Below are 72,089 nucleotides of genomic sequence, written 5' to 3'. Positions count from 1 at the left end.
ATCGTATTTTTATTTTTCCTTTTCGAAAAGGTTCTCCCCATCCTTGTCAACTATTTTTAAAAAAATTAATTTCTGAATATTTTTATACATTAGCTGTAACAATTCTAAAAGTGGAGTTTATCTATTTATAGTATTATTAAATTAGAGAATATTATACAAATTTAATTATAAAGGTGTCAAAAACATACACAATCAAAATTATGGAGTGTAATTTTATAGTCCATCTACAAGAGTTTACAAAATATAAAGTTTTAGTACTTTATAGAATGGTTAACTCAAGGATAAAGTGAATAAAATACTTATTTTAGGAAGGATAAAAAGATCTTAAAAAAAAAATTTTACTACTAATATATCTATATTAAATTAATTATAAAATTATGTTTAAGAAAAAAAAGTCTCAAATTATTTTAAGTACTAATTAATATATTTCTATTAAACTAATTATAAAATTATGTTTAAGATAAAAAAAGCCTCAAAAATATTTTATTACTAGTATGACTCTATTAAATTAACTATAAATTTATGTTTGAAAAGAAAATTTAATTGAATTATTATTAGTGTATGTTAATTTTTATTATAATTAAAAGTGATAATTAATGAGTTAAAATATTTTTTTAGTAAATTATAATTTTGTTTACATGAAAGATAATGATTAGCGATTTTTATTCTCTTATAATCAATCTGGATTCTATTTTCTTCTTTTATCTTTCTATGATTTCTCTTACCACTCATTATTTTATCTTCTTCTAATAGTTCTTTTTCTAGGATTTTGGCATATTACATACTTTAAATCTCTTGAATCTCATGTTGTCCGTGTATACCAATTTTTTCATCCTTATTTCTGGTTAGTATGTTTTTTCTTTCTATTTGTGTTATTTTTATTTTATTCTATTTTGGATTTGTACTAGAATTAGATATGTGTTTCTTTTGCCTAGTTTTGTTTTTAGGTACTTTTAGATTTACGAGTTTTGAGAGTTTTTTTTTTTTTTTTTTGCATATATCTTGAGGAAAAACTGATTTTTTTTACAAAACTATTAATTAGATTATGGTTTAGTCTTTTGGTGGATAATAGATTAAGATATATATATATATATATATATATATATATATATATATATATATATATTAGTAAAAAACATTATGAGTCTTTATTCAGTAATGGTGGTCAGATTCTTATCCCACAAAGACTAGTTATGGAACAACATGGAAGGTAATGAAATTAACACTTTTACTTAGATACTTTAATTAGGTGATTGTTAATTTTTTTTTAATAAACTTCTTATGTTTTCAGGCTCTTCTAGATTAAAATTGGACAACATGAAACTTTATACAATGTTGCAAGATGTGGACATTGATGAAGTTAGTAATTTCTTTAATATTTCATTCAAAAATAAATTATAATATAAATTGTTAGTGCTTTTTTATTTATTTGTTTTTCAGGAATCAATCGGAGAAAGTGAGCTTGTTGATCCAAACATTAATTATGGTTAAATATTTGTTTTTTTAAATATTTTTCTAAATAACCGTGGGTACCCGTGGATACCCACGGATATGAAAAAAATAGGCGGGTACCCGCATAACAGATACTCGACAGATATGGGTACGGGTAAGAGACGAATATTTATCCAGCGGGTAGGGTACGGAAGAGCTACTACCCGTACCATACCCGCCCCGTTGACATCCCTATTCAGAAAAAAAAAAGACTTACTATCGAGTTTATAAGACCAATATTTTTTTAATTATTTTTATTAATGATTAATCTTAAAATAAACAATTTTGAAAGTTTGTAAAAATAGTTGAGACTTAAGAACGAAGAAGAGACTTGAGACTTCAAGATATTTTTTATTCTTTTATTTCTTTTTTTTTATTTTAAATTTTTTAGGTTTCCCTTTATTCTCTAAAAAATAGTAAGCAAAAATACCAATAATTCCAATCAAATCCAATATTTGAGAAAGAGATTGCCAAAACGTGAATAGACGCATTTTTGCTCTCGCTCGGATACACGACAAATCCTCTAAATTTTGTATCACAATTGCGTGTCCAAAAAGATGGAGGTGTCCTCTCGCACATGTTGCAGAGTTGGCCGCGTCTGATCCGTGGAAAAGCTCCCGATACCGCGTCGTGCAAGTGTCCGCCGCCTCCGTGTCTGTGTCCGCTTCGGGAGTGGGAAGCTTCATCCAAGCACCGTGTCGGAGCATCACAGGTGTGTGTGTATATATATATATATATACATGTATGTGTATATATATGTACATATATATATATATATATACACATACATGTACATATATATATATATATACATATACATATATATACATATATATATATATATTAACTTTGAAGTTGTATAGAAAAATAGCAGTATTAGGAATCTACCTTAAGGTAAGGAAAACTAATCTTCTTATAAATTTAACGTATTCTGATTGAAGATGAAAACTGTGATTGAAATTTTAGTTGGATGTTTGAAGAGATATGAGAGTTTCTTACGAGATGTGTGAATTGATGTTGATAGTTGTATTATTTTTAGTACAAAGGAAGTTAAGAAATTTTGTGGGAAAGTAAATTTTGGTATGGGCGATGAAGCTTTGAACTGTGGTTGAAATTGTTTGAATAGATAACTTAAATTGTGATTGATGCTGATAATTTTCTGAAGTTAGTGTGAATGTGATTACCTTGTATTTGGTTAAATTGGTGCCTTTGTACTTATGATTATAACCATTTTATTTCTTGAAGGTTATAGTTTAAAGAGGTTATGAACATAGAAGAAAATTCAAGTATAGTTTGGCTAGTTTATTGAATTTATTTGATTGATGAAAAATGTTGTATTATGAATTATGTAGAACTTTTGTAAGGGTTAGGAGAAGGTGAGAAATATCAAAAATTAGTTAAAAACACTTAAAGTACAATAAATTCATTTCTTGTTGCATTACCTATGAGTGTCCTATAAGCATCGTCAGACATTGCAATATGGCATTGGGTGGTGGGTAAGCGGCATTGAACGATAGTTTTGTGAAATAATTTATTTCTAGATATGATTTATAAATTATTATATAGTTCTTCTTTTTATATCACCAAGTGAAATGATGTTTATATTGAGTGATGTTGGTTAATGTATGAATGTTTGTGAAAATTAGTGTTATAATGTAGTCAAATTAGTTATTTCCAAGAAAAAATGTTAATCTAAGATGATTAAAAGTGTATTGAATAAGATTTTTTACATGAGACTATCCTAATTCTACTAGTGTCCAACTCACACAGAAGAAAACTAGGTGGTGAGAGTCGAAAGAGACTTCACGAGTCTATTCAATACACCAGTTTTCTGAGAGATTGAGTTTAGATTTTACTCTTTAGCTTAATGGTTTGACCTAGCTAACTGATTTTTATTTAATACATCTCAAGGAGTTGTTTTGACAACTTTTGTGAAAATTATAGAATCTTCAAATTGTAGTTTATGTTATGATAATTAGCTTACCCATGTAATTTTTGTGTGTCTTTTATTTCTTTCTTTTGTTGCGATGCTCATATTTTAAATACGGTAGAGGAGATAGGAGATGATGATGATAATAGTAGCATTGGAGTTGAAATTGATCATTAAAGGAGTAGTATAAGAATATGTTTTGTGATATGTTTTAGCCTTAATATTAAGATCTTAGCTCATATTTTGGAGTATTATGAGTTATGTTGATCATATTTTAAGATAAAATGTTCCCTAGTTTAAGAACTGTAATAAAATTCAGTTTAATTATTATTAATGATGTTAGTAAGACGTTATAATATTATTTAAAATTATTATTAGTAGTGACAGATCTTGACCAATTTTTTTGGAAAGTCAGAATAAGAAAGTAAAAATTTATATATTTAATTATTGTCACTAATTCAATAAAAATAAATACATAATTTAGTATAACTAGAAGTATAAAAAAAATTACACATATATAAGGGATTGTTCATCATTTTTTTCATATTTTTGAAGTCATCAATAATTGAATCATAACTAAATTTTTGAATTTTTTTTTCAATGTAAATAACCATATTATCTATAAAATATCCGTCTTTCATTTTATTAATGTGCATAAATTGATTCAAAAGTCTTCACAAGCTTTCATTTCATTGTTATAGAATGAGAAACCATATTGTATTATTTTTATTTTCACTAATAGTTTCTCTTTTATTACTTTAAAAAAATTAATTTATTCTTTCGTTTTTCATTAATATACGTATTTAAAAAAGAAGATTTAGATTAAAAAATAATTTATCATGATCAAAACTCGAGAGACATAATACTAAGACAAAACTATGATAATCAAGTCGCAATTAAAAGTTAGATATGAAAAATCATATAATGCATTACTTTTTATTCTATATTTATAAAAAAATGAATATACAAAAGGGTCGTGAGATAAAAAATAGTGCTAAATATTAAATAAATATTTTCTTATTAATGGAAATAAGAGAAGTTACTTTTTTTTTTCCTTTAAGAATGAAAAGAAGATATGAAAAATGAGAGCATAAATAATGCGTGTGTCTAACTTTTTTTTTTTCTTCAATAATAAAAGAAAACAAGTAAGCATGAAAGAATAGTACAATATGTGAGAAACTAAAAAAGACAATGGAAGAGAAAATAAAAAAATCTTAATAATTTTTTTTATTATAGTTGATTTTATATTCTATTATTTATTAACATTAAATATTGTACTTTATAAAAGAAATAAAAAATACTTAATTTAATTTTCATTAATTTTCAATATACTATACCTAATTTAAAAAGATACATATAATTGTAAATTTTCAAAATACATATAATTTAAAAAAAAAATGTTTGAGGGGTCGTGGCTATAGAATATTTAAAAACATGGGTTGTTAGATAGTGAATATAGATTTAATATCCGGATTTATAGATTAGCTTAGATATAAGAAAATATACATTAGATTTGAGTTATTTATATTGTTTAACACGTTCTTTCTTTAATATCAGTTGGAAAACGTGTTTGACACCTAAAAAAAATTTAACGTAATTGAGTTAAAAAATTATATTTATTTATTTTTAAAATTTGGGACTAAAATATATCAAGATAAAAATAAATTTTAATTTTACAATAAAATTGAAAAATTAAAATCATATTTAACCTTTTATATATTATTATTTAACTCCAAGGATGGACTAATACGAGTAGTTGTAGGTAGCATATAATGAATATATGTTTTGCAGAGGTTAGCTTTTAACAGTCATTAATGTAGAACGAAAGTATTTGGTTTTGATTGGGTTTTCATCAATTGAACACTTGAACTTGTAATACAAAGTTTCTCTTTGGAAATATTTATGTAACCTTTTAGACATTAAACAACATGCATAATTTGAAAGTTCATTGACTTCTGATTTCATTTTTGTAAATTAATTGAAGTGGGGACTTTTATCAAATGATAAATTTGTCTTATAATAAGTTTGTCTTTTCAATTTGACTTTACCTTTTTCATTAATTACCGCATTTGATTTTATCTTTGTCAAAAGCATAATTTTTATTTGTTATAATGAACCGAAAATTAAAATTTAAAATTTAATTTATTGAGCATATAATCTTCCGGGAAGATATACAGATTAGAAAAACAAAATAATGCCGTTCTTCAAAATGTTAACATTTACTGTTTAAAAATAAAAAGTTAGTCGGAAAGAAAATACTTTTCCTGATGTTAATGTTTCTTAATAAAGATCAAATTATAATATAAAATAGTTCAAATTGTGAAAAAAAAAATCACATATTGTAATATTTCTCGTGATAAGAAAATATTTATAAAACAACTCCTTAGTAAATACCTATTTTCCACAAGTGGTATTATTGGTGTGGGCATAAGTACTAATTGTAGAAAATGAATGTAATAATGAGTAATTATTTCCCTATTAACATTCATGCCTAACTTACAAATTTAACGTAATATTCTAATATAATTTCTTTTGTTATGATGTGTTGTTAACCTTCTTGATAGCACATTATAACCAATGTCTCACTGTCATTTTTTTTAATCTACAATCTTCATCATTAAATTCGCTAAAGCTAAAGTGATAGTAGTAAGATTTGAATATCTTATCGTATATTATAATTTAAGTGGTGCTAAAATATTCCATACTATTTAAATAATTTATATATAATTTCTTTTCAATAGTAAACAAACGAAGCAATTCAACTTTTTAAAATCTGATTATCTGCACTTAATTGTTCTCCAAATTAAAATATTATTTATAAACAACTGTATTTTATAAAAAGTACAAAAAAAATATTTTTGAGAAATTCTTCACTAATGTACACTTGCTTGAATAGAAAAAAAAAAAAAAATACCGCACCTTGAAACAAAATACATACCAAAGATCCATTTCTTAACCATACTAAGTAATTGCCAAAATGATCATTGCTGTTCGTTCAAGATATATCATAATTGATTAAGTATTTTCAAATTTGATTTGTGAACTTCCATAGATTCTTTCAATTTTCCTAACTCATTTCTTTTCAATATTTTCTCACACTTTTCAACAAATTTAAAGGTAATTATATATAAAATCTTAGTATGAGAACTAGAATTCTCAAAGTGGATCAAAACTTACATGATGATTTGGTTCCTTATGGTTTATGTGGAGTCTGGTTAAGAAAAAAAAAAGATGTTTTTTTAGTAGACTCTTTCACATATTTATTATTACTACTAGATTCATGCATTTTATTTTCTTAAGTAGACTTTTTTTTTATTGTTGACACAATTTTTTGTATTTTTTTAATTCTAAAAAATATTAAAATGAATATTAAAAAGTTAAAATTATAGAAATTTTGTTTAGAAGAAAATTTAATTAGAAAAAAATAGAAATTTAAAAATATAACAAAATATCAATTTTTATTAAAATTTATTAAAAAAATTTTATTTAAAAAAAAAATTAAAAATAGAAGTTGGAGCTTTTGTATGTAATTCTTATTTTTTTTTTAATTTTAAGAAGTTTGAATATTGTAAAATTTGTTTTACCTTTTTTTTATAAATAATTTGAATAACAAAAAAATATTTAAAAATTCAATTCAGAATTTAGTTCCATGAAAATCAAATTTTGAATAGTTTTTTTTTCTTTTTTTTCTTTTTAAAATGAATGACCATATTAAAGGTAAGAATTTTGCTTCAAAGAAAAATTCTGACATAGAAACAAAGTAATGTTATCCCTTGAAAAAAAAAAATACTTTGCATAATGTTGTACGTTAGGAAAAAACTCCGGTTAAAAAAAAATTCAAAGAAAAAACATCTTCACATTTAAATAATTAAATATAAAACACTAATTCCTTAAAATACTTCTTTACATTTACATATTTAAATATAATAAAAATAATCAAATTTATTTTAAATATCTTAAATTGCAATATCTTTAAATTTCTATTTTATATTTCTTCTAAAATAAAATTTCTTTAATAAATTTCGATACTTTTTCTATTTTCAAAATTTAATGAATTTCAATTAAAAGTTCTATGTTTTCTATATTTTTAAATTTTTTTCTAAGTATTTAATAAATATTAATACTTTTTCTATTTAAATTTTAAAAATTTCAATTAAAAAATTTGATAATTTTTATATTTTATATTTTTTTTCTAAAAAAAATCTATATTTCTATAATTTTAAATATTATTTTATATTTTTTTCAAATATAATTTTTTTTTCATAAATCAGAAAACTAAAATGTATCAATATATAAAAGGTCTAGTTGAGGAAATGAAATGCATATAAGTCTAGTTGAGGAAATAAAATGTATATGAGTTTAACCATGATAATAAAGAGATGTGATGGAGTTTACTGAAAAAAAAAAAGTTCTTATTATACTAAAATCTTAAATTTTAGTATATATTAAAGATAATTATATATAAAATCTTAGTATGAGAACCAGAATTCTCAAAGTGGATCAAAACTTACAAGTTGATTTGGTTCCTATGCAGAGTCCAGTTTTTTATGAGCTTTTGTCTTTTGTTACATTTTTTCTTCAAATATTGTAGTGGTCACAACACAATTGAGCATTTAGTCCTTACCATAAACAATTAAACAATTAGTTTTAAATTTTTGTTGTTAGTTAACTGTTTTATAATTCATTCTATTACATAGGAAGATAAAGTAGATACTAAGAAGTGATGAAGTAGTACTTGATTATTTAGTGGCGGCTTTGAGTTGTGTAGTTTATTTTGCTGGATTAAAGTTGAAGATTTGACAGTGTGGATAGCTGGTTTGAGGGATGACTGTCTCTCGACGAGGTATAGGTATGACTTATTCTTTAAGATTTCATATTTTGTTGGATTGTTTAAAGGATCTAGATCTGAAAATCATTTTTTTTTAATTTTTTTCAAATTTGTGAGCACCAAAATATACAATTGTCTAAATCCTTAATTATGTGTGTGATAATATTGTGTCCTAATTACTTTCTTCTTATATAAAAGGAGATATGATTTTTGTGTGGATTTCTAAGAAAGTTTATCTTGTTGGTCTTGAGGAGTGTAAAAATCATTTGCATGGACGTATTTTGTAACAAAAGGAATAATTTGCTTACACATTTAGACCTTTGTAAGAACTTTGATGTGGCTTGGAAACATTTGGGTCGATGGAAGACAATTTCACTTTGACAAAAAGTTTTATGAATTTGTTTCTTCTTCTTTAGAAGAATGCTAAGGGTTGTGACTATTGGAACTTGGATTTTATCTCCTAATATTATTCGTGTTTATTCTTCGATAAAATATTATTTTTGGGCTTCCATGAAAATTATGAAAACTCAATGTTGAGTTTGCAATCATGGTCTTCCTTTGGAGTATTGACAGTTGAAAGAAATTTTCTCTATAAGGTGTGGAATTAACACACCTTTATGATTAGATGATTATACCAAGAGTAAGTCTTGAGGTTTCTTTGAACGTGTCTTGGTTGATGTTGATTTTTTATTTGATTTGCCTAATCAAAGTTTGGTGGAAAGACTCAAATTTGTGTTTATTGCTAATGTGAAGTATGATAAATTGCCTCTATTTTGTTCAAATTGTAAAATGATCGGTTATGATTTATCTAATTGTAGGCGGTTACAACAAGATGCCAATGTTATTTCTGGTGGAGAGAAAACAATTGGTGCAAAGATACATCAACATTATTGTCCTAAGGTGGTTGGTGCACAGGATGGGACTAAGGCCTCTTTAACTCAAATGGTAGTGCTTCTAAAGGTGTTTATGATGGAGCCTATGGTGGAGCCTGTGGTGGAATTTGTAGTGGAATCTGTGGTGGAGTTTGTGGTTCATTCTTTTATGGTGCAACCTATTGTGGTACGACCTATTGCTGAGTCACAACCCAAGCCAATGATGACTAATCATGATAATATTTGTGTTGTCAATTGATCTTTTCTCTTCAAGAATCTAGATGGTGGTATGTTAGTGGAATCTGGTTCCTTGACTAGTATGCCTTCTTTGAAGAATGTCACTCTCATTGTTAATATATTCTAGGGTTTACAACAATTAGATTCAACTCAGTAATTCAGAGGCAGATCATATTCTTTGATGTCTAAGAAAACTCATTTTGCGAAAGAATTAAAAATAGCTTCTAAGTTCTTTAATATGCTTGATGGGAGGGAATATTCTAATACTAAAGAGGATGATGAGTCGGTTCAAACTACAAGGAAACTTGATAGGGTGTATGCCAAAAAAAGTTAATATTAAATCCTCCAAAGCAAAGATGTTTAAGAATTAAAGTTTTTTTTTTCTTTGAAATGTGAAAGGATTGACTAATAATAAAATTTTTAATATGTTGAGAAATGTCTTTTCTTGGTATATGGAGTTTAAAGTATATAATGATTTTTTGATGGAGGCATGGTTTGGGACCGTCAAGGGATTAGAAAACAGATGATGGAATCATGACCAGGATCTTCAAAGAGATCTCAAATTAGCTTCAGATCATAGAATAGGAACTCTTTTATATTTCTTTTTTTTGTAATGTTTTTGTTTGGGCTTTTTTCAGACCTTAAGTTATATTGGGCCTTTTTGTGTTTCGGCCCATAGTATATAAGCCCTTGTGAGATACATTTGTAGACAGATTTGAGTTATATGAAAATTTGAGTTTTCTCTCAAGTCTCGAGGTTCTCCTCAGAACCACCGATCCTTATCTTTGAATCTTCGATTCAGAGTGGCGGATCTTCCTCACTTATCTTGGAACCTCCTCTAAGTGACGTGAATTCCTCTCGTTTCGAAAACCCCCAAATCGACGTCTTCCATTTTCCCCCATTCGCTCTAGGGTTCATACCCATTTTCGTTCTAGATGAATTTCACCTCAAATTCGAGACGATCCTTTATCATCTGGTAATCAGAGCTCGGTTGATTTGCGTCGTTTCAGATTTTCGTTATTCCATTTGTTGCGCGTCTTGGGGTGTGCTGTATTGTTCTCTTTCTTATAATCGGTGCTCTTCAAAGTGAACTTAATGGAATCTAATCTGTGACTTGTTAGTGTGTTGATTCATCGATGAATTTTTTGATTGCAAATGCAACCCACTATAGTAGGTTGATTCAAGTGGTTCGGTCTCTCCATAAGCAGGAATGTTAGTAGCTCATCTAAAGTTGGTTTGCGATCAATTTGGTCTAGTTAGTTCGTGTTTGAACCAATGCATACCAGGTGTTTGTGATATTGTTCGACTAAAGTTTGTTTAAGAAAAAAAAAGAGTCTTGTTGTGGCAGCATGGCATCGACACTCTAGCAGCATCTACCTAATGCTTTGTGTGGCAACAACGTGGTGCTGCAATTGGCATTGTGACAAACTTTCTTTGAACCAGCAATTGTCCCTTCCAACGTTGTCCCACTCCTACAATTTTTGTTTGAAGAGGTGCCTAATGGTGTGCAGGAAAAACGTGATCAGGAAATTTTTGTGCAATCAAAACTATAAAATTCAAGCAGTGCACTATTGATGCAGTATTAACAGCCTCTTTGAAGTGAGATCAACAACTCTCCTAGACTAAGCGGTGCAGAGTTGACATCCTTATCTAGTTCACAATTCTGCTGCACATGCCTTAATCGTTGGCCAAACAAGTAAAAAAACTTCAAGATTAGAAATGCTGTGTGAAGCGGAATTGAAACCAATTTTTAGTATTGCAGCCAGGTGGTTATGCCACTTTGTGGAAGGTTACAGAACATGGAATTAAGAAGTTGGTTCACTCAATACAAAGCGGTGCATATTCAAGGTGGATGTGGCAATTGAGAACATGTTGCAAGCATGTGTTGCGGCTAGAACTAGTTCATCTAAGCGGTGCAATGGTCTTGTTGTCTCGTGAGTGGCCCCATCATCTAAATAGCAGCAACGAGAACCACTTTGTGGCAGCAAAGTCAGCAAGGCTTTATTGGTTGCAACCTTTTATTTCTTGATTCTTGGAGCGGTTTGGATTATTACAGCTACACTTCATACCAGATTGGTGAGTAATGTTAAAGGAGGGACCACTTAAGATAGCCAAACGACGGTGCAGCTGGAACAACAAGAATTTTTTTTCTCAAGCGGTGCTAACTATCACATAAAATATGGAATAACATGTGGTGTGAAATTTCTTTTTGGTGCAAGCAGAGACAATCCAACAGTCTCCATCCCTCGCTTAAGCGGCATAGCATTTTAATGTGGTGGGAAGATTGACCCGTTTTGGAGCAATTGAATGTGTTTTAAGCAAATGGCAGCCAATCAATTGTGAACCTTGCAGTCCATTAACTATCTCTAGCAGAGGCCCCCTACATAGAACCTGATGGAGTGCGTATTGAGTGGAACTTACTGCAACCATCTTTCCATCGGTTGTTTTTGATGTAATTGGTGAAACAACAAGTCCAGCCGTGAGTGTGCAACAAAGTTTTGTGATTTATGCTAGACAATAGCTTGCTTAGTCCATTCAGTGCAGTTAAAATTTTGCTACAGGATTTTTTGGCAGCAACACCTATTTATTCCAAGCGGTGCATTAATCAGTTGTGGAACAAGGGGAGTTAGGAAATTGTGAGCTGCAACTTTCATGATTAGTTTTGATGCGACTAGTGTTGAAGCGGTGCAATGAATTTGTTTCAGTAGATGATCAATTGGAAAACTCATGATATACCAAAATATAGAAGAAAATTCCAATCTTTAAGTTGTTTGAAGTTTTCCCTAGGTGGTGCAAAGTTCTAGACTAGTGCTTGGAAGCAACAGATCTCGGTTTTAATTGGTCCAGTGGGGACAGTAGCAATTTGCTCTTCCCTCCTTTTGGAGTGGTGCCTTTAATTATCACAACAACCCACCCTTTGACTTATGGACTTGGCTGCAAATGTTTTGGCCTATACCGAGCAACAACCACTCTCATCTATCCATTTGGCAACAACTTCCTCGGTGCATATTGTAGTGCTTTGTCACTTTTTCTGGTTCAATTTCTAGTGCCTTCTTGCATTCTACTTTGCTTAGTTCTTACCATTTAGAGTCATTATTTGTTCACCTTTGCTTTGCTTGAGTCTTTTGTCTATCATATTCCTTTGAGTTTGCTTTTCCTTTGTTTCTTGTGTTGTGGGACAGTGTACCTTAAGCTAAATTGTTGAAAATATTGTTTGTGGGAGTTTGAATGGATCATCACATTTTAGCTTGAGCACTTTGTTTCACATTTCCACGAGTAATTCTAAATACATTGTTTATATTACTCTTGTCTTTTAAAGTGTTTTTCTCGTTGTCACAGTCCTAGTTTTGTCACATATTTTCCTCCCTTTGGCTTAGCCATTTCTTGATTTTGGTGCTTTTTAGTTTGTCTTTAAATTTCCTTAGTTTTGTCTTGGAGTTTTCCTTTTCTTGGCCTCTTGAGTTGAGCTTAGATTCGTTACATCTTTCACTTTGATGTTGAATTCTTGATGGGTTGATTGGAGGTTCTTTGAAGAACTGAACAAGAACTTGAGAGCGAGTGAATACACTTTGAGAGTGAAACACGAGTGGAATTGAGTGTAAACACGTAAGGAGTGGTGAGACCCATTTGATAATTTTATCCACATTACTTTTGCTAACCACTTACTGTGTTTTGTGTTAGTTCTTGTTTTCTCTCTTTCCCTGCAAGAATTAGGAATTCTGAGCACTCTAGAATGTTCCATACATGTTCGACCTTGATAGAAGATATCAACTTCATTGTGTCTAGAATTATCAGGTTGAATAGCAAACTTGGGAATCTTAGAAGGGAGAACCATGAAGATAGACGATCATTGCCAACAGACAAAACAAGTGCTATTAGGTGCACCAAGTGTGAAGGTTATGGACACGAAAATTATCAATGTCCTAATTGGAACGCCAAGTACATGACTCTTCAGGAATTCCAAGATTACATTGTATACTTAAAAGAGGTGAAAAGGAGTGTTAGGAAAAAGCTCGAAGTCAAACAAGGACAACAAGCACAAAGGGAGAGAGAAAATGCAAAAAGAGTACTAAAGGAAATGTGGGAAAAAGCCAAACAAGAGAAAGAGCTAAAGAAGCGAGAAGAGAAAGAGCGAAGAGAAAAGGAAGAAGACGAACAAAGAGAAAAACACGAGAAGGAGTCTCTCCTCACACCCCTGACATGCATGGTTGAGATGAGATCCTTAAAGGGGATGATAATGCGTTAAATTGTTGTTCCCATTCACATCATGATATTGCATTTTCATTGGGAACACTTACTAACCCATCTCTTTTTGTCTTAATGCCTAGGGAAGACTTATACATTAAGGAACAATGGCATAAGCAATGGGGTGAGGAAAAGATGATAGAAAAGGCAGCAACAACATGGACCAAACATGAACCTGCCTTTAATCATCTAATTGTGTGTTTGGCCTATCATGAAAATCCTGAAGGATTTCAGGGACACTCGTTTTCAATTCTGATTATTATGGGTTGTTCTCCTTTTTGTTTCACAGTGAATAATATACTTGTGGTTAAACTCTTTGACCTGTTCTGCAGGTTTATCTTTGATCCTGGAGGACAATCTCTTAGCACATTGATAATAACAGTAATGAAGCGCTAAAATTCGAGGTCGAATTTTCTCTAACCCGGAGGCAATGATGGAGGCGTGGTTTGGGACCGTTAAGGGATTAGAAAACAGATGATGGAATCATGTCCAGGATCTTCAAAGAGATCTCAAATTAGCTTCAGATCGTAGAATAGGAACTCTTTTATATTTCTTTTTTTTGTAATGTTTTTGTTTGGGCTTTTTTCGGACCTTAAGTTATGTTGGGCCTTTTTGTGTTTCAGCCCATAGTATATAAGCCCTTGTGAGATATATTTGTAGGTAGATTTGATATATATGAAAATTTGAGTTTTCTCTCAAATCTCGAGGTTCTCCTCAGAACCACCGATCCTCATCTTTGAATCTCCGATTCAGAGTGACGGATCTTCCTCACTTATCTTGGAACCTCCTCCAAGTGACATGAATTCCTCCCGTTTCGAAAACCCCCAAATCAACGTCTTCCATTTTTTCCCCATTCGCTCTAGGGTTCATACCCATTTTCGTTCTAGATGAATTTCACCCCAAATTCGAGACGATCCTTCATCATTTTCATAAAGGAAATCATGTGTTTACTATTATCTATTCATGTTTTTACTTAGTTTCTTTTTTCATAATATGATTTTTTTTTGTCTATGTGTGAAATGTAATTTTATAATGAATTTGATGTGATTTTTCTATATTTTTCTTTTTTTTTTTATTTTTTTAAAATCTTTATAACGTGACAGTGATAACTAACACGAGCTTATTTGGGAAGTAGTATTATCTTATAAAGATTTTAATATTTTTAATTTTGACGGACAAATAATTCTAATAATATGGTGAAATGGTTAATTTGTTTTGGTATTTTTTTAGTATTTTGTAATGTTGATGGAGAAAAAAAAAATCTAAACTTATATTTTGTTTAAGAATTTGATTTTTTTTGACTATTTAAAAGTTTAAGAATCAGTGGAAAATAGCATTTAATTTTTTTAGAATTTTTCTATCAAACCTAATTTTTTGAAGTTTTTTTAAAGTTAAATGGACCAATGCATTTAATTTATAGCGAGTTGGTCTAAGTCACTTTTAAGACTCACATGGGACTCTTTTGACAATTTTATTAAGAGCTAATTAATCAAATGACATTACTAAAAAATCACATGAACTATTTTTGTCACAAATTTTAGAAAAGAAAAGTGAATATTTTCATTGTATTACCTGTCCTATTATTATATAGACGATCCTAATACATCCTAGATTATCGAGGAGATATTTTTAATCCTTAATTATGGTCTATTTGTCAATTATTTGCTGATGAAGATTTAAGCCAATAATCTAGTTATTACACTATTAGTCCCAAGACCTAGCTAACATTGAGATTGCCATATAAAACCCATACAAATGAAAGATCGATAGAAAAAACATAGATATATTACAATTCGAAGGTATAAACAATTTATTATTATGTATTTATTACCTCATTTATTCCTAAATCGACTCGAATGTCAATGTATCTTTACATACCTTTACCTCTTTTTCATAACTCATAACAGTAAAGGCAAGAACAACTTAGCTTAAGACAAGAAAGAAGAAAAATCCCAGTAATATAAAAGAGATACTCTATGCATGAACATGGACAAACATAATATGAAGAAGAAAGACTTCTCTTTGTCTCTCAAGGATAAGTGGACAAAAATAACATGTAGTATTACTCACTGGTGACTCACTTCTAAAAAATATCTTCACAATGTTGGTAAAAAAGTTCGAAAGATGAAATAAATAATGTACTACAATACTATAATATAAGTAAGAAAAAGAAGCCAAGATAAAAGACTTTCATTTCTGATTTCACACCTTAAACAAAAGGCAACAACGAAATATGCGCATTAGAAAAAACAAAATCATAACCTTATGAATGAACTAAAGAATAATGGAAAATGATAAAGAAAAAGAACAAATAGAAAATTGATAAAAATTGAAAAGGAAAGAGATCGAGAGAAAAGAATAGTTGAAAATGAGAATAGAAAAAAAGGATATAATGCGAATATAAGGATCAATCTCTGTGGGAGATTAACGTGATGTAGTAACGATAAGTGTCCTAACAAAAACTTATTTTGTTATAAATAAAGATTATGAATAAAAAAAGGTTCGATGATTAGAAATATTTTTTTAGTAAATTTATTAGAAAATTAGTTTATAATGTTGAGGAATAAAGGGTCACAGCTGAGAGGCTATATATAGATCCCCATGTGGTGCGTGCGAAAAGTGATTTGTCACATAGTCGGTAGTCATATATTGCGATTACTAGAAGAACCGAAACCTTCCCCCCAATGTAAAGTATAACGAAAGTTGACATTGCGCTTATGGCATTCAAATTAAAGAACACCACTAAGTTGTTACAGTTTGACACATAGGGACAAACTTTGGGAAGATATCTTTATCAAAGTAAAGTGATACTCCTCCACGCAATTCACAATAGGACATTGGCGTGTAAAGCCAAATCACACACACACACACTCTCCTTACATTTTAAACCTTAACCTGTCAGTGCGCGTGATCAACAAATAGTAACAACTCAAATTAAATACCATTAAAGTCAGTTAAAATTATAATATCATTTGGCCATGCCATGCCCAAAACAAACTTCCTTACAAAAAGGTCTGGAATGTGTATGCAATCTCTGTCATAACTTCCTTTTCACTTAGTTAACCTAACCAAATCAATTGCTTCTCCCTACCTACCTAATTGTTTCTATTTCGTGCTATTTTTAGCCTCAACGACTTTTATTGGTTGGAAATTGAGAGTCTAAATTTTGCATTAAATAAAAATGGTAAAATAGAACACCATATAAGAATAAATACTCATAAATACTTCGTCGAAAGACTCATCAATATATTTATGGAACTTGATTTAGTCTCACATGGTTATTTTAGTATTATGAGATAATGTTCTCTATTTTGCTATATAAACAACTCTCTATAAAGCTTGAAATACACACTAAAATAAAATATCTTTAGTATAGTCATGGACGTAGACATCTATATTGTATGCTGAACTACCTTAAATTTTTGTGTCGTTTATTTTTATCTCCTTTTATCGTCTTTGTTCCTAACACATTATTTAACCATTCTCTCAAACTTTAAACTTAGTCATTTGCTTCCTCATTAATTGTTTTAGAACCTCCTATAACATTACACTATCATTAAAGTTGTCGTGCTTGTTTACTCTTTGGTACCAAGCTGAATTCAATTTCTCCTATCTTTTAAGTAGCAAATAATTGTTACCCTGATTTTATCTTGAAGAGAAAGAAATAAAGCGTGGAAGAAAAGATAATAATTAACAAATAGGTCAAGTTTTAAATTACTTGTGGTGAGTGAAAAAAAAAAAAAGTGACGCAAGTTCTAAATGTACATTTACATGCTGACAGTATGATAAAATAAAATTGGGAAAGGATATAATTTAAGCAAGTTCCTTGTATAAGGTTCTTTCCTCTTCACTTTACTTGCATTCCTAATACATGAATATTCCTTGGAATTGTTTTCTTTTGTGCTGTTAGCATAATCCAGAATAAACCTGTATCCTTAATTCCACAGTTGCCAAAATTGAAAGTGATACTTGTTTCAAAAAGCAAAAGCCTAAAATATTTAATGCTTACTTCTAAAATAATTAGAAATATTCAACTTGTCTGTGCCACTGAGCAAGACCAACATTAAAATCGTATTTAATATTTCTTCTCCTATTAAATTCATGATGTTTTATTTAGCTTCTCAACTTTGTTTCCAAACTCTTAATGTTTTTGAGTTTCTAAGTCTCAATGATTTTTTTTTCATAAATGTCCCAACTTAAACATATAGTAAGGTGTTGCTTTCTTTTATTGTGTATCATGAGTTAACAATTAGAATGGTAGATATCAAATGCTTTTAAATCAAACATCCTATTTATCAATAATATTAATGTATCTTAAAGACTAACCTAAGAGTTTAGGATTGGAGTATTCATGGACAATTATGCTGAATTGGGTCATTACCTAATTATTATGTTTCCCGGCTTATGTTTGGCGTGTTGAGGACAGTTAATTATTTTGAAAACCTTACGTTTGGTTGGTAGCGTGGAAAATAATAATCGTAAAGCATTTGGAATCTGATGAGCCATTTTCCTTTTTATTAAGCACTTCATTTCGTGATCCCATGTAAAAAAAAAAAAGTCCTTAATTCAACAATGGGTAAAGAATAAAGTGATTTTGAAGAAGATTAAGTAATAATTGTTCATCCATGACCAAGACTATTTTGCGGCTTACGAGTCATGAATAACACAAAAGTAACAGATTTTGAAGAACATAAAAGTGATGAAGAAGCAACGGTATTTTCTTTGCTTTTTAGGCCAATGAAGAAGCAAGTAGTGTCAAAATTTATCTATTGATCCTTTTGGTTCCCTACACTTACGGATCTTTCCCATTTCATATCCAAAAAAATGTGCTGCAAAATCTCGTAAATTTAGCATTGGATCTCGCTTTTAAATATAATTGGTTTAGCTAAAAGTCTGGGATCAACCAACATGGCTCAAAAATCTCACTTACTCCATCAACACCACGTGTTTTTGTATAATATATTTGTAGTAATATGTATAGCGTGACCTATCATTAATCAAGGATAATTAGAAAAGGAAAAAAGGATAATTAGAAATAATGTCTTTTAAAAAAACAAAATAACACAAGTTTCGACCTTAAAAAATGTGAACAAAATGTTTTTAGGATTCTTTTATAGGAATTTTATATTTATACTAATAATATTAGTTTTTGTATTTAATATTTTACTGATAGACAACTTCTTAAATTTTTACATTTTAGTTATATTAACGCCTTAAAGTACTTGTACCGATTGAATATATATATATATATATATATATATATATATATATATATATATATAATGTTGTATTTCTTTTTTAATGGAAGTAGTGTGATGTTCCAATCTAAAATATATATTTATTGCAAAAATTAAAAGTGAAAAATAAGAAGAAATTTATAGGAAGGATTGGTGTTGAGAAGATGTATCATACCTTGACTTCTCAAAAATAAATTATTATGGTCCCAAATTTGATATATGAGTCAATAATAATTATTGATAGTTTGTTCTTTCATAAAAAAAAAAATCACTATTTGTTTGTTATGGCATGAACTAGTTGTAACTCATCTTTGAACAAGTTCCCTTATAGGTCACCAAATGAGAGAGCAAGAACAAGCCGTAGTCTTTAAAGTTTCATTTCAAGATGGGTTAGGGTTAATGTTAAGGTGGATTTGGTCTCACTACAAAATTTTAATTAACTCTTTAAAAAACCACCTTCAATTTGGATCAAAGGCCAAGATGAACCAACCGAGGCTGAAGGTCGAGATGGACCAGCTCACACCAAAGGTCAATATGGGTCGTCCCAAGTCGAAGGTTTAGATTGAATAACCTAGACCGGAGGTTAAGACGAGTTGGCCTAGGGTGAAAATCATGATGGTTAGCCCAACCTGTAGGTCAAGACTAGTTGGTCGAGTCAAAAATCGAGACAAACAGTCTCAGGACAAAGGTTGAGATAGACCGACACAAATCATAGGTCGATGGGTCGAAGATTGAGATGGATCGACCTAGGCTGAAAGTTAGGATTGGTCGGACGAGCCGAAGATCGAGACTGGTAGTTCCGGGCCGAAGGTCGAGACTGACCGACCTTGACCAAAGGTCGAAACAAGGCGATTTAGACCAAAGTTCCAGATAGTAAGGTCTGGCCTGAAGGGCTAAATTGGTTGGTCAAGCTGAAAGTCGTAATAAGTAGTTTGGGCCGAAGGTTGAGATGGGCCAAATTAGGTTGAAGGTTGGGACTAGTTGGTCAGGCTAAAAATTAAGATGGGTTCTTCCAGATTGAAGGTCAAGACAAACCATTTCGGGTTTAAAGTCGAGATGAGAAGTCTTGATCCAAAGGCGGAGACAGATCGTTACGGGTCAAAAGTAGAGATGAGTAGTCTCAGTAAGAAAGTTGAGATTTGAGACGGGTAGTCTCAGGTCGAAGGTTGAAACTGGTAATCTGGGTCAAAGGTGAAGACGAGCTGCTCCAGGCTGAAATTTTAGATGGACTATCTCCTGTCAAAAGTCAAAACAGGTCAGTCTGGACCGAAGGTTGGTTTGAGATGAAGTTTTGGTTTTCATATTGATTATTGCTTATTTATCCAATAATATTTTAAAAAGTTAATATTTTTTCGTATTTAAAAAAATGATTTGGATTCATAAGAATTTTTATGGACATTTTTATTTCCTGTGAATGTTTTTAATAAGTGATTTTTTTGTCTTGAAGACTTTTTTGACCCTAACACATGTAGATCATGGCTAAGTCAAGTGTTGTTTGAAAAATTGACAACTCTAATAACTATAATAATTTAAATGCTTTCTAGCATAAGATGTCGACTGAGCTTTCTTCATCGATGGAATTTTCATTCTAGCAAACTTTGTCGTTATTATTGGAATGACTTTTATTCTATCGCTACTTTCGTGTCCTTCGGTGTAGGAGGGAGAGGAATAGATTGAGAAAATCACGATGCTTCCCCTTTCTTTTTTTTAGTTGTTTTGGATTAAGGTTGTGTTCTCTTCCGCTGATTTACTGCTTTCAAGGATTAGCAAGCGCAAATTTTAAAATATTTTTGTGTTTGTTTTGCGTCATTTGATGGAGAGAGAAAGCAAGGAAATGAGAGATGCTCAATCTTTTTAATCTTCGCATCAGTGTGGAGATTTGAGATACATAACACTCTACTAAAATGCTCATTCTTCATGTGCAGTTCTCCATTTTTTTAGTTTTGTTTTTTTAGTTACAACTTGTGTGAGATTGCTAAAAATATATGGCTGGTGGAATTTTTCATGAAAGAGAGTGAAGAACTTGCATTATTGTGCATGTACCATTAAAAGTCATATGATATATATATATATATATATATATATATATATATATATATATATATATATATATAATATTAAGTAATAATAATAAATTATTATTATTATAAAAATAATAATAATTTAATATAATTTATCTTTTTTTTTATTTTGTTATTAAAATTTATTAAATAGTATTTTTTTACTAATCTAAAAAGTATTTTAAATATTTTTAGCATTAAGAGTATTTTGGTAATCTTCAAAATCTATCTATTAAAACAATTTTTTTTTTAATTTATCACATCACTCAAATCATTCACTAACTTTCATACAATTCATCTTCAAATCCATTCACTTTACCCTCTAAATCCACTAAAAAAAACACACATATTCATCCATTCAAATCCATTCATCTTCACACATTTTCCCAAATTCATCTATCCAACTGAACAAAGACTAAGTGTGTGTCCGTTTGGAGTGATTCACTATTTACACAAAACTGAATGTGTAGATTTATAACAATATGTTGTGTTCCTTTGCAGTGAATTGAAGGTGATGGAGAGCGTGAAAATGCAAGATATGTCCTTCAACCCATCTCACGTATTATGAAGAAATTTGTAGGTGAATTTAATTATTTGACAAAATTACCGTTAGTTTAACCTATCACGTACAACTCTGTGTTTTTATCTAGTGCATTTGCTTTTTCTTCAACTGTAGTTATTGTTGTGAGAGATTCATAGACTACAATTTAGTTTTCTTTCTTACACAACTCTTACCATTAATTACATTTAAGAATAATAATAATTGTTAGAAATAAAAAAAAACATATCCTTTACAACTATTATTAATGTCAACAACAAAAATTAATGTGCCCAATTTTTTTCCATAATAATCAATAATATCTAAATATTTAATAGAAATAAATAATAATAATAATAATAATAATAATAATAATAATAAATAATAACTATAAGTGTAAAAAAGTAATCTTACGTTTTAATCTATTAAAACAATTTTTTTTTATTTTATTATATCCATCAAATCTTTTATAAATTTCATCTCCAAATCAACTCACTTTATTCTCTAAGTTCATTAAAAAAAACACACATATTCATCAACTCAAATTCATACAAATTCATCTTCACACCCTTTTTCTCAAATTCATCTTCTTAAGAAAACATAGCCTAAGTCTATTAGATATCCACCTTTTGTGTAGTTGGGCCTTCTTCCATTTAGGAATGTACATATATTATACTCGGACCATATTAACTTATTAATTTTAATATAAGTTCTACATGTAAAATAATAAACATGTTCTCTAATCCTTTAGTCAGGTTCTTATTCACTTTGTCATAGTAGAATTCTATTTTCTAAGTCCAAGGCTTGTTATAGCTTTAGTTTGGATTTAGATTTAAATATATACAACAAAAAGCCAAAGAAGAAAAATATATCTAAAAGAATTAAAATTAATTAGTCTTTTTTTTAAATTAATTTTATCTTGTCCGTAAACTCATTTTAATTTAAAATAAAAATCAAATACAGGCATATATGTAATGCTTATTGTGATGGTACAAAGATAGATATCAATACATTCACATAAACAAATCTTAGTCAGGTTAGACAAAATTACTATAAGACGACTATCTTTTCCAAATATTTAATTGAAATAAATATTCAGGACTTAAATTTGAGAGTTTTAGTTAATTGGAACAAATTTATATTAGTTAATATACATATTCAATTGCATACACAAAACTGAGTTATGGTCGAATCAAATTGCTTTATTTGATGCAATTTATTAAAGAAAATTCTACTGTTTTAGTCTCATATTATATCAAGATCTAGTGTCATGTTTGGTTTTGAAGAGAAAAAAATAGATGAAATAGATATTAAAGAAATAAGTTGAAAAAAATATGAAATAAAATTGAATATTTATTTTGTGTTATAACCCTTTAATTTGTATTTAAGTTCATGATGTTACTCATGGTCTTTATCTACCTCATTACAAGAAAATACTTTATTATTAACCAATTTTAGTGACAAAAAATTGTTAGTCACTATAATAACCAATTTAGATACCAATTTAAAAAATAAAAAATTATTGGTTACTAAAATAGTAATTATTATAAATAAAAATTATAATTGGTCACTAATAAATTAGTCTTTAATTAATTAGATGTCAGTTAGAAACTAAGTCATTTTGATAGTCAGAACCTAAGTAGCTAATTTTTAATGATCAATTTTATTTGGTAGCGAAAATCATGATAGATAATTTTAAAGGTCAATTATAATTTTTTATTCATAATAGTGACTATTTTAGTAACCAATAATTTTTTTTCTTTGTAAATTGGTATCTAAATTGGTCATTGTAGTAACTAACAATTTTTAATCACTAAAATTGGTTACTAACGAAACATTTTCTTATAGTATCTTAACACAATGCTTCGGATGAAAATTTAAAACATTCTTGTATATTTTAAGTGAAAAAATGATATTCTTTTGTACTATTCGGGAATAATGGAAATGTTTGTTGATGTCCATCTCAGAAAAAAAAAAAAAAACATTTGTGACAGAAACAATACTTTTAATGGCCAGAAACTCCTTTTTATGTTTCGTAGTGAAAAGAAAGCAGATGAAAACATTGAAGTTAAGCTGTAATAAAGGAAAAACCCACTTAATTTGACAACTTGATGAAACACTTTTTTTCATGTTTTGTTGAAGTTAAACTACAACCGAAGGCTGAAACAGATGATCATAGAAGAAACAAAGTTAAGTTGCATGTTACATAACTATGTATGTACAAACATGTTTAAGACAAAGTTGGTTTCAGTGTACTAATTATGACTAAAGACCCTCTCCCATCTCACAAGCATCTCACACTTTCTTCATTAATGAAATATAATTATAGTGAAGTAGACTATTGAGAACAAGTGAGTTTTCCTTTCTGTAATATGAAACCATGCATTTTCACATCATACGTAAATTTTATCTATCCTTTTCATTTAGGCTTTTCAGGACTAACACAACATTCAATTTGGGGCGCAAAGATAGAAGTGTTATTGGATTAAAAAATCAATCAAATTAACAAGACACGATTACGTAGCCACGTTTTATGACCAGATTATGATGTTATCATCAACAATGGGGATAACTTTATTGCATGTAGCCCTGGTCCTCCTCACAATCTTCTATTGATATCATCTCCTTTATTTATTTGGTGTATTATTTATCTTTGGAGACGGAATCAGTGTAACTTTCATTTTCATGTATTGAAATATTAACTTCAAATTTTAAAAAAAATTAAATAAATCAGTTAAAAATTAAATAAAGTTATGAGAAAAAAAAGTTACTTAACCCATTCTCATTATCATCTTCTTCTGGGTAGGGTTTTAATCTGAACTCGTGGCAAAAAAAAAAAAAGGAAAATGACATTGGGTAGGGTGTATGGAACCTTTGGCATCTATTAATAGCAATGTGTGGACGTGAATGGAAGGTAGGAATTGAAGGGTTCCTTTTGAGCATGAATTTTGTGTAAAGAATGTGCAAATGTTGTAGCAATTTGAGCAGAATAGGTGAAAAAGCTAGAAGAATGGTCCCTCCTAGTAGGCACTGAAAATTGAATGGTTCATCACTAAAATAAAGAAAAAGCAAGAATGGTATGCTAAATTTGGCTACGGCTCCTGTCAAAGTTGTGACGGTGCCCTTATACCATGCCAAATTGGTCCTCAAATAATGTAGTATTACTTTGATAGCTACATGTCAATGTTATCAATCTTTCTAAAATATAATATAATATGCCTAATCATAGGACCTATGCTTGTGCCAAACTAAGTATGTAAGTAATTTAAAATGGCGTAGTTTTTAATGTAAGTAATTATTCTATAAATTTAAAAAAGAAAATTTAGGTTAAATGAAAAATAAATATTTTACAAATATTAGAAAATTTAGATATAAGGTAAAATAAATTATTTTTCCATTTATTTAAAATTTTTTATATTTCTAAACTTTAAAATTTCTGATTTTTCTCTAGAATTCTGAGATTGCGTGTTACTTTCTTATTAGAGTACATAAATTAGATGACAATATATGACAATAAGAGATAATATGAATTGCATATTAGAATATAAGTTCAAAATAAATATAAAAGTTTTATGTTTTTTTTATGATTGTGAAAGAAAATAATGTATTTCATTTAAAAAATTTAATTTATAACATAAAGTAATATATTTTTATGAGAGAATAGAATCATTTTTATTAATAATATATTTATGTCTGTTTATAATCCGTGTAAAAAAAATGGTTAAAGTTTGAATATTTATAAAGACTGTACTTGTGTTTGAATCTGTTGAAAAGCGTTGTGTGAAATGAGGTTGGTTAAAGTTTATCATATTCCACTTATGAGTTGGCCTTCTCTTTTTCTTTGGGGGCTTCTTCCAACATCTCCAATTATCTCTCCTGTACCCTCCAAAAACAAATATATTTCTAAGTTTGTCCATGATAAAAATTAAAAGTTACTCACTCTCTCTCTTTCTGTCACCGTATACCCCTATTCATCCCGAAAACCACACACCCTGTGCACCCCCAAAACGCACCCCAATAAAAGGAATCAGATTCCCTGCACCCCAAAGGAAGGAATCTTTGACCTAGCAGCGACAGCAACTTTTTTTTTCCTATTCTCCTTGTTATCCAGCATCCGTTGCACACTCTTCTCCTTGGCCACAATCTCCTCTTCTCCCTCCACACACTCTTCTTCTCCGCAACCTCCACACACTCTTCTTCTCCGCAGCCTCCCCTTTTCTCCTTCGCGCACCTCTCCTTTACCGTTTCCAAGGAGTATAATCCAGTTAAGTAATCCTATACCATCTATGTATATTTTAATTGATTTTAGGAATGGTTGTGCAATAGATTACAGATCTGTTTCATAAAAATCAGAAACGAATATCGTCTTAATTTTTCACCGAAACGACTTTCGAAATCCGTTTCGCAGAAGCCTGAAACAGAACATGGCATCCGTTTTTGTTTTTTTTTTTGTTTTTCACCGAAACGGATTGTGAAATCCGTCTCGCAGAAGCATGAAACGGAACATGGCATCCATTTTTGTTTTTTTTTTGTTTTTCACCGAAACGGATTGTGAAATCCGTGTTAGAATTCTGGGAAACGGAATTCAAAATCCGTTTCATGTTTTTATTTAAATTTGTTCTTTTTTGTAATTAATTTAATAATTTAGTGGAATGCATGGAGCTCGTGGTCAAGGTAAGTATTCTATTCTGATTGAATGAAGGAAGTTGAAGTAAGGTGGTGAAGATAACGATGGTGCAAGATTCACATTCAAAAACTCAAATTGAAAACTGATTGCATGGTGATATTCAAAACTGATTGCATGATTCACATTAAAAAATTCACCGATCACACAATATACACTCACTCACAAACTCACACACACCACTGCAGTCACTCACCTACACACTAAATTCACATTCAATACCAACACACTAAATCCACAATCAACACGCACATAAACAACATTATTCTATTTCATAACGAAAACAAAAGATTAATAAAACATAAGAACCCTTCATTTAGAAATTTCAATAACTGCATTTAAAAATTACACAAACAGAATACCTTATCTGTTTCAGAAATATATGAAACGAATCTCAAAATCCGTTTGGAAAAAAAAACATGAAACTTGATGAAACGGCTTTTGGAATCCGTTCCATACTTTTTTTGAAACGGATCACGTATTCTGTTTCCTGAAAAAATTTAAAAATTTGTGAAACGGAATACGAATTTTGTTTCAGAAAAGTATGAAACAGATTCCAAATTCCATTTCAAAAAAAATGGAAACTTTATGAAACGGAATTCATATTCCGTTTCACAAATTTTTAAATTTTTCCAGGAGACGGAATACGTGATCCGTTTCAAAAAGGTGTGAAACGGATTTCAGAATCCGTTTCATAAAGTTTCCATGTTTTTTTTGAAACGGAATTTGGAATCAGTTTCATACTTTTTAAAACAGAATACGAATTCCGTTTCACAGGATAATTAGGAAAAAAATGTAAAACTAATATTAACATTCAAACTTCGAAAAGGCTAACCTGGAGAGAAGATAAGAGGAGAGAATGGAGGACTTCAGGGAACTCACAGTACCACCTTCAAGCACAGAACCTTCAAGCACAAAAGGACAATGATAGAGAATAAAGAAGAGAGCTTTCAAAAATAAAATCAATGAAAGTGACACAAACCTCGGACCAGGGACCACCACGAGAGAATGAAGCAGAGAAAATTAAACCTTGGATAAGGACCACCACGAGAGAATGAAACGGAGAAAAATTAAAATGAAGGCACAATGAGAATGAAGAAGAAACACAGAACGGGAAGAAATACGTATGAAATAATTTGGGGGTGCAGAGAAGTTGACGATGCAGTAAATTTCATTTACTACTCTTCCACCGTTTTCACCCACTTTCACCTATAAATTAATGAAGGGTATAATAGTAAATTTTGGGGGTACAGAAGAAGGCTTGGAGGTGTAGGGAGAAGCGCCCTTTTCTTTTCATAAAAAATGAAAGGACCCCTCTCCGGTCATTCCAATAATGGGAACCCAAACCAGAGGGGCTTTCTTCCTGCACCTTCAAGTATTTATTCTGCACTTCCAAAAATTTTAAAAATTCAAAAAATATCCTTTGATCATTTGAGCAAAGCCACGTAGATCACATCTCCAAAATTATTTCATGATGTCGACTTTCGTTGAAGAATATTTCCGAAAGTCAAAATATATAACCAGAAGTCAACTTTCGGAAGTCAAAATACATAACTGGAAGTTAGCTTCTGGAACTCAAAACATATAACCGGAAGTCGACTTTCGGAAGTCTACTTTCGGAAGTCAAAAACAAAATATATTTTTTGTTTTTTGTTTTTTTTTTAAAGTTTAACAATATTTTTTTTTTACACTTATTTTTCTGTGTGACATCCCATTTAAATAGAATAATCTACTAAATAAAATATCGCATGATTATAATAATGAAGAGCAATCAGATGAACATATAACATAAGAAAGGTAACTGTTACAGTCATCCAAGAGTGAACTTTGAAAGTAAACTTAGGCATACCACCATGCCATAAACAAACACAAAGGGGTGTTTAACAGTTTGCAAAAGGGTCGCTTCTAGAGCAAGGAATTACAAAAAAAAAAGAAAGGCATTAGCCATAAAACTTCTCTGCAATGCTACAGATAACTGGTCCAAACTACACGACACCGCTACCACCACCAGACCTACCTCCCACCTTATTCTCATCTGCTCCCACTAATAGGGTGATCATCGCAAAAGAGAAAATAGGACAAGAACATACATAAAGTGAAAGGGTAAACTAGTGTAATTTAAATTTATCATAGTATAATAAACAAGTACTTAAACAGTCCAAGCATGCAACGCAGTAGGCATAGAGAATCATGTTATATCAAACAAGCAAGACCCTATGACTCAATTATCCGGATAAATGTACTAGGATCGTATTCACTAGACGTTTGCACTTGTGGTGGCCTCTACTGCTCTGCAGAGCCATTGTCAATGGGTTTCACCCTACCACACACAAGGTTAGCCTTCAAGCATTTAAGGCCATTATCCTGTCAAAGACTAGGCCATTATCCTGTCAAAGAAAGGCAAACCCTAAACCTAATGTGAGAGTGAGTCTTGGCCAAGTGAAGGGAGATGATTGGTGGAGGCATTCCCATGAGTATTCTAGGCCAAAAGAGGAAGGAGACCAAGTGACCTTCTAAGGCATAAACCACAAAGGCAAAAGGAGACAAGGTACTTGTCTACTTTTGCTTTTGCTTTATGCTTTTTGCTTTTCTCTCTCTTCCACTTCATCCAAGTGCTCCAATCACCAAGTGCCACCTAGCCATGCTCTACTTTCTCTTAATTACCTACAAAACAAGACAAACAAGGATTAACATGTTGGTTTAAGTTAATCTAATCTTGGTCAAAGGTCAACTTTGGATCAAAGTCAACAAGCCAACCAAAATAAATCAACTAGAAACCAACTTAGGGAATTCAAACTAAAGTAATGCAAAACAAAGATAAAGGTGATGGAATAGAAGAGTTCCCTCTAGACATGCTTCTGGTGATCCTTCTTGAGGGAGCTTCTAAGGAGGTGGTCACGCCTTCATCAGCGAGGCTTGTAATAGTGACACTCTGCGAGCCCTCGCTTGGGCGAGATCAGCTCGCCTGGGGGAGACACCATTCGCCCAAAATCAAAAGTCCCTCGCCTGGACGAGGATGCGAGCAGAGCACTCTGGCTTTCCTTGATTACTCGCTTGGGCGAGCCATTCTCGCCTGAGCGAGGCTAGGCGTCGCTCAAAACAAGGTTTGGTCGCCTGAGCGAGATGCTCGAGCAGCACCAGGGCGAGCTTCTGCTATTCTCGCCTGGGCGAGAATACCAGTTCTCCCCCACTATTTCACTCATGCAGCACCCAACACAGCCAAGAACAATCCATACAGTTCACTCAAAATAGATACAAGCATTTGTCAACTACTTTATGCATACAACAAGAGCTTAAGCTAACCATATACTTCAAGACACAAAAAAAAGAACATAGACCTAGCTTCCCTTACCTTGAGTAAACTGAGCTGAAGGGAAAAGAGCACACAGAGAAAGGACGAAGCAGCTATTTAAGGAACTGTGAACATTGCGGATAAAACATAGGACGAGATTAAGAGCATAACCAACTTAATACCAACTTAGTACAAGAAAAGGAACCATGAATGAGCTTGAGTTTCGATCCATACTTACAAGGAAATGGTTTGATTCACTTTGAGGGGAAAACGAATTTTGCCCTAGCAGAGTTCTTGCTTCAGTAGAGAGGTTGAGGGAGAGGAACAGTTCTGGAAAAGAGACAGTGTGAGGAATGAGTGAGCTGGCGAGGGTATTGGAGGTCCCTTACTAGGCTGGCCTTAGGCCCACAAGAGGTTAGGCCCAAACACATAAAACTGAAAATGGGGCTTACATTCTGTACATTAAATAAAAATAAAATTATATACATAAATATTAATATTTTATTTTATTTTTCAAATATATATTAAGAAGTATGAAAACATAAAAAATAAATAAATAAAAAAGTAAAAAACATTTAAAATTTAGAAAACATAAACTTTAAATAGAATTAAAAATAGTTAAAACAGAATTAATATTTTTTAGTATAAAGTTTAAGTATTTTTAATTTATTTTATTTCTTTAGTATTTTTAATATATATTTAAAAAATAAAATTATATATATATATATATATATTATATAACTTTTTTATATAATGTAATAAAAATAATTAAAATAAAAGATAAAATTTAAAAATAATATTTTGACTTTCGGAAGTCGATTTCTGGTAATATATTTTGATTTTCGGAATTCGATTTCTGGTAATATATTTTGACTTTGGGAAGTCGATTTCCAATAATATATTTTGACTTTCGGAAGTCGACTTCCGATAATATAATTTGACTTCTAGAAGTCGACTTCCGATTATATATTTTGACTTCTGGAAGTCGACTTCCAGTTATATATTTTGACTTTCGAAAGTCAACTTTCGATTATATATTTTGACTTCCTTCTAGAAGTCGATTTCTGGAAGTAATTTTGGAGATATGATATTTGTAGTTTTATTTAAATGGTCAAAGGATATATTTGGAATTTAAAATTCTATTCAAGGTGTAGAAGAAATTTTGGAGGTGCAAGAAGAAAGACCCAAACCAGAGTATGCAATATCTACGATGGGCCACAAACCCATAATCTTTCAAATCTATATTCTAAACCTGTTAAACTAGGTTCCCATTTGGTGTTCCATTCTAGTACTTTTTATTATATTAATTTATTATTATTTATTATAGAAGTAATTTTTTTATAATATTAATAGATATTGCAGTATCATTTAAAACTAAAATTTAATGATATATTTTATTTAGATTTAAACGTTAAGAATCTGCAAAATAATACATTATTTCAGTTTTTAACACTATAAGTTATGATATTACATTTATTGAACTCTATTTTAAATATTTTTAACAAGAATTGTTTACTAACATTTAGTCTAAAATTCAAAGTTGAACCATTTAGTTTTAATTAGTATTTTTGTCGATTCAATAATAGGTCTAGTTTTGCAAATAATAATCATCAATACCATATGTTTATGCTTAGTTTAGATTGAATGAAATTTATTATTAGACTTAATTAGTTGAATAGTACCCGCTTTTGTTTGGAAGTTTCAGTTTGATATCCACTTTTAAGAAAAATTCAATTTCGTCCCAACTTTTGGAAAATGTTTTATTTAGGTTTCTTTAAAAAAAATATTAACGCAGTTAACGGCGTGTCATGTGTCCATTGGCGGAACTAGTAATGACAAAGGGAGCCACGACTCCCCCATTTTTTTTTTTTTGAATTTTTTTTACATATATTTATATATTTTTTAAAATTATATTATATATTATTTATATTAAGATTATATTATGGAAAATTATAATAAAAGATAAATATTTTTTAATGGAGACATTAATTTATAAAAGAGATTAGGTTTTTTTTTTTCTGATTATAAAATCTTTCTACCATATAAATTATCATGAAAGTGTTTGAAGAGAGATAAATACAAATTCTTGCGTGATCTCTCACAGATCAAGGTTAGTATCTTATTATGATTTATGTATCGCTACCTATGATAATTTTTTTTTTAAGTTTTGAATTTATACAATATTGCTTATTTAATTAAAGTAGTATGAGTTTTGTTATGTTTTGCATTGTGATAATTGTGATTTATAAATATGAATTTTATTTTTTCTAAATAGGCGAGTGGTGATAAATTTATATTAGAAAGATTATGATAAAAAGTAAATTGATTCTTTTTTTCAAAGAGGAAGGTTTTAATAAAGATGAAAAAAATGCATTTACGTTAACTAAACTTGATAAATTTAATAAGAACCAAGAATTTAAGACAATAAAAAACAAATCTCTAAAGTTCTCAGAAATCAAATTGATGAGATACGAATGACTTATTTAAAATGGTATTCTAGTTTGGAATAATGATATAATAGCATGATATAATAGCGAATGATAGTAATATTTTTTTGAATTCTACTATTATGTGTGTTTGTTTTAAGGAGAGGAAATGAAGAGAAAAAATGAAGAGTTTTTCTTCTAAAGAAAAATTATATATAACAAATCTAATTTGGCCCCCCTACATTTTTAGTCCAAGTTCCGCTACTGCATGTGTCAACTTTGGTTTTTTTTTTTAAAGTAGATACTAAACTGAAACTTACTAACGAAAACGGATATTATTTGACTAATTAAGCCTTTATTATTATTATTATTATTATTATTATTATTATTATTATTATTATTATTATTATTATTATTATTATTATTATTATTATTATTATTATTATTATTATTATTATTATTATTATTATTATTATTATTATTATTATTATTATTATTATTATTATTATTATTATTATTATTATTATTATTATTATTATTATTATTATTATTATTATTATTATTATTATTATTATTATTATTATTATTATTATTATTATTATTATTATTATTATTATTATTATTATTATTATTATTATTATTATTATTATTATTATTATTATTATTATTATTATTATTATTATTATTATTATTATTATTATTATTATTATTATTATTATTATTATTATTATTATTATTATTATTATTATTATTATTATTATTATTATTATTATTATTATTATTATTATTATTATTATTATTATTATTATTATTATTATTATTATTATTATTATTATTATTATTATTATTATTATTATTATTATTATTATTATTATTATTATTATTATTATTATTATTATTATTATTATTATTATTATTATTATTATTATTATTATTATTATTATTATTATTATTATTATTATTATTATTATTATTATTATTATTATTATTATTATTATTATTATTATTATTATTATTATTATTATTATTATTATTATTATTATTATTATTATTATTATTATTATTATTATTATTATTATTATTATTATTATTATTATTATTATTATTATTATTATTATTATTATTATTATTATTATTATTATTATTATTATTATTATTATTATTATTATTATTATTATTATTATTATTATTATTATTATTATTATTATTATTATTATTATTATTATTATTATTATTATTATTATTATTATTATTATTATTATTATTATTATTATTATTATTATTATTATTATTATTATTATTATTATTATTATTATTATTATTATTATTATTATTATTATTATTATTATTATTATTATTATTATTATTATTATTATTATTATTATTATTATTATTATTATTATTATTATTATTATTATTATTATTATTATTATTATTATTATTATTATTATTATTATTATTATTATTATTATTATTATTATTATTATTATTATTATTATTATTATTATTATTATTATTATTATTATTATTATTATTATTATTATATTATTATTATTATTATTATTATTATTATTATTATTATTATTATTATTATTATTATTATTATTATTATTATTATTATTATTATTATTATTATTATTATTATTATTATTATTATTATTATTATTATTATTATTATTATTATTATTATTATTATTATTATTATTATTATTATTATTATTATTATTATTATTATTATTATTATTATTATTATTATTATTATTATTATTATTATTATTATTATTATTATTATTATTATTATTATTATTATTATTATTATTATTATTATTATTATTATTATTATTATTATTATTATTATTATTATTATTATTATTATTATTATTATTATTATTATTATTATTATTATTATTATTATTATTATTATTATTATTATTATTATTATTATTATTATTATTATTATTATTATTATTATTATTATTATTATTATTATTATTATTATTATTATTATTATTATTATTATTATTATTATTATTATTATTATTATTATTATTATTATTATTATTATTATTATTATTATTATTATTATTATTATTATTATTATTATTATTATTATTATTATTATTATTATTATTATTATTATTATTATTATTATTATTATTATTATTATTATTATTATTATTATTATTATTATTATTATTATTATTATTATTATTATTATTATTATTATTATTATTATTATTATTATTATTATTATTATTATTATTATTATTATTATTATTATTATTATTATTATTATTATTATTATTATTATTATTATTATTATTATTATTATTATTATTATTATTATTATTATTATTATTATTATTATTATTATTATTATTATTATTATTATTATTATTATTATTATTATTATTATTATTATTATTATTATTATTATTATTATTATTATTATTATTATTATTATTATTATTATTATTATTATTATTATTATTATTATTATTATTATTATTATTATTATTATTATTATTATTATTATTATTATTATTATTATTATTATTATTATTATTATTATTATTATTATTATTATTATTATTATTATTATTATTATTATTATTATTATTATTATTATTATTATTATTATTATTATTATTATTATTATTATTATTATATTATTATTATTATTATTATTATTATTATTATTATTATTATTATTATTATTATTATTATTATTATTATTATTATTATTATTATTATTATTATTATTATTATTATTATTATTATTATTATTATTATTATTATTATTATTATTATTATTATTATTATTATTATTATTATTATTATTATTATTATTATTATTATTATTATTATTATTATTATTATTATTATTATTATTATTATTATTATTATTATTATTATTATTATTATTATTATTATTATTATTATTATTATTATTATTATTATTATTATTATTATTATTATTATTATTATTATTATTATTATTATTATTATTATTATTATTATTATTATTATTATTATTATTATTATTATTATTATTATTATTATTATTATTATTATTATTATTATTATTATTATTATTATTATTATTATTATTATTATTATTATTATTATTATTATTATTATTATTATTATTATTATTATTATTATTATTATTATTATTATTATTATTATTATTATTATTATTATTATTATTATTATTATTATTATTATTATTATTATTATTATTATTATTATTATTATTATTATTATTATTATTATTATTATTATTATTATTATTATTATTATTATTATTATTATTATTATTATTATTATTATTATTATTATTATTATTATTATTATTATTATTATTATTATTATTATTATTATTATTATTATTATTATTATTATTATTATTATTATTATTGGAGGATTGCTTTCTAATACAATAGAGTGATGAACTTAAAGAAAGTAAGCGAACACTGAGGCAGAAAATCCAAATTCAGAAACCGGTTAAGATGAAAAGTTTAGCAAAAAGCATATCAAGGTAGCATTCGTTATTCTTAGCTCAGGGGGCAAATATTCGTGGAGATTAAATGTCGTCATTTTCCAAAATTTTAAAAGTTCTTTATATTTATAATAAAAATTTATGATAATTACATTAAATATATTTTTTATTTTTTTTTTATAAAAACATCATCTGTAAATAGAAATACATAAAACTAAATATAATAAAAACTAAAAAAAAAACTGTTATGATATTTTTTTTTCTCCTTTTGGTTATAGATTTACTTATTGTTATATTAATCTTACTCTCTTCGACATGTGTTTGTTTTCTTTATTTCTGAAGAAAAAATAAATAAAATTCAATATTTTTATTCTCATTTCTTATATGTTTTGTTTTATTTTGAAGAAAACAAAGATAACTTAATACATGAAAATTTTTAAATAGTGATCAATAATTATTAATAATTATAGTGACCAATTTAGATATTAATTTACCAAACTAAAACTTATTGGTTACTAAAATAGTCACTATTATGAATAAAAATTATAATTGGTCACTAAATTGAATTTAAAGCTACCATAGTTTTGCCTACCAAAGAAAATTGGTTACTAAAAATTAGTTATCTAAGTTTTGGCAACTAAAATGAATTAGTTTCTAAATTAGTCTCTAATTAATTAGTGACTAAAAATTATTGGTTACTAAAATAGTCACTATTATGAATAAAAAATTATAATTGGTTACTAAATTGGTTTTTGAAATTAGCTATCATAGTTTTGGCCACCAAAGGAAATTAATCACTAAAAATTAGCTATCTAGGTTTTGACAATCAAAATGAATTAATTTCTAAATTAGTCTCTAACTAATTAGTGACCAAATATAATTTTTTATTATAATAGTGACTATTTTAGTAACCAATAATTTTTAATTTTGTAATTAGTATCTAAATTGGTCACTATAGTGACTAACTATTTAGGGTTTCGAAAATTGGTCTTAGGTTTCTTGCATAACATGCATTCATGTTCCTCACATATTTAGCCCTCATATGCATATGTTCTAAATTAGGATATCATACATTCAATTACTTTCAAAAAAGTCTATGTTCATATCGAGACTATCTACAAGACAATGGTCATTGATTTTTTCGTATATCAAGATTTTCTCCGATGGAATGGTCATTGATTTTCATATCAAGGTCTTTTACGAGGGAATGATTATCGATCTTTCCATATATCAAGGATCTCTTCGATGGAAAGGTCATTGATTTTCATATGTTCATATCAAGGCCCGATCTGATTGAATGGTCATTGATTTTCATATGTTCATATCGAGGTCCTTTATGAGGTAATGGTCATCGATCTTCCGTATATCGAGGTCCTCTCCGATGGAATGGTCATTGATTTTCTTTATGTTTGCATTGATGTGGTTTCTTTTTAGAACCCGAATGAAATTAGTGTTTTTGTCTTTTCTTATCTTTACTTTGATAATATGAAAAATGTCAAATTCGTGAGGGACAACTGTAAACACTTTATTTCGTCTAGGTAAGTAAAAATCGTTTTAGAAAATTTGAAATTAAATTTTAGAAGTAAATAAATAAATAAATAAAAATGGAGAAAATGTACAAAAATTCGTGAGAAATAAAATATGATTTATGTGTGTGTTTTTTCTTTTTTGTGTTTATTTTATTTTCTTCTCTTTAGAATGAGTTGATAACACCTCATTTCTTTTTTCCACCCTTAGGTTTAGTTTTTGCACCTTGTTCCATAATTAGACCTAAAAGCTCAATTGTTTATGGTTCATACCACAATCTATGTTTTCTACCATCACAAAACTCTTTTTTTCTCCACCCAATTCAATTTTGGACTTGGTGATGGATCACACTAGTGTAGAGGTGGGAAGGATTAATGAGCTTCCGGTTGGTTACCTTTTGAAAAATATCGTGACAAAAACTGTCAGGGGGTTTTATGGAGTGATCATGAAAAAGGGAAAGTGATAAAGAGAAAAACCAACTGTAGGGTCTTTGAGAACACCACGAAAAATACATGGAAGGAAATCAGTCATCTCACAACATATCTTAAGGTAGAATGAAGAAGAGCGAAATAACAAGACGCACCTAGAGATGGGAGGAAACATTTGGAGCCTAACCATAAATGTTATCACTGTTGGGTTTTTTGAGTGAGAATGTTCATTAGGGAGATACAACTTTAATGAGACATAAGCATAATCACATAAGCCATTGACACCACTTTCAACCCAAAACCTTAAAGGTAATGAGTTTATGGATCTTCATCCTTATATAGTGCTCAACTTTCTCATTTTACTCAATGTGAAGCTTAGACTCACACTTGAATTCCCAACAATCTCCCTCTCAAGTGTGAGTCCCTTCACATTGGTACTTCCCTCTCGAGCTAACTACTGAGATTATTGGAAATTCAAGTGGGAGTCTAAGTCCCACATTGGATAGAAATGAGAAAGTGGACAATCATATAAAGACAAAGACACATAAACTCATTGTTTTAAGGTTTTGGGTTGAGAGTGATGTTGATTTCTTGTGTGGTTGAGCTCATATCTCATTGATTTTGCATCTCTCTAGTGAAGCTCCCTCTATAGACCTAACAAAAACTTATCATACCTACAAATTATGCTTTTTACTATTTTTAAATATGCATTAACTAAAAGTTCACCAAAATCTTTCAAAATACTTTGAGAGAGAACTTTGCATTTTGAAACATATTTTCTTGGATTTTTCTCCCCCTTACATTGAAGATCACTATTATTTACTTTTCACATCGTTTGAGCTTAAATATGTTTAGATAATGTTATTTCATATATTTTTTCTTTTTCTTTTTTGAGTTGTATTGTTCTTGATTAGGGTTTTCAAGAGTTTTTTTCGGTGAAAAAGTTTCATAAGAGGTGGTGAGAAATCTTCTAGGTTTAAGATATTGTGTTTGTAAATTTTTCTTATTTTCTTGAATATTTTTGTAAAACTTTAAAACAAATGGACTAGTTTAATTATGCTCATTAAAAAACTAGATGTAACCTCTGATGAGGGTGAAGTGGTATATTTTTTTTCCTTTTTCCTTGTCTACAAACCCATATATATATATATATATATATATATATATATATATATATTTCAACTTTTTAAAATATTAAAAAACATTGAAAATAATATTTTCTACAGTTGAATTTGGTTTTCGTTAAACTATTCAATGATTTTAAGTTAGTCATTCATTTAACAAGTTTTTGAAGTCTTTAAAATTTCAATTCCCACTCCTTTTATTTTACACTCAACTTATTTTTTTAACATTTGACACCTCAATAAAGCATGATACAACCATTAAAGTGGTTTTTACTTGGTTTTTAATCATGCCTTGTGCTTTTCGTTCGAGATCTTAAATACAATGAATGCTTTTGTATATGGGTTGAGAATTGATTAAGTGGTATGTCATAAACATTGCACAATAATGTTTGTGTAAATGTCTTCCAATGTGGAAGAAAAACGATTATTCTTGATCGTTGGAAAATTAACTAATTTTCATGAAAACTCCAAAGTGACTATATAGGAAGATTATCATCTAAGGTGGTAATCTTTTGATTAGTTTCTTATTATTTTAACCTTATCGTTTTCTTTAGAATCTTCTATGTTTATTCATTTAAGAAAAGTTTGATCTGATCTACTTCTTACTCCGTTCTAATAATACCAAGACTGCAAAGATTCTACTAATTACCTTTTGTTTTCGATAAAATTCTACCAATAAGATAATAACACATTAATGAAAACAGTTACACTCATTCAAGTGAATTTATTTTAAATTCTATTTTCCTGGTTTGACTTTTAGTTCATGACGATGAACATACTAGGATTAGTTATTAATTAAAACTCCAAAATGTGTCATTATCATTCCCCTTGTTATTAGCATATTTTATACAAACCCTAATTGTTAATATTAGCCAAGCATAAACCAATCTCATTGACACGCATTTCATTGCTTTCCACGCGGTTCGACGACCTTTGTTTTTTACAATCAACACTTCCGTCATCTTTTGGATAAGACAATGTACAAAGATTCACGTTAACTTTGGAAACCCATTTGGCTTCAATTATTGACACATAGTGCAGAATTTGCCAAATATATCATTCGTCAAAATAAATTATGATTGTATTGTTTACAAAAAGTAATCGACCATATCTAGTTTCACATGCTTCCGAAGCATGATCAAAGCATGTGGTTTGAACCGAATCAAGATAAGGAATGTAACTAATGATGTATGAACTTTAATTAAGTGGCGTCTAACCTGTCCTTCTATACAATAAGTGTCAATAACACATTGAAAATACATTTTTTGACATAACATATTTTGACATACATAGAGTGTTGATGATTATTTTATGGGCGAAGCTTATCGTCATGACTAGACAACAATCTAACACTGTTTTTGTTTTTTCCTATCCTAGTAGGTCTTTCATCTGCTTCACATATACTTGTGGTCAATGTTGCTACTCTGTTTCACTCAGTACTTCCCCGAGTCTGCTACATAATTGTTGCCCATTTCAACGGGTTGAGATTTTACTAAGGGGTCAATTCCAATATTGGCATTGCTGATTTGAAAATCAAAGGTTGAGCAATAGGAACCATCAGATAAAATCGGACCCAAGTAATTCATATCCAAAAGGTAAGTGAGGGACCAAGTCCTGGGAAGGTTCATCATCGTTTTCTGCTCATCATTGTTTTCAGCTATAAGATTAGTGATTTGAACTTTCGGGTGTGCCTCCTTGTGCTCCAATGTTTTTCCCATGTTCTTCTTCTTATAAATCCTGCACAGGACCCAGTCATCCAGCTGATGAAACATCCAAAACCAAGGCAAATGTCAATCATAAAGTAACATTGAATGGTAAAACAAGTTGTTAAATTTCACAAAGTGATGAGGACAAGGCTTAAAAGTTTTACCCTCATGGATCCAATTTTTCTGTTAGCTGATTGTTTTGATTCCGCCAAGCGGTACTCATGCATAATCCAATCAGTCTTGTCACCCTTTGGTGGCCTACCCTTGTAAAATACTAAGGATTTCTTCACCCCCACAAGCTTAGATCCGCTATAGATTGCTTTGTCTGTGCCAGTGGCTTTCCAATACCCAGAAACTGTTGCTCGGTTAGGCCTCACCCCATTTGGGTACTTTCTGTCTCGTGGACTAAAGAAGTACCATTCATTTTCTCCAAACTCTGTTTTATCTGCATTCCAAGGCATGTTTGTTCATAACAACAAGTGAAACATTTACAGAGAGACATTGTGGTGCAACAAGTAGAAAGGTAATGACAAAGCTTTGGCAAGTGATGTTATGCTACATACCTGGCAATTCCCATGGATCAAACTTGTAGAGATCCACTTCTGGGATGATAGAAGCAGGACAGGGCTTGGATGTGGCTTGGTTGCAAAGGTAATACACGATTAGTTCCTCGTCCGTTGGGTGAAACCTGAAGCCAGGGGGGAGTTCAGAGCTTGTGGTAGCATCCATGGAGTGAAAAATATGAACTTGGTTGGGGAGATGAAAAGTGAAGGGTTTGCAGAGAAATGAAGGTGTTTGGAATGTTTGCAATGAGATTGGTGGTGGTTTTATCTTTGAGGGTGGGTTTCCTTGCATGCTGTGATTGGATGAGAGGATAAATTTTACTATTCCTAGTACATGCGTCACTAGGAATGCATGCACCAATGAGGGGTCAGAACTATTTCACATGTATATCTGTTACTGACTTTTGCACATGGTTCAAAGAACCAGTGCAAGGACGTCTATATCCTCATCAAGCAATATTCAAGTCTCATTTCTCCATTCGAATGTTTTTGCCAATTGCTGCTTTTTTATTCCCACTTAATTATGTACTCAGCAGCCATATTTTGTGTCCTCTCTCGATAGTTAAACCATAATGTTTCTCACCAAACTAATACATCATTGTTTGGTCCATGCAATAATCGTTGAAGAGAAAAGACTAGAAAAGTTTTCCTTTTGCTTTTTTCATTTTTTGTGGTCGAACTATGTGATTACAAGTTATCTTTTTTATTTTACACGTTGCCTATTTGCATCAATCATTTGTCATGGTTTATATACGATTTGAAGTTAAAATTGTTGCTAAAGTTTACACTCTGAGTATTGGTAAATACCAAAGGTAAAATATCCTTTTAATTTTCAATTAATTGTAATATGGTATTCGTTTAAGCAGGCCTTGCTTGTGACTAAGGTGGCATCGTTTGCATGTGATGTAATGTGTCTAGATACATGTTACCATATTAATTAATAAATGGTGAAAAGAATGTTAGTAGTTCAAAAATTTTAAATTGATGATAAGTAATAAAAAGTATAAAGTGTAAATAAATAAAATATAGTTAGATATTAATGATAGATGTGTTCAGCGATGACGCAGCTCCTCAATCAGTTGCAAAATATACTGAGGATTGGGAACATGTGTCTTCTGTGTACGGGTTAACAAAATTTCAAAGTTGGCACTCTCAGTAACCACACGATCACCATGGGAACCCGAATTAGTTAAGTCAATTTTTCTCGTAATAACACCCTAATTACATATTTTGAATTTAATTTAATAACGACATAATTAAGACTCATGCTCTTCATCTAACTCCCCAATCATTCTAAATTACAGAGTGACTATTAACACGATTGCGATAATGCTCATCCACCAAACACAACAAAACGCAAGCTTTCTTCATCAAACATTAGAAATTAATGCAATTTTTTTTTATCACACTTTTTATCAACCAACGCAGATTATGGAGACTCACATTTTCTTATTGGATCCCTACTGTCTAATGAGTTTTATTTTTCTAGATTATAGTTTTCAGTATATTTTAATATAAATCCTGATTTTCAGTATATTTATTATCGAATAATTATAAGCAAAAAAACAGGAAAAAAGAAACTCAAATAGCGCAAACAAAATATAGGAGAAAGGCTTGTTGTCGGTGGAGGCAAGGAATCTAGAACCTTAAAATCTAATGTTTAAGAGTACTAAAGGAGGGAGAAGGGAAAATAAAAACGTAAAAACAGAAAATATAAGGTTATGAGAATATAAATCTGGCAGAGCCGGTTAGATATTCTCTCATAATCTTACATCAAAAATAAATACAGAAAATAAAATTATGTACATAAAATGTTTTCAAGCCTTTAAATGATTATCGCATCTTTTAATAAATATAACTCAAGGCATCCGTAGATGCCCAAAAATAAACTACTCCATAAAAACTTACTTAGATTCAAGAGGGAGAGGGGAGAGATCTGAAGTTCCTCGTTTATTTATGTTGAGAGACGAAGTATACAAGAAGGAAAGATCAAGAGAGATGAGTGAGAGATTTGTAGAGAGAAGGCAGAGGTAGAGAGAGAGTGTGTAGAGTTCTTGCCCAGCATAAGGGACTTAAAGACTCTTTTATAGAAAAAGTTTGAAACCTGTAACTTGTTGAACCGGTTTTTAAATGACCGGTTACCTAGAGTCTGGGTCACCTGGTGACGTGTCTGTATTTGGACGTTGTATGTTTTTACCCTTCAGTCTATTACCCAATTATGAGTAAAATTACTGTGTCACAGGTAAGAACACTTTACTGTCCTCTTTTGGAGACTACCGTAGAGATCATGTCTTCGGGATCTTCCTCAAGTATCTGGTCTGAGTCTTCATTATCAGAAGGGAAAGAAGATCCAGGAGTTCCTTGACCGTGGCTTCCTGTTTCTTCATAAATTTCTCTGTATATTCTTTCTTTTTCAAATCTTTTGACCAGTATAGGACTGGCTTCTATAGGGAAAGGATGAAATTTGTTTCCCATAAACTTCTTCCAATATATCTTGGTATTTATGGCTTCTTTTAAAAGGATATATTCAGCATTATCCTTTCTAGAGAAGTTCCAATTTGACCCTTCAACGTAAGCTTTCCAGAGTTGGTACTGGTATAGCTTTTCTTTGTTGAGTGATAATCCTTTCAAGGGCCCATGTTCTAGATGGACATGTGCCTCTGGGTTTGATTCTGTGAATAATTTTATGACATGTGTTGCCACACTATCAGGGGTTGTGGCGCTTTTTGGAGAAGAGGTGATCTGTAAGCAGATATTAGTCATATATTCTGCCTGTATTTCGTTTACTACCGAGTTTATCTCTTGGGTTAGAGAGCTGAATTTTTCGGTAGGTGGGATAAGAAGTGTTTGGAGGCATCCTGCTTCTAATAGTAGTGATGGACATATGACTATGTCTCTATATAATTTGATTTTTGAAGGTTTTTAAATCAATTAAAGCCTTTCTAAAAATGAATTTTATTTGACATGTACATTTTGTGGTAACTGTTTTGCAATAGTCAGAAGACTCTTGGCATGGTGTTTTTGTGTCGAAATATGTCTGAGGTTTTACAAATAATCCATTGTAATTTTGTGTTTCGGAATGAACTTCAAACAAGAATTCTTGTATGACTTCAAATTTTGCAAGGAAAATATTTGGGTTCATTTGTGGTGAGAGGCTACAGGAGGCAGCATAGGTATGTGTTTGGGTTTTGGGTTCAAATGTCAGCCCCATTTTTATTTTTTCTTCATCAATGGTTTCCAGTCTTAACGCCATTTGGGCTTCTTCTAAAGAATTAAAGCCTTTGTAAGTAGACCAAAATTGGTCTTGTTTTGCCTCAGAGAGGTCTTTGAAGGAAGTATAAACTCCTTTGTTTGGCCCTGTAATTAGGGCATAATGTGTAAATCCTTTCCCAGAGGGAGAGGCTGGTGAAGTTAACAAAACTCCTTTGTTATCTGCATTGCAGAAATTGTATAGTGCACTAATGATGCTTTGTTTCACCTTAGTGACTTGGTGTTCATTTTGAACTGTGTATTTTGGAATATTCCATATGTTGTCAATTAAAACATTTAATTTGACATTTGTATTTTCTCTACCAGGATAATGGTAGGTATTTGTGAGTATTGGCAATTCTTGTTTGCCATACTTTGTGTATTGTTCCACCACGAATGGGGACTTTACTAATTTAGGACCTGAAGGCCCTTTCTTTGTGTTTTGTATAAATTCCATTTTGGAATATTTGTACCTGCAATATAGAAGTAAACAGGTTAAGCAATAAAATGTGTAAGCCTTTGTAGGTGTTGCTCCAAAACTAAGATGTTGCCCTTGTACGAGGCAAGTGTAAAAGCATATTGGAAAGGATTGTGTGGGAACAATTCATTTCTTCTTCTCCTTAATTTGGTTAACTTTTTCTTAAACCTTTTTATTAGTTTAGATATTTCGATGGCAGGATTAGGACTAAAGTTAGGACTAATTCCTTGTGGCCATAATGTTTGTATTCTGACCCTGACCCGGAATCCAGGAGGGATTTCAGGATCTTCGATGTGTAACATATTCATGTATATGATTGTATAGAGGACTCTTTGAGTCTTACTTTTGTATGATGTACCTGGAAAGGATATCAGCAAACATATTGTCAGATCCCTTAATATGTTCAAAATTTATAATTTTTCCGGAATTTATATAGTCTCTAAAAAGTAACCATCGCCTGTGAGGTTTTTTGTCATTATTTATTTGGTTTTTCCCATAAGAAACGATTGCTTCACAATCAGTTCTAATGGTTATTTCTGGTTTATTTATCAAAAATAATTTAAATGCTTCTAAGGCGTGTATAATTGCATTGACTTCATAATCAGTACTGGTCTGATAAACTTGTGGTTTCACAGTATATTTTCCAGAAGCGTACCTGCATATTTGTTCATTTTCTTTTGACAGATATTTATTTTTCTTTCTTTTTAGGATGGCTCCCCATCCTGATTCACATCCATCACATTCAAGTACTAAATAATCTGAATCTAATGGTAATTGTAGGGTAGGTAATTTATTTACCTTTTGTTTTATGTTTTGAACCAATTTTATATCTTCAGAATTGAACTTTCTTTCTCCTTTTAGAGAAGTTTTATTGTATAAAGGGGCAGTGTATTTTCCCAAATCTGGGATAAAATTCCTGGCATAATTTAAAAGTCCTAAAAAGGATCTTAGGGTTTTTATGTCTTCCATTTTATCAGGAAAGTCTTGAATTTTCTTAGAAATGTGAGGTTGGAGTTTTATGGTTCCATTACCTATTTCTGTCCCGAGGAATTCTATGAAATTTTTACAAATTTCCATTTTTCCTTTTGATATAATTAAGCCATATTTTTCAAGTTTGTATAATACTTGTTTTAAGTGAAGATAATGATCTTCTTTTGTTTTGGAAAAAACTAGTATATCATCTATATAGACACATGTAAAAGTTTTTATGTTATTGAAAATGTTATCCATTTTTCTTTGAAAAATTGCAGGGGCATTTTTAAGACCAAAAGGCATTACATGCCATTCGTATAATCCTTCAGAACAGGAGAAGGCTGTCCATTTTATAGATTCTGGTTCCATTTTTACTTGATGGAATCCACTTTTGAGATCAAATTTTGAAAACCATTTTGCATTTTGAATGCGATTTATAAGAATTTCTTTAGACGGAATTGTATATCCATCTTCAACTGTATTATCGTTTAAACGTTTATAATTGTAAACCATTCTAGATTTACCTCTTTTTTGTTCGGAAGATTTATTTACTATGAAGGCAGGACTCCTGTGAGGACTTTCACTTGGAGCTATTACTTTTAGTTTTAGAAGGTGGTCAATATGCATTTGACATTCTTCTTGTTCCCAATTATTGAACTGAATGTCTTTAGTTTTTATAATTAAATCAGGGTTAATTATGTTTAATTTACAAGTAACAGGATCACGATCCCAAAATTTAGTAGGATCTTCTCCTATTATGCTAGTTTTATTTAACCTATCCAGAATCTGTTGGATACTATCAAAAGTGATTGTCTTAGATATTTTTATGGATGAAAAAGAGTCCATAGTGTCATCTGAACAGTAATCTATGGATTCTAGATCTTCTTTCATACAATCACATTTTTCTGAGGATTTGGTGTTTGTACACGAGCATTCATCAGAGGATGGTTTTGTATAGCTGTCTCCACTAATTATGGGTGACATTTGTGTTCTATCACTAATAATGACATAATCTTTGTTTATAGTGATGGTTCTATTATGGCCTAAGATAAAATCTAAACCAATAATCATGCTTTGTTTTGAAGGGACTAAATTTTCTACGCGCATAGTTTTAAGGTGTATTTTTTGGCCAAATAGATCACAATTTGTACTGAATTGAAGAGAAATATTGTTTATTTCTTCATCGTTTATCATTACTATTCCAGACATAGTTCTTGTTTTTTGTATATGTTTACTTTTAGTGATCATATATGAAGGCACTTTTGTTTTGCAGACGACTGTCTCAGAACATCCTGTGTCTAAGAGGGCCTGTATGATTTCTTCCTTAGCAGGGTTTTTATTTTGTTTTGGAAAATTTAATTTTACTAATACTTTAACAGATATTAGTTGTTTTTCATTGCAAACTAATGGGATACATTCTGTGGTTCCCATCATGTTATTTTGTATGTTTTGTGAGATGGTGCTTGTTCCAAAATCTTGGATTATTTGTTCTAGAAGAAGGATTTTTTCTTCAAGGTTATTTACTCTGGTTTCTAAAATTGAAGTCCTAGCATCTATTATGTTTTTATCTTTTATGTTTTCTTTTTGTTCTAAAAAGATTGATATTTCTTGTATTTTTAGATGTGTTGTAATACATTTTATACAAAAATTTTTGTAGCATAAAGGACAATGAGCCCTTTGTGATTTATGAAAATATCTATCACAATACTGGCAGGGAATGGATGTTGGTCCTGAAAAGTATTGCAATGTATGATGACATATATTTGTTTCAGTTATATTCATTAGATAATATCCCGAATCATCTAATATTTCGCCTAATTCATTATATTTATTATTTAATTTGAAATCATATTCTTGAGGATAAATTTGGATAAATTCATTATTTGTGAAATCATTTATTAAGTCATAATTTTTGGGTTCTTTTTCTAAATTAATTTCATCATTGATTTCTGTTATACTAACTACTGATAATATTTCAGAATCAGTAGATACATCTTCGTCGATCGGAAGAAGATTCATGTGGCAAGATTTGATGAGCTCTGCTTCTTTTGTATAAAGATTAGCTATGTTTGGACAATCTCTTGAGAAATGTCCAGTTTGGCTACAAGCATAACATTTTAATGTTTGTTTGTAATTTTTGTTTTCTCTAAATTTTCTGACGTGTCTATTAGGATTTAGAGTTGGTTTTCTAGAGTTTGAAGATCTTATAGTATATGTCTTTCTAGAATTTGTAGGTTTTTGTATAGAAGATTGAGACCTATTACTGTAAGATTGGCTATATCTAGGTTTTCTTCTGGGCATATATTTTTTATTTTGATTGTATTGTTGTGGAGTGTATATTTGTTTACAAATTCCAGAATCAGAATTTTTTAATTGTTTTTGTATTGCAATATGTGTACAGGTGTCTTCCATTATTTTCATAATGTGTTGTATTCTTATTGAGAGGTTATTTAACATGGGAGTTACCTCATCATTTTTCCAGGATTCTCTGATTTTTTGACCCAATTTTCCTGGTAGTTTAAGAAACATTTTTTCTCCAACACTTATGTCATGAAAACATCCGGCTATGGAGGCATACATGAGATAATCTTGCAAAAGTTCTTTGATTTTTCCAAAATATTTTATAGACAATCTTTCTAGATGTCCTAAATAAATTTGTTGTCTGAGTGTATTCCCATCATTTGCAGATTGAGAAGTGAGTAATCTTTGTATTAGAGAGCAGAAATTATAAATGTTAGGACCTGGTTCGATCACTAATGTATTTAATTCTGTTGGGTAATTTCTTTTAAAAGATTCCCAACATGCTCTGGCTATATCACCTAAATATGTTTCACCTTTGGCAATCATTTCTTGTGAAGACTGAACTTCTTTTTCGTAATGAATACCATAATCACAGATTACAGTAGCAGTCCATTGTTCAATGTATGTTGGTAATAATTGGGGGTCAATTCCTCCTATGTTTAATAAAAGATTTGGCAATGGGAAATTTGGTTCCACTGGGAGTCTCTTTCCATGTGTTGTATATTGATTATATGTAAAAATAACACTTGTTGGGGATTCTCTGGGTATGAATCCAGTAGGATAATCTTGTATACCATCATGATCTAACTGATAACTATTGGGGTTTACTGATCCTACACTTGTATTGACGAAACCTATTGTAGACAAAGGTTCTGATATTACTGAAAAGCTGTCTTCTTTGTCTAAATGTAGGTTTTCAAGAAAATTATTTATGATATCGTCTGTTTCGTCATAAATGTTTTCAATATTTGTGTTTGTGGAGGGATTCAAAGATCCTTATCTATACATGGCTATAATTGCCTGATGATGATTCCATTCTTCATCAGTCATTTCATCATTTTCATCTTCTTCGTATTGTATTATATTCATCATGGAGATGTGTTCGTTATCAGGGATGGCTGAAATGCTATGTCTATTTTCGACTGACCTATCTTGTTCTAAGTCGAGACGTGGTACATTTGTGTAATCTACAAAACTTAGGCTGAGTCCTCTCGATCTGTTATGTAGAATAGCAGATGAAGGGGCTGTAATTGGGTTATTTTCTTCTCTGGGTAAATGTGTTTGCCATAAATGTCCTTCATTTCTTCTTGTGAAGGCTTGGGCTGGTAAGAATTGTGTGCCATAAGAGCTGATGGCTTCTTCTAATGGTCTAGTGTTTATTCTATACATAGAAGAAATATGGTTGCTTATTCTTCCTATGAAGGTTATGTCTAAATGTAGATTTTCACCAATCCAATTGGTTCCAAAACCTACTGTTTGTACTTCTAAATTTATATGATTTATAAAATCTTGTAGTGTTAACGTGAAATTTGGAGCAAGATAAATAAGAGAAAAGGGTTGATTTAGATCTACTTCTAAAATCCCTATTATACTTTGTGAATCATTATTCTGAAATCTTGAATCGTGTAGAACTATCAAAGCTCTAGCTCCAATCATATGTCTGGCTAAGGATCTGACTCCAATAGTAATTAATCCCATGTGGACATATCTTCCTTGTTGACTTTGTAATTGTCTTCCTGTTTGTGGAGATATCAGAGGGATTATCTCGTAGGTGTTGTCAGGGAGATGAAAATCTTCTATTCTCCTATATCGGTAAAGGCTTGTTCGTTCAGAACTTAGCCATCCTATGTTGTATAATTGTCTAGGATTTAGAGAATCTATTCTTGAGTTAGATCCTATATCTGTATTTTGTTGTATATCTACTAAATCTTCTAATCTTCTGATGTTAGTAGTTCTTTGTCTATTTAAGAATCTATCTAAGATTCCTGGATGTTGTATAAGATTTTGACTTCTAGTCTGATGTTCCCTCAGTCTTCTGGGGGTTCCAGGGAATCTTTGTGTGCTACTAGGTTCTGTTGTACTATTCATATTAATATTATCAGTTTGTGCTTGTGTAGAAGTATTGGTTTGTGTTATCATTATAAACTATTATCATTGTTTGTAGGGGATGCTGCGTTGGTACTTGCAGCTTTTAAATCTTTTTTAGTTACAACTTTGATAATTTTTTGTGAATTTTTAAAAGTTGTTTTTGTAGGTGTATGTGTCCCTAAAGATAGTTTTGATACTTGCTTTATAAGACCATCTATTTCTTTGGACAAGTTCGTCTCTTTAGTAGAGTCAATCATATGATTCAATTTTCTAGAAACTTCTTCTAGAAGAGCTATTATAGTATTATTTTGTCCTATAAGGACTGTGTGTACAGGGTCTACTTCTGAAGTAGGTTTTTTATAACCTACAGGTGGAGAGTTTGTAATTTTTTCTACAGCTGTTAAAGCTGATTTGTAGTCTGGTCCTAAAAATGGCTGTATGTTATCCATTAAAGAAATTTTAAACAGAAAAAGTAAGAAAGCAGTGTAACTGGAGCAAAGCAGTAGCAAGCAGTCAAAGCGGAAAAACAGTAGTAGGAGATAAAAAGGCAGGAATCTACGGAATGCACTGTAGAGTAATACTTATAAAAGAATATAAATAATCATAAGGCTCAAAAACTCTTTTTTTTTTTTTTATATCTGACTTCGTATTCCTCAACTGCGAGCTAAGGGGTTGTTATACCCTAAAAATAGTTTATATCTATAAATATTTATTCTTTCTATTTTAACTAGTAATTACATATAAATTTAAAATATTTTTTTAATAGCTACAATAATCATCTGACCACCCCAAGTTAAATGAAAACTAAAACGATTTATTTTTCTCTAGTTTCATAAACAAAATAGGTGACCACTGTATTATTATAGCTTAAGACAAATCATCAACTCTAATATCAATATTAGAAAACTTCTAATAAGATACATTGAAAATATTTATTATCATTATAATAAAGAATGAATATGAATATTAGAAAACTTTTAATATCAAGATTTTTAGTGCATGTGAAACTTTGAAATCATGTTGCAATTCTCAATAACCACTTCTATTAAATAAATAAAATTCTCTGAGAATATTTTAAGAATATAAGAATGTTTTAGAAAAAAACAAATAGGTATATTTGATAAAAAAAAATAAAAAAAAACATTGGTGGGTGGTGTCCATTTTCGTTTTGAGAGAAATGTGGATAAACATTGATGTGACCTTAACGTACATGGAGTGTTGACCACTTCAACACGACGTCATGGATGTTGAATTGTTGATTTGTATGAAAAAGAAGAGGATGATGAGTAAGTAAAAGATAGTTATCAAGTGGCAGCAAACACACTTGTTATGACTCACCAACGTTCTTTCCTTTCTGAAAAAGGTGTTCATCATTTGGACTAGGGTTATGTTACCACTACATTTTTTGTACAAAATGGAAAATCAATCACACAACAATATCATCTTCTCATGCAGTGATGTCCACCTGTAATTGGAGTTGGCATCCACTTTTCCAAAGAATATTCTCCTTTCCACACTTTCTTTCATTACGTTTTTAAATTCTTTCCTATTCTTTTTTTTATTTTTTTTCTAATTTTTTATTTGTTTTTAATCTTTCATCCATTCTTTGTATTATTTTTCTATTATAGTTAAATATGAGCTGAAGTTTTTATTAATTAAAAGTGAACAAATCTTTGTCACGAAAATTTTAGAAGTAAATATAAGGAAGATTTAACATCAATAAGCTATCATGAAAGATATTATGACCTGATGACTTCCAATTCAAAATATTAAAATAAATGAATTTATCAGATTTTTATTTGATGTGAAATTTAAATCCATATTTGACATTCTTAATTTTGACATTTGGCATTTGTTTATTATTGCTTGTCCTAAATAAAGTTAATGAAATATAAAGGGGACACGTATGTCTAGCCATAAAGAAATTGTAACCATTGATTTAGACTATGTACGAAAGTTGTTGGTGTGTTTTCCAAATGGATTTGAATTCATCGTACAAAACTCTGTCAAATATCAACTACACTAATGATTCCAATTTTGAAATGGTGGACGGTTCAACAGAACGACTCCATTCTAACATCTTTCATTTTAAGGAAATTTGTTCATTAATCTCATTTACTTAGTTTACTTTTTATGCTTATAGTTAGTTTAATTTGATGCTTAGTTTATCATGCTTTAATTTTCTTTTCATATATATTATTCTGCCAATTCTTTTGCCTCTTTAAAAAACTTTACTTTTATTCATAACTACAAAAGATAGCAACGTTAAATTGCTGAATACGAATTTATAAAAATTCTACCGAAAATATTATTGACGTTGATAATAGCATTGTACTTTATTCTATATTTCAGCAAAATATTAAGAAAATAAGCTTTTAAGTTGAAAGGTTGACAAACACTGCCTATTTTAAATAAAATAATCCTTAATTGTTATAAATATATTTTGATTGAAATTAAGGGAAAACTATTTTCACCCTTAATTTATTTCTTCGTTGAAGATATGTTAAAATTATTTCATTTACGAATGGAAATATGTTAAACTTATGCAGTAATTTAAGAAAAGTATTTTCGAAAGAAAAGGAACACAACTTGTTTTATATTTTGGTTAAATTACCCTTTTGGTCCCTCTATTTGTTATGAATTTTCAGTTTGGTCCTCAAATTTTTTGTTGTCTCAATTTGGTCATCATTTTCTAAAAAATGACTCAATTTGATCATCACCGTTAACTTTGACTAGACGGTGTTAAAGTCAACGTCACATGTCAATTTCTGGTTTTTTTACTTTTTTTAATATTTTTTTTAATTTTTTTAATTTTTTTAAAATTTTGATTTTTTTTGACACATGTCACTTCACAGTTGTGCCACGTGTCAAGGTGACTCAATTTGGTCCCTATATTTGTTTTTAGTTTCAATTTAGTCCCAATTTTTGTAAAAATAAAGCAATATTGTCCTTCCTCAAATTGACACTAAATTTACATTTTTATAAATTTTATGGTGATATTCTAACTAAAATTAACGTTTTTATTAAATATTTCTATAAATATTTTAAATTAACTTTAAATTCTACACAAAACATTAGACTTTGATTTTGTTTTGAACTTGAAATTTAGTTCCTAAACTTATGTGTGACAAGTTATTTGATTTTTAATCTTTACTAAGTTTGTATAATATGATACACTTGATGCCTTTATATATGATGAAAAAATTGTTAATTTTTGAAATTAAGTTTGAGGTTTAACTTTGTTTAATAATAAAACTAAAAAAAACTTATTTAAAAATATTTTTACAAATATTTAATAAAAATGTCAATTTTATTAAGAATATCATCATAAGTTGTATACAAAGATTAAATTGAGTCTCAGGCCCTGTTCTTTTGAGGGGATGTACTGTTCAAGAGGATTAGAGAGGAAGGCATGGAGAGTGATTACCTTGTTCTTTTTGGGGTGATGCAAGGGAATGGCAGGGATGGATTAGAGGGATGACTAAAAAATTCCATCCCTCTACTATGGAAGAGATTAGAAGGTGATGGATACAAAATTACCATTTTATCCTCATCATATTTATTTTTTACCTCTCTTATCCTCGTAATTTGTTGACACGTGTTCACACAGTGTTGTCTTCTTTCTTATTTCTTCACATAAATTTATCTTTTAATTTTAGTTTTAATTTATTAATAAAAATAAATAAAATTTTATTATTAATAAACATCTAAAAATCTAAAAGTTAAAAATATATATACAATATATAATTCTATAAAATTTGAAAAAAAGAAAAAAATTTATTAAAAAATGTTATCTATATTATTAACAAACATAATCAAATTAAAAAAAATATGTTCATATCAAATAAACAAAAAAAATTATATTTCAAAGACTTAAAAACAAAAAATATATATAACATAAATAAATTATTTTTCATGTAAATATTAAATTGATAAATGTTAAATTTAATTTCATACCAAATAAATTTGATTATTCATTTTTTTATAAATATATTTATATTATTTCACACAATTAATAGAAATTAAATAAATTATTCTACATGATTTATATAGCATTTTATATTACTTTTAACATTAGGGATATTTTGGTAATCTCATTTTTTTATCTATTAATTTTTTTTAATATGTCACATCACTCAATTCAATCACAAATTTTCACAAATTTCACTCTCTAATTTACTCTAAAATCACCTCCTAATCACTTAAAAAGAACAACATCAGCTTCACCCTCTAATCCTTCCCATCTCTTCCTCTCCCTCTCCTTCTAATCCTTCCTCTCAAAAGAACATAGCCTCAATCTAAGGAGGGACATATTACTTCATTTTTACAAAAATTGAAACTAAATTGAAACTAAAAACAAATATAGGGACCAAATTGAGTTACTTTGACACGTGACACAATGGTGAAGTGACAAGTGTCTAAAATAAATAAATAAAATTTAAAAATTTAAAAAAAAAATTCAAAAAAAAATAAAAAAATATTAAAAAAATTCAAAAAAACCAGAAATTGACACTTGGCATTAACTTTAACACTGTCTGGTCAAAGTGAACGGTGAGGACCAAATTGAGTCATTTTTAAGAAAATGAGAACCAAATTAAAGCAAGAAAAACTTGAGGACCAAACTAAAATTTCATGACAAATAAAGGAATAAAAAGGATAATTTAACCTTGTATTTTTTGTCAAAATAACTTGTTCGTAAAGTTTGTTGTTGTACACTTTGAATGATAAATCAAAGTTGCCCCTCATACCATGAAGATTTTTTTCTCTCTATAATATAGTTGTGTGAAATTAATTAAAAATAATTAAAAATAACTATAAATAATTTAATCTCTAATTAAATCACCTGTACATTTAAAGTATTTAAGGTGTGTATAATGTATGTAAATTATTTTTTTCACATTGAGATGGGAAATAATTGTTATGTTTTGTTGATGAAATGGGAGTTTAAAAATGGGGATTAGGGTGAGGAGAATAGCAAATCAATTTGGGGCATGAGTTGGGTTTTCTTTTGGGGTGAGGCATAAAAGAAAGAAAAGAAAAGGTGGAGTTAGTAGACATGAGGCTACAAATAGAAAATTTTATGATTTTCTTTCTTCATTAAAACGTCATTAGCTACGTCTTTCACTTCTTCACTCTTTATTCTTCAACATTTAAACCGCATGATCATCCTTATTCAATTCCATCTCTTTGAAAATTTCCTCTAATCCACAGCCTTGCCACAAAATGTGGGTAAGATTGCTCCTCTAATTTCTTTCTACATTAATACATGCAGGGCTGGTTTTCATGGGGAAGTAAGGGAGAGGCCCCTCCTTGTTTAAGCAACATTGACATCCAAGTGTAATTATGTTTTAGTCAGGAAATTTCACAAATTCAACAAATTTTACTTAACTTATATTCCTTTATCTTTAATATAGTATTTTTTAACATTGCTTAACGTACTTTGAAATGCTTTTAAATAAGTATCTTTATTTAGTTAATTATTTTCTTACATATCATTATTGATGAAAATTTGTGATCGAATGATTATGATGAAAGTATATACATAAGTGATAAAGATATCTTTGATATATTCTTTTAGTATTCTGTTATGATTTTCTATTTTCTGAATTTTTTTTTATATTTCACTTCTATAAAATAACTCGTTCTCATACTCTCAATAAAGTTTCTTTTCAAATTTTTTCTTATTTGTGTTTTATCAAACATTCACATGATATCAGATAAAAACACCTTTTACAAGCAATTTAAATTTGATTGTACAACCTTCAGACCAATACCTTTCAAATGATTGGGGCAGCTAAACAAAATCTCATATTTCTCGACTTCATTCTCAGATTCTCGTCCTCAAGTTCTCGTTCTCATATTCTCAATATAAAAAAAGAAGAAAAAAAAAAGAAAGTCATTACGTGTCTTTAACCTACTACTTTTCACAATTGCTACTTGCAAGTTGGGTCTTCATAATCTTCATGCCCATCTTGAAAGGGATGTTAGAGATATCTTTGATAACTTGTTTCAGTTTTTGTTATGATTTTCTAATGGTTTTCTTGTTATGATTTTATGTTGATTAAATTCTCCCTTTATATTTCACTTCTGTAAAATAACTCGTTCTCATACTTTCAAAAAAAGTATTTCTCTTTAAATTTTCTCTAATTTGTGTTTTATCAAACACTCAAGTAGGCGGTTTGAAAGCAATTATATAATGTTTTATATGTGGATTAATTAATTGAAAGGAATAATTATACTTTGTTTATGAAATGAGGGTTTGAAAATAGTGAATCTGGGTTAGAATAATAACAAAAGCAATTTGTGCGTTGGGTTTTATTTTGTTTCATAGCATAGAAGGAATAAATTAAGTGGTGAGGTTAGTAGGCATGAGGTAGCAAGTAGAAAATTTAAGAATTTATAATTTCATTAAAACATCAATGATCACTTACTTCACTTTTTTACTTTTCTTAGCTCTTCCGTCGTTCTTTCTCCTCTCAAAGGTGAATCCTATTTTTCATTCCATTTCTCTATAGTTTTCTCTAATTCATAATCCTACATTCCAAAAATTTTGATAGGATTCTTTACTTAACTTTTCTCTTAACTTTCCATCCTTTTATTTATTAAGACATGTATGTCTGGCTTTCATTGGGGAGCAGGGAATTTTAGGTTGAAAAATGATTTTTTAGATGTTTAATTTCTACCATTTTCATCTCTGAGGTGATGGAGGAGTTTCTATAGTGTTTTATTTCATCATCTCAAATCTCTATATTTTCTTAATTACATGGAAGGTTTAAGGCAAGGAAAACTTGCCTTGTTTTAACTTTCAATATAGGTTACAATGGATTTTAGATATATGTATTGAATGAAAATATTTTCTTGTGAATAAAGATATAATAAGTTAGTAGTTTGTTGAATTGTTTGGTTTTATGGAATTAGTGTAGTCATATACACTTAAATTAACATTTATCAATGAAATAAATTATTTAATTGGTGTTATGTTATGTATTGCAATATTTTGAAGCTGACAAATAATACATGTTATCTATAATCAATACAATTGGAGGGAAGTCAAAAGGAAAGTTTTAACCTGTGTAATTCAAACAATAATAAGAAAACATCAAATCAAATCATATTTAAGTTAAGCCAAAATAGGAATGATATAAATAGTATAACATTATTACACGGTTAGACTATTATAGTCTAACGCTATTAGAATATAAGACTATTATACTATAACATTATTACAATATAACATGTTTAAAATATAAGAGTTTTACGATATAAGAGTTATAGACTATAAGATTGTTACACTCATTATTTAAGACCATTAGAAAGAATATTAGACTATAACAATCTCTTTGTATGCGTAATAACATTCTTTAACAAAGATTTCATCATCAAATTATAGTGGTTCACAATTATAAGTCATATATAGTAAATTCACGACCTTTCCTCGTCCTCATTATGTTTAACTCTAATTTCTCTCATTCATCAATAGACTAAACACATTACAAGTTAACACCACAATCATCCAACATTATCATATTTCCAATCTCATTGATCAATCCATCCATACCCCACATCTAAACACACTCTAAAATACAAAATTCCCAAATATAATATCAAAACAAAGACTCAACATTTCAAGAAAATTAACAAATTTTAATATGCCAAATGTTTCCTTTGTCATTTCAATCTTCATACCTTAAACCTCTTACTATTTACATCTTACTAGAAATTACAAATTTTTTATCTATCTATCTATCTTTTGGCTTTAATCCCAAAATCACACACTTTCAATACTCAAAATAATACAAGTTGTCATGCTCTTTAAAATACAACTGCAAATTTTTTATTCATTTCACTACAATTTCTACAACACACGTCTTAATTACATTACCATCTTGCCATTATGCAAATACCATATGTTAGCACAAATGGATTTGTTGCCTATAGATTTGACGAAAGATTGAAAATTTAATCAATAAAAACTTGATGAAGGAATAAAGATCTGATCAAGCTTGAAGCAACATATTTTCATTTTCAATCTATTCAATATGTCAATTGACAAGCTATAAATCTTGTCTTTTTTCTTTAGGAATGTGAGAGATTCACTTTTGCACGTGAAATCATTTGGAAAATCAGAAAATCTCATTCCCTCTTAAGAACTCAGTGTTGGTGTTGTTCGTGATCATCCTTAGAAGTATTGGAGTTGAGTTTTCTCTTGGTATGTGCATTGAAGAAGGTTCTTGGTTGACTAGGGATAGCCACCATTGAGGTTTGATGCTTCTTGTGCATTTGTGGTGTACCTGGTATGATTCCAGATCTACAAGAAAGTTTCTTGTTGTGCTGTGGAGTTTCTTGTGTGATTCAAAAGCTTTGTTATGTAGTTTGTGTATTTTGAAAGTTGAATCTTGTAAGAATTTTGTAATCTTTTGAAATAGTGGAAAGTCAGACTAAAATTGTCTTAATTATTTGGATGTAGCTCAAGTGGAGTGAACGAGTATAAATATTCAGTGTTTATTGGTTTACATTTTTTGCATTGCATTATGTCAACACCCAATTTTGTCTGAGTAATACTTTTTTTTACTTTTATTTTGATTTGTCATTTCATCTTATTTTGCTTTTATTTTATTTTTATTTTGTTTTATTTTTATTTTTATTTATTTTTTTTTAATTTTGATTTTAATTATATTTTGTTTCCTTTTTTTTTATTTTGTTTTATTCCTTTTTCAAAAAATATGTATATAAAAAATGTAAAAAAAAAAATGAAACAAAAAAACAACAACAAAAAGAAAAAAAAAAAAAGGAAAGAAAGAGGTAACGTAAGGTCTCTCTGTTATCAGAGCCATGCCTGGTTTGGTTTGGTATGAGAAATGATCTGTAACATGGTCATGATAGCTGAAGGAACGAACAGTCAGCCTTATTCCAAATTTTTGAGATTATAAAATACAGATAAAAGTGAACAGAACAATAATTACATAATAAAAAGAGGAGATTCATATGCTGATATGATATGCGTGGAATAGATTGCATTACAGAGGTAAAAACAGCAGAGGAAAGCCATTTGATCAGGGAACTTTCGTTTGACAGAGACCGCAAAAAATCCTCCATGATCTCACCACCTTCATCATCATTCATCCACCACCTTCATGCTCTCACCACTCCATTCTCCCTCAGCTGTGCACGCATAATCTCCAAACTAGTTTCATCCACAACCCCTTCATCCTCCCTGTTTCACCATCATTCATCACCACATAACCAAACAGATTCTCACCATTTCTCACCATTTTTACTGGTTCATCCTAATAGAGTTTGGATCATTTGTTCACCAGAAAACTTATCACCACCTTCTTCCCGTCGCACTCAACACAAACACAAGATTCCTCCATCATTATTTTCACATTCACCTGCATAAAAAACCAAAATAAAAAACAGATTCACTATCCTTAGCCACCGCTCCACCGTTTTCACAACACACCAAACCCTCGCGTCTCAAGACCCAAAAATCCAAATTCCAGAACAGAGAAATAGAGAAGAAAAAGAAATCGTCGGCGGCATTGCCCGCCGGCGAGTCGGACTTCGGATGGGCTGAATGAGGGCAGCTCCGTCACGGTTGGGAGCATTGTAGTGGGGCTCTGTGATGCGGATTCCAAACCTTGGTGACTCGCGCAAGAAGAAGAACGAGAGGCTTGGGGCGCAACGGAGGCAATCTGGGTCGCGAAGGCCAGGGGTTGGGTTTCCATGGTGCTCGCGTGTCCCAATCACGGTGGCCGGTTCGGCGACGGCTACGGTGTGGAACGGAGTTGGTGGCAGCGACGTTGGTTGATCGTCAGAGCCGCGAAAGTCGCAGTAGCCGACTGGTTCTGTGGTGCGCGAGAACGGAGTCGTTGAGTCTCGCGAAGGAGGTCGACGTCTCCGGCATCGGTTGGCGTCACCGGCATGCCAGCTGCGCGGCTGTGTATTGAAGCAGAGATGGGGGGCGATGACGAGAAGGAAGGGTCTCGTGCGCGTTGGAGAAGAAGGAAGAAAGGGATGCGTGGACGCTAATGAAATTCTTGGTGGTGGTCGGCGTCGTTACCGGCGTCCCTGGCCTGCCGGAGTGGGTGAGGCATTGATGATGTTTGGTGATGGACTTGGTTCCAGGCGTGAGAGGAGGAAGAAACTCTCTCCAGGGTTCTTGTTTTATGAGAGTTGCCTCGTGGTTGGGTCTGAATGGTTCCATTAATTTCCCGCACCACCTCTTTAATATTCCCACTCCCATGTATATTGAGCCTGGTGGTCATGTTTGTTTCCTTCCCGCACCTCCATTCTTTTTATCCTCGCGCACCACCGTTTTTTAATCTCCACACACTCTTATGTCCTTTGTTTGTTTTGGACTCGCTTGCTTCTTGTTACTCAATTCAGCCAGCCCATGTTCACTACACACACCTCCACTGATTGCTTGCTGCATCCCATATTTACTGATTCCCACTCCCTCTGCATTTTTATTGTCACTTTTGGGCTTGTTTTATATTTTATTTGTTGCACTCCCATTTTTATTGTACACTTGACTTGCTTCATGCACCTCACACATTATCATGCACCCTATTATTATTATTATTTTTTTTTCTTTTTTTCACTTTTGTCCTTTTTGTTATTAAATTTTCTTTTATCCTTTTTTTGTTATTTATCTATTATTTTTTTCCTTCTAAAAAAAAGAGAAAACAAAAATGTTTTAAATTATAAAAATTACAAAAAAATAGAAAAAAAAAATCTAAAAAATGAAAATATTCTCTTTTGTTTTATTGTGTCTGTTCGGTCGTCGCACCATGTGACACTTATTTTTTAAAAAATACCAAAAATAATTTTCTTTCCCTTTTAGTGTTTGTCCGACCGCTCGCGTCGTGTGACACATATTTTCAAGTAATTAAAAAAATACCAAAAAAAAATACAAAATTTTCAAAATACAAAAATATCAACATTTTCAAGAAAAAGTCTTTTAAGAACTACGTGATCCTTGATTCTCCACTGTGAGATACATAGGAGCAAGGTCAGTCCTTGTCAGGTCCACCTCTAAAAAAATCAAATCATTTTCTCAATTATTTTTTTCAAATATCTTTTTAAAGAATTACGTAGCTCTGATTTCTCATTTTTTAATGAGAATACGTAGGACTAAGGTCAATCCTTGTCGGATCAAAAAAATTAAAAAAATATTTTTGTTTCTTTTAACATTTTGTTCTTGTTATTTTTGGGGAAAATTAATATTTTAAAAACCATATCAACTTTGCATTTTTAATTAAAGGTACCGCCTTCGGGCGGGCGCTGTAGGGTGCTAACACCTTCCCTACGCGTAACCAACTCTCGGATCCAAAATCTAGTTTTTTGCAGACTTGTCTTATCTTCATGGTTTTCCATAGTTTTCCAGAATAAATATGGTGGCGACTCCCAAATCTCTTTTTAATCCCATTTTCTTTTTTCGGTTTGCCTTCCCATCACGATTCTGGTTGCGACACTTTATTCTTAGTTTAAATTCTTCTAGAAAATCAATTCAAGCTATCTTTTATTGGAATTCTTACGTGTTTACGTAACCAATCGATATAATGATGTATTTTCTATCAATTGTAATCGATCTTGATTGATAAATTGTTCAGATTTTAGTAATGTTGTTTTAATATTTCAATCAATTAAAAGCATGTTCCAGAAGAACTGACACATTCTTAGATTCCTTGGTCAATTTAATTTTACTTAAAGTTTTATTAAACTTCAAAACAGACACTTTTTTTTGAAAAACAATCGATTTAGACCCCCTCTCTTTCTTGGCCTAGAAACATTTTATTGTACTTACACCATATACACTTTCACATTCACTACTACACAGAATATAAAAACCCCAACTTTTAAATTCAATCTCAACTCCTAAAAATTCCAAATTTGTCCGCATTTAAAATTAAAAAACGAGAATAGTTAATTGAAATGATTAGTTTTGCTTACCTTAAAGGATAAGACTACCAACGTTCTTTCTAGGCACTCCCACACTACTCAAACTTGCACTATATACAACAAAACCCTAACAAAAAATCAAATTGTGATTTCATGACCACCAAAAAATGAGGGTTCATCTAGAACATAAAAAAATCACATGCAAACCTAGGAAATTTGCATGTCTCGAAAATCAAAATAGCTCCTAACAAAAGCAGAGATTATACTCACCTATAGATAGCTTGGTAAGAATAAATTGTAGGACTTGCTACAAAAACCTTATTTCTACAATTTCGATCTTAAAGAGATAAGGAAAATGTTAGATTCTAGGAGAAACAAAGAGAAAGAACTTATGAAGAAAATTATAGAAGGGTTTGTCCTCAAAGTGTTTTTTTTTTTTTGAAAGAACTTATTTCCATTATTTTTTTCTATTTTAACTTTAATAATAATAAAATAAAAATCATTTATATTTTTATTGAAATTTATTGGGTTCTCACACCGTCAAAATATTTTTAACTATTTTCTTCATTTTTATTTATCAAAATATCTCTCAAGATCCTATTAAATGCTTCAAAACGTAAATGACTTATCATTGGTGTCTAGGGGTGTCAAAACGGGCAGCCCGGCCCGTTTTGGCCCGGTCCGTTTTTGGCCCGTATTAAACGGGCCGGGCCGGGCTGGCCCGACATGGTAAAACGGGTTGCGTTTCTGAGTCCGGCCCGCGGGCTGGCGGGCTGATGGGCTGGCGGGCCGGCCCGCCAATTTTTTCTCATCTGTATAATTTGTGGCCCAATCAGATTTTAATTTTTTTCATTTCAAATTTAGTTGACTGAATAATGTCCCAATTTTATATTACGAAAAGAAATTCTCCTGCAATTAAGAATACAACAACAATGATCTATTAAACAAGAAAATTATCACAACACAAACAGCCCTACAATGGAACCAGAACGCTATGAAGTTGAAATGGAACCAGAACGCCGTGGGTGGAGGAGAAGTGAGCGCAGAGAAGAGTCGAGAAGAAGAGACGCAATCACAGAGTGTGTGAGGTGTCTCGGCGCAGAGTGTGTGTGAGGGAGGGATACTGAAAAAATGTGCACGTGCTGTTTTTTTTATTAAGTGATACAGCCCGCGGGCCGGCCCGCCAATTTTTTCTCATCTGTATAATTTGTGGCCCAATCAGATTTTAATTTTTTTCATTTCAAATTTAGTTGACTGAATAATGTCCCAATTTTATATTACGAAAAGAAATTCTCCTGCAATTAAGAATACAACAACAATGATCTATTAAACAAGAAAATTATCACAACACAAACAGCCCTACAATGGAACCAGAACGCTATGAAGTTGAAATGGAACCAGAACGCCGTGGGTGGAGGAGAAGTGAGCGCAGAGAAGAGTCGAGAAGAAGAGACGCAATCACAGAGTGTGTGAGGTGTCTCGGCGCAGAGTGTGTGTGAGGGAGGGATACTGAAAAAATGTGCACGTGCTGTTTTTTTTATTAAGTGATACAGCCCGCGGGCCGGCCCGTTTTGGCCCGCGGGTTGGCCCGACGGGCCAGCGGACTTGACGGACCGGACTGTCATGGATTGACGGGCTAAATTTCTGGACCCGGCCCATGTATTTGCCATCCCTATTGGTGTCTCAGCTCACCAATAATTTTGTTTAGAACAAAAGCTTGACACCAAAACTTTATTGAGCTATGTTATAAGTTAATTTCTCCACAAAGTAACAAGAAAGAAACAATTCCACTTTAAGTTACCTTCAAAACAATCATTTTGTTAGCTTTAAAAACAACTTACAATGTTCTCAAAATAAATGTCTTTTATATATAACTATAATCATATACAAAAATTAAATATTATATGTGATATTTTTTTTCTAGTATATATATATATATATATATATTGTTTTTCATATAAAAATGTTTATTTGTTTTTATATATTCAAAGTTATTAATAAATCATATAAATGAGATATTAAAGTTAAAGTTTACAATTAAAAATTAAATTTAATAATAATAAAAAAATTTATTTGTATAATATTTGGAAATAATATTTTATAATTAATATTTTTATTTATTTTTCATAAAATATTTTTTAAAATATATAAAAATTATAAAATATGGGATGAAAATTATTTTTCTTATTAACTATTGAACTTAATCTTTTTGTAAAAATAATTTAATTTCTTTTTATTAATTTCTCATTTAGAACTTGTTCTTTTATATGTTTAAAACATCTTCTTAATAATTAGTTGTAAACCCTTTTATTTTTACTAGTGAAAATACATTTTTTTCTTCTAAAAAATAATAAAATTATTATTATTGTTGTTATTATTATAATTATGAAATTAAATATATATAATTTTATAAATTTTTCTGTATATAATTTTTGTTTATTTTATAGACAGTTTTATAATAAAAGAAATAGTTAAATTTAAAAAATATCAAATTGAAAAAACTGTTAAATTTAAAAAACAATAAAATTGATAAAATAAATATTTTAATTTAAAAAATAATAATTAAATAAGTATCAATTTCAAAAATATTTTATTTAAAGGATAAAATTTTTAAATTTTCTAATTATTATAAGAAAATTGTTGTAAAAATCATTTTTTTAAAACAAACTGAGCTACCTCACAATTCTAAAAATACAAAATTTACTGCTCATAACACCAATTTTATTCTCTCCTCAACTCAATCCTGATCATTCATCTCTTTCATCTGGTTTTCATCTATTCGTGAATTAGAGGCTAGTACTAGGATCGTGGCAAAGTGTTCTTCAAAAGCCACCGAACAATTTCTTCATCAGTATAAGTTGAAAATCCAACCTTTTTCCTCACTTTCAATATGAGGTTTTTACATGCAAGGTTCCTCGAATGCATGTGATTCTTGAGGCTTTGATGTTGCTTTGATCATGACCAAGAGTCTCACCCTCTCAATGTTCCTTCATTTGGTTTTTCTAGGTTAAATTGGGATTTTGGTACTCGAATCATCTTGGAATTTTATTTGTTTCAAGCTTTGGATACATTAGAGGTTAGCGAATCTAGGTTTTTTGTTGGATTGTTTGACATTTGATATGTGTTTGGTCAAAATTTTGGAAGAAGTGTGAATCTAAGTTTTTACCAATTGGGTATCAGTTTTGAACTCTCTGAACCATTCAGAATCAAAAACACTAAAACACTACAGGAAAGGTGCCCAATTAGTTATTTGCACAGGTCCAAAATTTTCCCAAACTGATAATTCTAGTGTATCGTTGAGCGCCAACCATCCAATGTTGAGCGGTGCATTTTACGAGAACTATATATGGTTTTGAGAGTTACCATTGAGCGCCACGTGAGGCATTACAAGTCTAGAGCTTCATCTCCAGGGCGTTGAACGCCAACTCTCCATCATTGAGCGTCACCGCTGAGCGCCAATTACTCTGTTTTTTTATCCTTTCAATTATTTCTTTGTTTGTGTATGATTGATGCTAACATTCTGAGACTAGACTTGATATGTTTTGGTATAATATGTGATTGATTCTGATATAACGTGAGGAAGATAAGAAATTTCATGGAGGAATTCCTTTGGTTGTAATATAGTGTATTTATTGGTCTATGGATTCAACTAAGATTACATCTTGATATTCTAATGATTGTTCAAACTCACATTGAGTAGAATGGTTCATGTGATGAGAATAGCATAAGGTCCTAGTCTAAGGCAGGATAATGACCTTAGATGATTACGAATAAACCTTATTTGTGATAGGGTGAAACCCATTGACAATGATTCTGTAGAGCAGTAGAAGTCATCACAAGTGCAAGTTTCTAGTGAATCTGATCTCAGTACATGTATTTGAATAATTGAGTTAGAGTGTCTACTATGCTTAGATGATACATATTGCTTGTGCTGAAATCACTTGATTATTGTTTGATTATTTTAAATCCACTAGCTTACCCTTTTTCTTGTGTCCTTGTATTCTTGTTTGTCTTCTTTCTTTGTTATGATCACCATAACTTGGTGTGAGCAAATGAGGAGACCCCAGTTGAGCCAGATCAGGTTGAGGGAAACACACTTGTTTAGCTTAAGTGTTAAATATAGTACTATATCATATTTCCTTTTGAACAACTCGTAATAGTTTATCTAGTGTATTTTTACATGTTTATATTAAATTATGTAATGTTTTATTTAATAGTTTTTATTTTCTGTTAAATGAGATATTATAACTGTAATATATTTTTTATATAATTTTATAATATATATATATATATATATATATATATATATTATATAATGGTATTTATAATTGATTTTTTAAATGAAATTTTTAATATTTATTTTTAAAGAGTAACAATTACGTAATTATTTGCTTAAAACTATTTTTAGAGACTAAATTTAAAAAATTAAATTGATTTAAATATTTATATAAGTAATTAAAATATATTAATCGCATGTAAATTGTTTTAACTTTTTTTAAGAACGTATTGTGTAAAATATTCATGAAAAAAAAAAATAGATTAAAAAAAAATTTATAAACATAATTTTGGTATATGTGTTCAAGTAGTATATTTATCATACATCAACAGATTTTATTTCATTAACTGTTTTATTAAAAAAAAAGACATAATTTAAATATAAATACGGTAATATTTATAGATTAAATTAGATGTATTTTTACTTCCAGTTTATTATATACAGAGAAAGAGCGCATTATGTTGTAAATAAAATGATAAAATATTGAATTTTGGTATGTGTGTTCAAGTAGTATATTTATCATACATCAACAGATTTTATTTCATTAACTGTTTTATTCAAAAAAGACATAATTTAAATATAAAAACTGTAATATTTATAATATTTATAGATTAAATTAGATGTATTTTTACTTACATTTTATTATATATAGAGAAAGAGCGCATTATGTTGTAAATAAAATGATAAAATATTGAATTAAAGTTATTATAAAAAATATGTCAACATAGGCCTTAAGTTGATTGTATTTGAAAACTTGGGTAACAAATCTTATTAAAAAGAGAAATACATGTATACAAAGATTTAGTGCTTTAGAGAATGAATAATAGTTTGAAAGAACACTATTATGTAAAATGTATCTACAATATCAATTTGTTATGATACTTACATAGCCTAACTTAAAAGATAAAAAAGTTTTCTTTTTAGATGTGGGGCAGTGTATATAGATAACTGAATTTGGATCATTAGGATTAGGCACTTAAAATGAATCATGAATTTTGCAGAGAAGGATAAGTGGCATGTAATAATGTCCAAAATATTATTCATACCATTGATTTACATAAAGCAAAGATGAGCAACTGTGACAACTTCAGTTGATCGTGGCTGGAAACTTGATGTTTACAGCAATTAAAGAAAGATGAAACAAGGATAAAGTTTAAAAAAATAAAAAATAGCAACAAAATGAAGAAATAGTAAGTAGAAAGTGAATAAAAAGATTAACTTAATCAGCAATGCAGAGTTGCAGAAGTGTCTTCATTGCCTGCTTTTTCACAACCTTCCCAAACACTTCTTTTGCCATCTTGAAAACTTTGTCCCTCTCCACAACTCCACCACTATTTTTCTTGAACTCCTCCATCAGCAACTTCAGCAACCTGTGATCCCCTCCCACAACATCACTGATGCTATCAACCACAGCCTCAGCAGAAGGAATCCTCCTTCCCCACCTCTTCATGGCCCTCTCTGACCTATAAGCCTCAGAATAAGCATCCCAAAATGATGCCCTCAAATACCCTTTCTCCTTCCCTCTTACCTTCAGCCTCTTCATTTGCTCCTCCAACTTGAAAACCACACCCCCCACATCCATCCCTCTCTCAACACCAATCTCAATCTCTCTTATTTCTTCTTTCGACAACACTTCCCCCTCAAACCTACACCTCTTGCACTTGCAATGAATACCCCAATTCACAGACATCTCCTTCCTCTTGCTCAAACCACACAAAGGGTCAAAATAAGCAAAAGTCACCTCCTCCCCAGCCTTCAAATCCTTAGAAGCATGAACCACCAAGTAGTCCCCAACATGCAACCTCCTTGCATTCGGACAACAAGAGTGGTTTATCAAGGAAGGGAGCAACCACAGGCCAACACCGTAACAATCATTGCCCCTTCTCAACACATTGGCCGAAACAGCATCCTCGGTCAGAGAATTCACATCCAATATACCAACCAACTTAACCATATCAACAACAACCTCAACTTCACCGTCCTTCTCCACACTCTCAGGTCTAAACAGACCCACATCGGGCACCTCAAGTTGTTCCTCATTCTCCCCACTCGACAACCTATTAATCAAACCCCTTGTTCTGGGACACTTCCCAACATACTCAGAAACCTTGTCAATGAAATTCTTCCACATTGCCAACTGTGCATCCTCACTCAGATCCTGAACCCCTCCCATTATGATACTCCTTTCCATGACAATTGCCTTCGTCACCAAGATCAACGACCCGGCGTCAATATTCTTCGTTGCAAACAATCCTCTCCCGCTGATCTCAGATCTTCTAATCTCCACGGCGCCAATGTGCTCTGCAAGTTCTGGAACCTTCCCTCGAAACCCATTTGAAACCCACTCCGAAAGATCCAAACATCCCGTTTTGGACAAAAGTTCCAAACTTTTGCACCTCTCCAAGTACCCACTTACGTTCTCAGTGTTCCCATCAAGCGTGGCGGTTCTGAAGCACTCAAGAGCGGAAGCATACCGGTTGAGGCAGAGCAAGATCTTACCTTTGCACAAAAGGGTCTTCGAATGCGTGGCATCCAGTTCCAAAGCGTGGTCACAATCCTGAAGAGCGTGGTGGAAGTCCTTCAACTTGGACCTCGCTTCTGCGCGATTGCACAAAGCTATGCAGAGGGGTCTGCGAAGCTTTTGGTTTGGGAGAGAATGAGAGAGCGTTTGGGTGCAGAGGGTGATGAAATGGGAATAGGCTTCGATCGAGGCGTTCCATTCTTCTCTGATGAAAAGTTCTGTGGCTTTGGATCTGAGTTGTTGCAACTGTTCGTCTTCTTCTGCTGCCATTTCCAACTCTGGCTTTTTGGTCTACCAACAGCAATCCTTTCGCTTCTCTTTTCAAATGGAGTTTCCAATTTCAAAATTTTCCCCAATGTAACGGTCGTTTAATTTCACTTTATTATTATTTTCCTTTTTCTTTTCCCTCCTTGGCCTTCGATGTTGAAAAATGCAAACCAACCCCTCATGATTCGTGAATATTAATTTCGTTCATAATGTATTTATTTATTTTTCAACGTTTATAATTGGTTCGCACTGTCCTTATCCTTATAGGCTAACAGGTTGAAGCAAAATTAATAACTTTCATTGGGTTAGGAAAATAAAATGGAAGGTGAGATCACTCAGCACTCATTAGATAAAATAATTAAATAGAACGACAAAATTATTAACATATACATAATGTAATGTTACCAATTAAAACAATTAATTTTCTTCATACAAGGGATGGGTTTAGTGGTTCTTATATTTAAGACAAAGTAATGTTTAATACTTTCTCCATTTTCTTTTTAAGTGTTTGAATTTTGAGAAGCTTTTATACTTATATAAATTTTTTTTTTCACTTCGGAAAACTGATTTAATTCAATCAATGAATGTTAGTATATTACTTTTCAATATAATGTCAAAATTGCTTAAAATTGCTTTTAGATATAATTGTAAAAATAAAAGGAATTATTTCTTAAAAAACATTAAAAAACTAACAAATATCGGTTCTCATTGCTTGAGATCGTTGGTGTGATGTCAACAAGATTAACTTTTTGAGCCGTGTTTGCATTTCTATCAAGTGAAAGACAATATAATTTCACTTGGGCTCTTGAAAGGTTAAGAGGTCTCTTTATGACGTCTGAGGGTGGTCCACAGGTCATTGTTACTGATAGGGATATGACTTTAATGAATGTTATTGGCATTGTCTTCCCTGAATGTTATCATCTTCTCTGTCGTTTCCTATTCAGAAAAATGTCCAGGCAAAATGCAAAATATTAGTTAATTCTATTGGCGCATGGGATGTTGTGCTACAAGCATGGGAAAATGTAATGGACTGTGAAGATAAGTGTAAGTTTACGGATTGTGTTAATCACCTTCAACTTATTTGTCAGTCATGACCTCTATTCTTTGAATATCTTAATGACTTATGGATCATTCCTTATAAGAAATATTTTGTGAAGGCCTGGACAAACAAAGTTTTGCATTTAGGAAATATAACATCAAACAGGTATGTTTGCATCTGATATATTCAATTTTTTTTTTTCATTTATGGTTGATGTGATGCATTGAAAAATTTGTATTAGAGACGAGTCTACTCACTAGAGCCTAAAGAAAGTTCTTGAAAGTAGTATCTGTAATAACTAATGCGTCTGATCCCAAACAATTGTGCCCTAGCTAACGTCTCTACAATTTATCATCCTTTGGAGGTCGTTGACAATTCGTTTCATGGCACCCTGCAATAACACCACATTAATGTAAATTGTTTTAGTCATTAATAATATCAACAAATAAATTTCTAACATACCAATAAACCAGAAGATGATGACTTTGTTGTCCTCCGCACTAGCATGTCATCTAGTAGATTTCGGCGAAGTCGGGGCATAACCACAAGACTGGGTCGCTCGTCGTCAACATCGGTATAAGATAAGGATGATAGACTCTCCTAAACCACTGCAAATACCCATCAACACATGAAAATAGGGCTGTTGTGGCTGTGGCATGAACAACGACATACTGGTCGTAGTGTCTCCATTGATCATCAATAATAGAAAAGTCGACCATAGGAAGTGCATCTAGCAATCGTGGAATAAGCTGCATAAACCCAAATTGCCGCATCACACGTTCAGCATATGACGGTGTACCATGCTACCAAGCTTGATGAAGTCAGAAAGCATGGAAGCTATAACAAGGGGTCGAGCAACTCTATGTGATCCAGTCACAAAACTTGTTGCACGAGGTTCAGTCTCGACATACGTATTGCACAATTCTTCCTTCCCAATACAGGGAAGTGCTCATATATCCAACTCTACATGTAATAATATTTAATTTAACAACTTATATGAAAAAAAAAGTAAAAGTGAAATATATGTGGGTACATATAAAAGAGGTAGATATCCAGATAATTGCTTTGTTGATGCAAAGCTAGCATCTCCTAGTTGCTCATAAAGTTAGACAAGAGCAGCAACTCCCCAAGCATATATACGACATGTAGGGAAATCTCTAAACAGTTGCAAGTACTGCACACAAACAAAAGTGGCACTCTTATCAGTAAATATGGTGCACCCAACTAGGTGCAAAAGATATGTTCGCGTAGCAAACTCCCAGAGCTAGTTTTTGCAACAATTGGTATAAAGGTCTCTCAACCAACTCAATCTAACCTGCACACCACGACAATGATTCAACTCAACCGATGTCATAGCCTGATCCACACCCACAAGTGTCATCAAAGTCTCTATTGAATCTTTATAATCAAGTGGTTCATTTGGGCAAAACTCTCCAGTGATAGGAAGATGTATTAGCGACCACACGTCATCTAAAGAGATAGTCAGATCACCAACAGATTGGTCTCTTTCGTCTAGCACCCTATGCAGAACTCTCAAGTACATCGTGTGCAGAAGAAGAACCACCACGTGTAGAAGAAGAACCACCACATCCTGTTAAACCACCTCGTGTCCTAGGCATATCTATAAAATTAAAAATAAAATTTTATCTCATGTTTAACCCACTTAGAAAAAATATCAACTTATTTATATGTAAAACAAGGTCATATTTTGAAAAAATTAAGTTATGGAGTAAAATAGGTTATCAAAGGTGTCCACATCCACAATACAATTTTCTCAAACGAATGTGGACATCCGTAATAGACCATTTAAAAAGCATATGCAAAGCGATTGGAGAAAAGGGAAACGGATGTTGACATCCACAATTAAAAAGCCTATACCGGATATCAACATTCGTAGTGCTCCATCCAACACAGCGATATTCGTAAGACTACCATTTCAAATTACTGAACCAGATGTTCACATCCACAATACAATTTTCTCAAACGGATATGGACATCCATAATAGACCATTTAAAATACACATGTAAAGCGATTGGAGAAAAGGGAAACAGATGTCGACATCCGCAATTCAAAAGCCAAAATCGGAAGTCGACACCTGTAACATATAAGTCGAGATCCGTAAACAACACAGAAACTGATGGAGATGTGACAATGAGTAAGGACAAGGATCAACTTGAAGAACTTGGAGGACCTATGACAAGGTCTAGAGCAAAGAAAGCAAAAGAAGCTCTACAACAAGTGTTGTCAATATTATTTGAGTACAAGCCCAAGTTTGAAGGAGAAAAGACAAAAGTTGTAAATTG

General features: G+C 29.7%; 3 protein-coding genes across 3 annotated transcripts; all 3 read right to left on the bottom strand.

The window, feature by feature from the left end:
- Window positions 1-39,443: 39,443 nt before the first annotated feature.
- LOC114175881 (NAC transcription factor 29-like) lies at window positions 39,444-41,053 on the bottom strand. Its single transcript, XM_028060722.2, has 3 exons — window positions 40,691-41,053; window positions 40,292-40,572; window positions 39,444-40,181 (listed from the first exon to the last, which is right to left on the bottom strand). Exons 1-3 carry the CDS (start codon window positions 40,980-40,982, stop codon window positions 39,855-39,857), a joined length of 900 nt encoding a protein of 299 aa, XP_027916523.2. The 5' UTR covers window positions 40,983-41,053; the 3' UTR covers window positions 39,444-39,854.
- Window positions 41,054-42,943: 1,890 nt separating this feature from the next.
- LOC146887819 (uncharacterized) lies at window positions 42,944-49,778 on the bottom strand. Its single transcript, XM_085670416.1, has 5 exons — window positions 49,283-49,778; window positions 45,914-48,544; window positions 44,586-44,775; window positions 44,004-44,412; window positions 42,944-43,432 (listed from the first exon to the last, which is right to left on the bottom strand). Exons 1-5 carry the CDS (start codon window positions 49,776-49,778, stop codon window positions 42,944-42,946), a joined length of 4,215 nt encoding a protein of 1,404 aa, XP_085526542.1.
- A 17,192-nt stretch (window positions 49,779-66,970) lies between these two features.
- Window positions 66,971-68,895, bottom strand: SDG35 (SET domain protein 35). Its single transcript, XM_028062200.2, has one exon. It carries the CDS (start codon window positions 68,747-68,749, stop codon window positions 67,178-67,180), a length of 1,572 nt encoding a protein of 523 aa, XP_027918001.1. The 5' UTR covers window positions 68,750-68,895; the 3' UTR covers window positions 66,971-67,177.
- Window positions 68,896-72,089: the final 3,194 nt, after the last annotated feature.

This window comes from Vigna unguiculata, chromosome 3 (assembly GCF_037176805.1).
Source record: "Vigna unguiculata cultivar grain cowpea cultivar isolate G323 ecotype 2 chromosome 3, ASM3717680v1, whole genome shotgun sequence".
In the NCBI taxonomy this organism is placed as follows: Eukaryota; Viridiplantae; Streptophyta; class Magnoliopsida; order Fabales; family Fabaceae; genus Vigna; species Vigna unguiculata.
This window is presented reverse-complemented; position numbering and strand designations above follow the sequence as displayed.

Coding starts and splice junctions, on each gene's coding strand:
- LOC114175881 (XM_028060722.2), bottom strand. CDS start 40,982: ATGCAAGGAAACCCACCCTCAAAGATAAAACCACCACCAATCTCATTG. Junction 40,573..40,690: donor TGATCCATGGGAATTGCCAG/GTATGTAGCATA, acceptor CTTGGAATGCAG/ATAAAACAGAGTTTGGAGAA. Junction 40,182..40,291: donor GAAAAATTGGATCCATGAGG/GTAAAACTTTTA, acceptor ATGTTTCATCAG/CTGGATGACTGGGTCCTGTG.
- LOC146887819 (XM_085670416.1), bottom strand. CDS start 49,778: ATGAATAGTACAACAGAACCTAGTAGCACACAAAGATTCCCTGGAACC. Junction 44,776..45,913: donor ATCTTCCGAACAAAAAAGAG/GTAAATCTAGAA, acceptor TATCCTTTCCAG/GTACATCATACAAAAGTAAG. Junction 44,413..44,585: donor ATATCTAAACTAATAAAAAG/GTTTAAGAAAAA, acceptor TCTATATTGCAG/GTACAAATATTCCAAAATGG.
- SDG35 (XM_028062200.2), bottom strand. CDS start 68,749: ATGGCAGCAGAAGAAGACGAACAGTTGCAACAACTCAGATCCAAAGCC.